Source organism: Mixophyes fleayi, chromosome 5 (genome assembly GCF_038048845.1).
Source record: "Mixophyes fleayi isolate aMixFle1 chromosome 5, aMixFle1.hap1, whole genome shotgun sequence".
Classification (NCBI taxonomy): Eukaryota; Metazoa; Chordata; class Amphibia; order Anura; family Limnodynastidae; genus Mixophyes; species Mixophyes fleayi.
In genome coordinates, this window is record NC_134406.1 from 117,682,056 (window position 1) to 117,754,144 (window position 72,089).

Consider the following 72,089-nt stretch of genomic DNA (forward strand, 5'->3'; position numbering starts at 1 on the left):
AGCAGTGATATAAGTACGCTTACGCCAGGGTTTAGACATTGTAGATAGTAATTTCCCTGCCTTGTTGCACCATCTAAAACACTTATATTTAGAGAATTCCAATTGCCGCTTAGTCTGGGAGCGAAGGAAACTGTCAAGCAACTGTTTTGCTTGCAATTAATGTGAAAGGGATGAGTCTTGCGGGTTATTCATGTATATATGCAAAGTTTCTCCCAGAGACTTATGGAGAGACCAGTATATGTCATCAGATTCCTTCCTCCTCTTAGAAATATATTCAATAATATGACCCCTTATTACCGCTTTAGAGGCATTCCAAAACAATGTTGGATCCTCCCAATGTTCAAGATTATCATCTTGATAGTTCATCCAAGCCCCAATCAAAAATTAGCGGAAATCAGTAAAGTCACCCAAATAACTTTGGAATCGCCCTAATTGTTCCGATTGTGAGAGTGCCATCTGCTCTAACGTAATAGATATAATAGCATGATCCAATATGATTATATCATGTCAATTTACTTCATCAATTTGGGAAATAAGTGAATCCGATGTCAACAAATAGTCTATTCTCGACCAAGTATGATGAACTGCTGTGAAAAATGTAAAGGATCTGTCTGTGGGATTAAATAATCGCCAGGGGTGTGTAAGGTGAAGTGAGTGTTTAAAAGTCCACATATACTGTATTTCCATGAATTCAATCTATTTTCCCTTACAGGGGGGGATTTATCCAATAAAGGATTATGTACAGCGTTAAAATCTCCTCCCACTAAAAGAGTATAGTTTTCTCTCTGTGCCAAAGTCTGATGTAGTCTAGACAAGAAATTCTTTGAATCTGTATTAGGGGTGTATACATTTACCAAAGTATATTTATGGCTCTAAATTGCTACATCTAATATCAGGAAACGGGCCTCAGGGTCACAGATTTTGTTTAGAACTGTAAACTGAACATTTTGTCTAAAAACTATTGCTACCTCTCTTGCCTTTTTATGAAAAGGTGCGGAAATACAGTCTCCCAACCATGGGGCTTTTAAGGATGATCTATCATTATTTCCCAGTGTGTCTCTTGAAGGAAAATCTTTTTTTAATTTTTTGAGGTGTGTAACCTCTCTCTTACGTTTAATTACAGAATTTAGTCCACCTACATTCCAGGAGACCACCCTAATCGCAGATAGAACCATATCAGTTTTAACAGATGATAAGTTTGGTGTGGTCAACCTACCCCCTCAGCACTGAAAGGAGAGAATCGGAAGATAACTACGTAACCTGTTGAACCTCCGTCCCAGCCTACGGAAATATCAATGTCTCCATCCCAGTTTTGCACCTCCAGCCGTGAGAGAGATCCAGTGCTTCTAAACTGAAAAACATAGTAAACAATTAAACAGCATAGGCAAAACAAATATAACAAATGCTTCTTTTCTTTTTCTAATTTTTCCAAACCAATAAGCATTTCTGTAAGATTCAAACCAATTGTATGAATCTCACCAAGTATCCTCTTTGTTTATAATTACTTATAACTTAAAGGTCTACTTAATGATCAGGTGAACATGCAGGTGAACGGACATTTAAGAAATGAGCTTTAGCCTCGTTAGGATCTGTAAAAATCACAGTACGTCCATTCTCTTCTACCCTCAATTTAGCTGGGTATAGAAGAGCAAAGCGGGTATTGTGCTCTACTAAGTGTTGACATACTGTGGAAAATTATTTACATTTTTGAGCAACAGATGCTGAAAAATCCTGAAAGATTAAAAGTTTTTGCCCGTCTATCTGCAGTTGGGGAATTTTATGAAAGGCTCCTAAAATTCTGTCTTTTTCTCTGTAATCCAAAAATCTCGCAATTACAGATATAGGGTGGCTATTATCACCCTGCCTCAACTCAACCAATCTATGGGCCCGCTCAATATGTATCGGATCCTCAGTAATTAAGAGACCCAATGCAGCAGGTATTTTTGAACTCAGATATTCTGATAATTGGGAGTTTTTGACTAATTCAGGAACTCCCACAAACCTTAAATTATTTCTGCGGTTTCTATTCTCCAAGTTCTCCAACTTATCTGACATGGTTTGGAGAGTCCTTGACTGGGCTTCAATTAATGTTTAATTAGAGTGACTAGTGTCTTCAACATCACTCGTACGCCGCTCCATACCTGAGATTCTACTTGTGTTAGTCTCTATAAGGGCACGAGAAGCGTCAAGCGCTGCCTGAAGACTTTTAAACTTTTTGTCAATTTGGGGCATTATTATCTTAGAAATAGCTTTAGCCACTTCAGCAATTGAGTTAGGGGCCAGAACTACTACTTGGTCTTCTTGAGTCAACTCATGTAAAGAATGATCAGCATCAGGGGAAGGCTGTGATGAAGAACTAGGTTTGTTAGAATTTTGCTTAAACTTGCCCATTTTAGAAGGAGTATTCAGAGAAGCAATTTTTGAGGGTTTGGGCTTATCTAGAAACTTGCCCATTACATAGATAAAAGTAGAGAATTGAAAAGCACGGTCACCCAAGGAACAATATATTAATACATCTTGATTACATCTTACCTAGAAGATTGGGCAGGATATACAGTGTAGAAAACCAAATCCCACAGGTTCCTTCCCTCCCCACTGGAACCTTACAAAATTCAGACCATACAACCAGAGCAAGAGCTTTCCCCCACATGATATCAGAACCTCCAGGTCTTTGTCTACAAACTAAGAACCTTATATTTCAAAGACTCTCCTATGTTTTCAATCCAGTTTTCAATAAAGTTTGGAATAAATAAGCACAGATAGCAACTCTGCTATATCATAACAATAGAATATTATGAATCGTATAGCCTACAATATAAGGTAATTTTTAATCCTGCAAAATAAATGATTAACAGTTAAGAGGTTAATTTTTTTCTATATAAGGGAAATAAATGTCAGGTCTTTTCATTTAGTGATTGTAGAGTTGTAACGCTTTGGGTGAAGTTAATAACTGGGGGGCATATTTAATAAAGCACGATAGTGCTTTTAACGGATAATTAAGGTCCCACAGTGTCCTCCGCAAATTTATTAAGGGGGCATCGCAGCAGATATCATGGATATCTGCTGCTTTGCACTCCTCTTCGTTTTTGGGAGCAGTCACCATTCAACAGAATGGTGACTGCTCCTGGCCGCAATCTAACAAGTCCCGAAAAAACATTTTTTTCGGGAACTTGTCATGTTAATGTACGCCAGCTGAAGCTGGCGTACATGAGGAAATCTAATACTGTCAGCTCTGCTCCGGAGAGCAGAGCTGGACAGCGCATGTGTGGAGGGATCACATGATCCCTCCCTGTCACTCACAGCTCTCTCTCTGCAACTATCGTTGCAGAGACAGAGAGGGGATCTGTGTGCGCATGTCCAGTTCTTGGAACTGGACATGCGCAATTGAAGAGTAAGGAGAAGACCCGAAGACAGCGTTTCCGAAGAGGCAGGTAAGTATGATTTTTTTTTTCCACAGAAACAGCAGATTATCGGGACTGCTGTTTCTGTACTCCGGTTTTGATGAATTTGAGAAATGAATCAATACTTATCCGTCCGATAAGGATTGATAACCATTTCTCTATTTCAACGTTAAATGATAAATGTGCCCCTGAACCTCTTCACGTCCAACGCTGATTTACCGGGGTCAACCCCCCAGGCAACAAATCTGGTGTGTAGATACGGTATCTCTGTAGCAGTTTCAGGAGCATCCAGAGTGCTTTCTTTTAAAGCTATAAACACAGCAACAGTACCCAGATTTGCAATTTTAGGGTTAATCCGCAGCCTGTCTCCCACTCCTCGTGAACAGACCTTCCAAGCCCTTCGCTGCTGATGTCTCCCTCCGATCCCACAATTGAATCCTGATGCATAGTGCAGGCTCCGAAAGTTTATTAGGACTTATTAGTAGGGAAATAAGCACTTATATGTCAAATACTGTCCTTATATGTGAATCCATTAACAAATGGGCTGGGTTAGAGAAATGCCTCATCCAGACACAAATCGCCTCCGTTAGAAAGATGCCCTCTCCGACCTCTGATAATCAGGTCTCTGCTGTGTTTTTCCAGCTGCCGTCTCACACTCCCATCAATTAGTGTCAGGGTTCCGGCTCAAGGCTTTTCTATACAGCTCTTTAGGGAACCAACTGTTCGGGGCATACAGAGTGATGTTTTCTGTGGTGTCAGAATTTTAAAGCTAAGAAGCCTAATATGATACAGATCTACAGTACCTTATAAAAGTGCCCGTCAATCAGCGTGTCCCAGCATACGGTCAAGAACCATTCATCAATTCCCTCTCTCAGTTTTATGGTGTGCCTGCCGTTAGTCCGTCCTGTGTACCAATTCTCCCACACTTGCAGATAAGTAGCTGCAACAATTTTCAGTCCCAACAGAGGCTTATTAGGAGCAAACGGTGCAGGTTTTGATGTAACCCAAGCTGAGTAGCTGGCAACCGAATCACTCCTCAAGCTGTCCTGGGTAATCTGTAATATCTGCAGTGTATTAATTTAGGGGAGCAGAGTATTAATTGTCCCGACAGTTAATTTCCCACAGAGGTTGCAACTCAAACCTTGCTCTCTGCTTTCCAGGTGCACACCATTGGTTTGGCGGGAAAACAAGATTGTTAGGGCCTCTCAAATGAGGCCGGACTCCCGGGATGTGAAATGTTCTCCAAAAATAGCCAAATCTGGTTCCCAGCAAGTATTCTATCCAGCAGGAGTATAAATAACTTTAGATGGATAGCCAGAATTAATGTGATGGCTATGGATGGAAATGTCAGACACGGAGAGTCTCTAAAACGCAGCCATACTTGATGCCCCATCCACCGGGAGTCCTTTATATAAGTTCAGTTTTATAATATGTATGGTATTTGTGAAAGGGGGCTACCTGGGGGTGTGAGAACTTAATAGTCTGGCAAATGTATAGATGACCATTTAATAATGTTATTTATGACTATTACAGTCAACCAACTCCTCGCAATGTTAGTTCTGATTTAAGCTAAGAAATATTCTTATTTTCCCTTAAATCCACAGGACCAATTTATATATAATAAACTTATGCTTATGTTTTTAAGAACAAATTCACACAAGATGTAGCTTAATTTAAAATGTTTTGTAGTCTTAATTAACATTCTAATTGTAAACAGAGTATATTTAAACAAACTCCTCAGGTTTCATTTACTCTATTAACAGGGGTGGTATAGCATAAATGTTTATGCAATACATTACATTCATTGTCTGTTTTATTAATGTACAAGTTATTATGTTTGTGTTTCTCAGCCCTTGGGGCCTATTTATCAAAGGTTTCCCCCCTGTAAAATCCCCGAAAACAATGGGATTAAACACTAATTTGCTATTTATGATTGTAGCATCGCAGCAGATATCATAGATATCTTCTGCTTTGCATCTCTTATCGTTTTACTGAGCACTCCCCATAACAGTGTATGGGGAGTGTTCAGTAACGCTATTTAACAATAAATGTAATTAACTTTTCAATCATGTTAATGTACACCAGCTCAAGCTGGCGTACATTATCATAAATGAAAACTTTCAGTGCTGTCAGCTCTGCTCCGAAGAGCAGAGCTGAACAGCGCATAAGTGGAGGGATCACATGATCCCTCCTGTCACTCACTCTCTCTCTCTGCAACTATAATTGCCGAGAGACAGCAGAGATGTCTGTGCGCATGCCCAAAGGTTTCACTTGGCGCATGCGCACTGGAGTCAGAAGAGGAGCCCCGTTCATCGCATGCTGCTTCGGGAACGAAGATTGAGTGGTAACTATGTTTTCCACTTCACAGAAACAGCAGTTTTTCGGAACTGCTGTTCCTGTGTTGCTTTTTTAATAAATATGAGAAATAGTTCAATCCTTATCAATGCGATAAGGATTGAAAACTATTTTTCATATTTTGTGAGTGTTGATAAATGTTCCCCATTGTGTGATATCAAGCTGTGTGTGAGTCAGTTTCATCTATTGTTAAAGGTGTGTGATTGTATGGTGGGAGGATGCTGTATAAATCAGTACATATTGTGAAGGGTGTTTGTGTGATGTGCTCTGTATTGTGTGTATGAGGGGGAGGAGGGGGCAGTAGGGGGAGAGAAAGACTCAATTTTAAGCATTCACAACACTTTAACAAAAACCTTTCAAACTTCCACATACATTTCACAATAATATAACCTCAGATCTGAACCAAAATCATATTATCACACTATAAACCCCATTGATCTTGCATATAAACTTTTATTTATCTCACATATAAACTTCTTTCCTTCAATAAAAAAAAAAAAAGAGGGCAATAATGCAGGATGGAGGAGTTGAACGTTAAATCTGCATGTTTAATGGGGGTGTCTGTGGATCTCATTCACTCCAGAATAATGAGCATGTCAGTGTAAATATTTGGGTGGTAATTACATAAATTACCACCCATAAAGCAGTACTGAGTGGGATGGATGTTGGGATTATCTTTTCTGCTACATAGCTGCTCAGACCTTCTGTTGCATAGACTACATGTGTGTATTCCAGTGAACACACAAATCTGTGAATTAGCAGCTCCACTATTTTGTGAGTGACAGCAATCTCACTCCATGATAGTGTTGAATCTGCAGCTAACCACAAGATGTGATGTCAAACCATGGCTGTATTGTGCAAATAACACGTCCATTAAGGTTTCTGGCTTATTTGTCGGAATTTCATTGTTTTTTGGAGTTTGAGTGTAACAGTTTCAATAGTTTTCTTTCAATTTAGATAGTGTGTAAGGAACCTTAATCGGACATGTTAAACCGTAAGGTTTTTGTCTATGGAATTTCATAGCTTTTTGTAAAGTTAAAATATGTATGATATCAAGATCAGAAACATGAACATAGAAATTTAACGACAGATAAGAATCACTTGGCCTATCTAGTTTCCAATAATTTTTTCAATCCCTAATAAACAAGAGTGTTTAAATTACTCTGTTATATTAAACTCTACCACCTCTGTTGGATGTCTATGCCACCTATCCACTACCATTGTGGTCAAATAATTTTTCCTCAGATTTCCTCTAAGCCTAGTACCCTCCATTTCCAGTACATGTCTTTTTCTCACAAGTACTCCACTGCCCACCAGCTTTGTGATCACATGCACGTATGCCACCGACAACTGCACCAGCTTTTTATTCATGTCACCTACCATGTAACAGTCTCTTTCACATGGCACCCCATTCTTATAAGCTTTTCTTTTCATGTCACCAAATATGCCCAACAGATTTTCTGTCATGTGTCATCCCATATATCCTTTTCTCTTACATGCTAAAATGTATACCCACAACCATATTGTATGTGCTACACTTAGTGGTGCAGTATGTATATATGTTGTGGCAAGCAGTGGTGGGGTGTAGCAAGTATGTACAGTCTGCTAGGCCATTTTGAGAAGCAGTATGCATGTATGTATATTCTGGCAGACAATGGTGGGGTGCAGCATGTATGTATGTATCTTCTGGCAGGCAGTGGTGGGGTGCAGCATGTATGTAAAGTCTGCTAGGCTGTGTTGAGGTGCAGCATATATGTATGTATATTCTGTCAGACAGTGGTGGGGTGCAGCAAGTATGTATGTATGCATATTCTGGCAGGCAGTGGTAGGGTGCAGTCTGCATGTATCTTCTGGCAGGCAGTGGTGGGTTGCAGCATGTATGTATAGTCTGCTAGGCCATGTTGAGGTGCAGCATGTATGTATGTATATTCTGGTAGGCAGTGGTAGGGTACAGCATGTATGTCCTGGCAGGCAGTGGTGGGGTGCAGCATGTGTGTTCTGGCAGGCAGTGGTGGGATGCAGAATGTAAGTAAGTATGTTCTGGCAGGCAGTGGTGGAGTGCAACATGATTGTGTGTTTGTATGTTCTAACAGGCAGTGGTGGGGTGCAGCATGTATGCATGTTCTTGCAGGCAGTAGTGGGGTGAAATATATGTGTATGTTTGACCTGGTAGGCAGTGGTGGGGTGCAACATGTATGCAAGTATGCTCTGGCAGGCAGTGGTGGGGTGCACTATGTATGTATGTATGTATGTATGTATGCTCAGGCAGGCAGTGGTAGGGTGCAACATTTATGTAAGTATATTCTAGCAGGCAGTCTTGGGGTGAAGTATGTACGTTCTGCAGGCAGTGGTGGGGTCAGGGCCTGATTAGCCAACAGGCTGACCAGGCTGCAGCCTGGGGCGCTGGGTCTGGGGGGGCGCAGCGCTGGTAAAAGAAAATTTCCTTTTTTTTTTTTTCCCCCTTGTGGCCGATTCAACCCGTCCGCCCCCCCCCCCCCCTGAAATTCCTACCTTATGGGGTCCATTTCTGTGTATGTCCGCTTCTGTGTAGGTTAGCAGGCGGCAGCTGACAGCTTCTGCTTAGCTGTCAGTGCGGCCGCGGTGCGCTGATTAGTGTGATCACGTGAGATGTTAACATCTCACGTGATCACACTAAGCAGACAGATCGCGCCCGCACTGCTAGAAGGAAGGAGCATCGGAGCGTCGCACGGGACAGAAGAGGACCTGTCCTGCAATCTTCAAGGTAAGTTAAAGTCAAAAGCAGGCTGCAGGGGCATCGTTATTATTGTCCATGGGGGGGATTAATGACTCAGGGAGGGGGAATAGGCTGCAGGGCATCATTATTATTGTCCATGGGGGGGGATTAATGACTCAGGGAGGGGGAATAGGCTGCAGGGCATCGTTATTATTGTCCATGGGGGGGGATTAATGACTCAGAAAGGGGGGACAGGCTGCAGGGCATCATTATTATTGTCTATGTGGGGGGGAATCATGACTCAGGGAGGGGGGAATAGGTTGCAGGGGCATCATTATTACTGTCTATGTGGGGGGGGGAATCATGACTCAGGGAGGGGGAATAGGTTGCAGGGGCATCATTATTATTGTCAATGTGGGGGGGAAATCATGACTCAGGGATGGGGGAATAGGCTGCAGGGGCATCATTATTATTGTCTATGTGAGGGGGGGAATCATGACTCAGGGAGGGGGAATAGGTTGCGGGGGCATCATTATTATTTTATGTCTATGAGGGGGGAAGATCATAATTCATGTTGGGGTGGAAAATAGACTACAGGGGCAACAATATTATTAATTGTCTAGGAGGTGGGGATCATGACTCAGGGGTGGGGGGGGGGATCATGACTCAGGGGTGGGGGGGAAAAGGCTGCAGGGGACATCAAAATTATTAATTGGCTAAGGGGATTAATTAGCTGACTGTCAGGGATTGGTAGATATCAGTATATGACTGCAAATATTTTATATATATTTTATTACCTATATGTGCCTGTACTAGGGGGTAGTTTTATTTTGTCCTAATGGAGTTTTGTGTTTGAATCATTCAGGGTTAGTTAACATTTTGCATTATAATAAAATTTTTGCACATTTTCAATACAGGACCCCAAGGTTCCAGAAGACAACTGACAACAACGCTTCAAGAACAAGCAAGAGCGAACATCAGGTAGTCTACGCTGCAAGATCAGGTAAGAGAGAACGGCACAATTTGTCTATCTTTGAATGGGTAATTTTACTGTCGTGACATTTTAATGTGTTTGCAGAGATTCATTAAGGAAAGTAAGTAAAAAAAAAATGAGTAAATTTTCTCCTGGGCAAAGCCATGTTCCAATGCAAGGGATGCATATTAGTTTAATATTTTGCACATTAGTTAAATACTGGCTGTTTTTTCATGTAGCACACGGATACTTGTTAGGTTTATGTTTACACAGCACTTTAAAGTTGATCTAGGACATGCCCTACCCTAACTATAAACCTGTCCCCACAGTTTAACTTACATCCCCCTCCAATGCAACATGGTTTTGCTGACATGCAAAGTTACAATTTTTTGGGGATTTCCTTTCCTTAATGAATCAGGGCCTGTGTGTTTTTATGTATTAATTAATATTTTAATTTTTTTTGCATATATATATATATATATATATATATATATATATATATATATATATATATATATAAAAACACACAAACACATGTATGTACACGCACACACACAGTGGTGAAGTGGGCTGATAGGCTGTGGTATTCCATACATCCACTTCTACTGCCTTGATTGTAAAACTGTTCTAAGTTTCCACTTTGAACAACGTGTATAAATATAGACATATAGGTATGGGTTGGGGCGGGAGACGCTCGCACTCGCGGGGGGGGGGGCAGCAACAGATGTGTTAGCCTGGGGCGGCTGGAACCCTTAATCAGGCCCTGGGTGGGGTGCAGTATGTATGCTTGTTCTGGCAGAGGCAGTTGTGGGGTGCAACATGTATTTAAGTAAGTTCTGCAGGCAGTGGTGGGGTGGAGTATTTATGTTCTGGCAGGTAGAGGTGGGGTGCAGCATGTATGTATGTTCTGGCAGGCAGTGTTGGTGTGTATGTATGCATGTATGTATGTATATATGTATGTATGTATGTACTAGCAGGTATTGGTTGGGTGCAGTATGTATGTATGTTCTGGCAGACAGTGGTGGGGTACATATATGTATGTATGTTCTGGCAGGCAGCATGTATGTATGTTCATTCTGGCAGGCAGTGTTGGCATGCAGTATATATGTATGTTCTGGCAGGCAGTGATGGGGTGGAGCATGTGTGTATGTTCTGGCAGGCAGTGGTGGGTTGCAGTATGTATGTATGCTCTGGCAGTCAGTGGTGGGGTGCAGTATATATGTATATATGTTCTGGAAGGTAGTGGTGATGTGCAGTATGTATGTATGTTCTGGCAGGCATTGGTGGGTTGCAATATGTATGTATGTTCTGGCAGGCAGTGGTGGAGTGCAGTATGTTCTGGCAAGCAGTCGTGGGGTGCAATATGTATGTATGTATGTATGTATGTATGTCTACACGAGCAGATGGACAGAGGCACACACAGGATTTACTGTACTTATTTTTATTTTTCGCTCTCTGTTTTTATTGCATTTACTGTATTTATCTCTTTTTGCATTTCTTATTTACTTATTTACTGTATTTAATTATTTCTATTTGCTTCTCTTATTTACTGTATTTAATTATAATTTAATTATTTCTATTTGCATTTCTTAATCTATTCCAACAGCATTTTATTTCTCCCTTGGTACTCCTCTGCTCTCCGTCTATTGGCCTTTCTTGTCTCTTTGTTCCCCGTTCACGCCTCTCTGTCTCATTTAACACGGCTTGCCTTGCCTAGCCTCTTTGCCACACCTCTCCCCACCGTCATTGTCATTGTTGGCTATTACTTTATTTAACTCACTTATCTCATTTCCTCTTGTCTACCTTCTGACTCCCCCTGTCCATTGTCATTGTTGGCTATTACTTTATTTAACCCACTTATCTCAATTCCTCTTGTCTACCTTCTGACTTCCCCTGTCCTCCTCTCCCGCCCCTCTGCTTCAGAAGATTCTTCGGTCCCCCCTACTTCTTCCACTCCTCCCCCACCCCTCACCTCACCATGCCTCCCTGTTCACTTGCCATACCCATACTCTCACCTCGCCCAACTTCACGCTCCTGTCCCCGCACTCCCCCGCGCACCGCTAACCTTGCCAACCTTATCCCCATCTCCCCTCTCCCCTCCCTCCCTTTCTCCTGTGCCCTCTGGAATGCTAGATCCGTCCGCAACAAACTCCCCTCTATCCATGACCTCTTCTTATCTAACTCTCTTAACCTTCTTGCCATTACCGAAACCTGGCTCACCGATTCCGACACTGCCTCCCCTGCCGCTCTCTCCTATGGTGGCCTCTCCTTCACCCACTCCGCCAGACCTGGAGACCGCCCAGGCGGAGGAGTGGGCATTCTCCTATCCTCCACCTGTACTTTCAGACTCATTCCTCCTGAACCCTCCCTCTCCTTCTCCTCTTTTGAAGTCCACTCTATCCGTCTCTTCTACCCCATCCATCTCCGCGTCTCTGTCATATACCGCCCCCTGGGCCCTCCTCCCTTTTCCTTGACAACTTTGCTGCCTGGCTCCCACACCACCTCTCCTCTGACATCCCCTCCATTATCCTTGGCGACTTCAATATCCCTATTGACAACCCCACCGACCCTGCTTCCGTCAAACTCCTTGCCCTTTCTTCCTCCCTTGGCCTCTCCCAATGGACCTCCTCTTCTACCCACTGCCTTGGTCACTCCCTTGACCTTGTCTTCTCCCACCGTTGCAGTCTGTCCGACTTCTCTATATCCCCCTTTCCACTCTCGGACCACCATCTCCTCTTATTCTCTCTCTACTCTACGCCTGCACCCCTCCCCCCACCCAAATCTACCCGGTCCAGGCGCGATCTCGACACCCTTGATCCTGCTATTCTATCCTCTTCTCTCGAAACTCTACTCTCTCCCCTTTCCACCCTGTCCTGCCCTAATCAGGCGGCCTCCCTCTATAACCAAACCCTCTCCTCCGCCCTTGATGCGGTTGCCCTGCCCAGCCCATCCACCTTCGCTGCTCCAATCCCCAACCCTGGCACTCCAAACTTACCCGTTTCCTCCAAAAATGCTCTCGTACTGCCAAACGCCACTGGAGAAAATCTCGCTCCCTGACTGATTTCCTCCACTTTAAGTTTATCCTCTCCTCCTACAGCTCTGCCCTCTCGCTCGCTAAGCAATCCTTCTTTAAATCCCTCATCTCCTCCCAGTCCTCCAACCCCCGTCGCCTCTTCGCTACCTTTAACACTCTCCTGTCTCCCCCACCTCCCCCCCTCCCTTCCTCCTTATCTGCCACTGACTTCACCTCCTTTTTCTCATCTAAAATCACGGCCATCAGACTTGAAATCTCCTCCTCCACCCACTCTTCCACCACCCCCCCTCTCGCCCTTCCTCCCCCCTCCCCCCTCCACTCTCCCCCCTCTCCCCCCAGCCACCAACTCCTTCTCTCCTTCCGCCCCACCTCGGCTGAGGAAGTCCACTCTCTCATTTCTTCTTCCCCCCCTTCTACCTGCCCCCAGGACCCCATCCCGTCTCACCTTCTTCGCTCCCTTTCCATCTCCACCTGCTCCCACCTCGCTCACCTCTTTAATCTGTCCCTCTCCACCGGCATCTTCCCCTCCGCCTTTAAACATGCTCTCGTCTCACCCATTCTCAAGAAACCCAATCTTGACCCCACTTCACTCTCTAATTACCGCCCCATTTCCCTTCTCCCATTTGCCTCCAAAATACTCGAGAGACTTGTCTGCAACCGTCTCTCCACCTACCTCTCTGAACACTCCCTCCTTGACCCTCTCCAATCAGGCTTCCGCCCCCTCCATTCCACTGAAACTGCCCTGGCTCAAGTTATGAACGATCTCCTCTCGGCTAAAGCCATGGGCCACTACTCCCTCCTGATTCTCCTCGACCTCTCAGCGGCCTTTGACACCGTTGACCACCCCCTCCTGCTTCACACCCTTCAGTCCATTGGCCTCTCCGGTACCGTCCTCTCCTGGTTCACCTCTTACCTTGCCGACCGTTCCTTCTCTGTTTCCACCTCTGATTCTCTCTCCCCTTCTTCCTCCCTTCCAGTCGGGGTCCCTCAGGGCTCTGTCCTTGGACCCTTACTATTCTCACTATACACCTCTTCTCTGGGTGCACTCATCAGCTCCTTCGGCCTCAAGTACCACCTTTATGCTGATGACACTTAACTCTACCTTTCCTCTCCTGATCTCTCTCCCTCCCTTCTTTCCAGGGTATCCGCATGCCTCTCTGCCATCTCCTCCTGGATGTCCTCTAGATTTCTTAAACTCAATCTTGCTAAAACTGAACTCATTGTCTTTCCTCCCTCTCGTACCTCCTTCCCCTCTGACCTCTCCATCACTGTTGACAACTCATCTATCTCCCCTGTTCCCCAACTCCGCTGCCTAGGTGTCATCCTCGACTCCTCTCTCTCCTTTGCCCCTCACATTCACTCTCTCGCCAAATCCTGCCGTTTCCAGCTTCGCAACATTGCCCACATTCGGCCCTTCCTCTCCCAGGATGCCACCAAATCTCTCATCCACTCTCTGATTATCTCCCGCTTGGACTACTGCAACCTTCTCCTTATCGGCCTCCCCCTCCCTCATCTCGCTCCCCTTAGATCTGTACTTAACGCCGCTGCTAGGCTTATTTTCCTCTCTCGCCGTTCCACCTCTGTATCCCCACTCTACCAAGCCCTTCACTGGCTCCCCTTCCCCTACAGAATCCTTTTCAAGCTCCTCAATCTGACTCGCCAACTCCACTGCTCCCTACATCTCTAACCTTATCTCTATTCACACTCCCTCCCGCTCACTGCGATCATCCAACGATCATCGCCTCTCTTCCCCTCTGATTACCTCCTCTCACGCACGTATCCAAGACTTCTCCCGCGCCGCTCCCCTCCATTGGAACAAGCTCCCCCGCTCCATCACAACTTCCCCTAATCTGTCCTCTTTCAAACGAACATTAAAAACCCACCTTTTCCTTAAAGCCTTCCAGTCTCATGCCTAAACTCCCACCGGTCGGCTACCTCTCTTTCTCATCCCTTCTCCCCTTCTCCCCCTTCCTCCCGTCTCTCCGTCTCATCCATGTGTCTGTCTGTCTTCCCCTCCCCTTAGATTGTTCGCTCCTTTGAGCAGGGCTCTCCTACCTTCTGTTTCCATCACTTTTAACTGCGCTCTCCAGCTACTCAGCTCACCTCCTCTCAGTCCCTCTGCCCTCTGTCTCCTCTCGCTTCTCTCCGCTCCCCTCAGTGACTCTCAACCTGTCATCCGTGCCCACCCTCTTGGGCCATAGTTACCTGCCTGTACTCACTTTTCCCCTCCCTCCCTCTCTTTCATGCTGTGCCTGAGCCCCAAGAGTTATAGTGCTTACTGTTACTTGTACTGTGCTGTTTCACCTTGTACTGTGCCATTGTTTGTCCTTGTACGGCGCTACGGATACTTTGTGGCGCCCTATAAATAAAAATTAATAATAATAATAATAATTGGGGGACAGAGGCACACACGGGCAGGGTGGCAGGGGGACAGAGGCACACATGGGCAGGGTGGCAGGGGGGAAACATGGCAAGGGGACAAAGGCACACACGGCCAAGGGGACAAAGGTACACATGGGCAAGGAGACACATGTGCAGGGTCGCAGAGGGACTGAGGCACTCATGGGCAGGGGGACAGGAGCACTCATGGGCAGGAAGACAGGAGCCACATGAGCAATTGGAAAGGAGCACACATAGGCACACATGGGCAGGGTGACACATGAGTAAGGGGACAGAGGCACACATGGGCAGGATGGCATGGGAATCATGGCAAGGGGACAGGGGCACACCTGACACCTTGACAGAGGCAGACATAGACAATTAATTTAGGGGGCGATTTTGCATAGACACGCTCCCTTCATGCTTATTGGTTGGCTCCGGTTGGACCCGCCCCCCTTTCGACTATAATCAGACTGCTCTCTAGCACTTGAATGGCAGTGGATGAGGGGCATCAGGAGCACCACAGAGTCCTGGGAATGAGGTGCCTACAGCACTGGTGCCGGGGACTGCTACTATCCTGCGGGTCTGTCATTCTCCCCACGCCGCGTCCTGCACTGTGTGTATCGCACTCTGCTTCTCTCCTCTTTATGCACTTAGGTACAGCCTTTTGCTGTGCTTTGCTGGCCACACAGAACAAACGAACCCGGTGCCTCGATGTTCCCAGGTAACCAGCGCCCTACAGCCGAGCTCCTCATTCTTATTCACTGCATACCTCATTGTCTTTGGGCACAGAACACAGACAATAAGTAGGTGATCACTGCAGAACTACAGAGCACTTTTAAATCTCCCGCTCAGTGCAGTGCATAAATTAACTGATGTCACTGAGGGGGCGGGAAGTTTAAAACGGGCTCTGTTACACAGCCGCTCTGGGGTACAGAGAGGGTGGCTGGGATTTTGGGGCTGTGGGGGACACACACTAGCATTTTTAGCCCTGGCACTCTCATAGTTTAATCCCTCGGAGCGGAGTGGTGCCAGGGCTAAAAATGCTTTTAAACCCTCAAAGGCACTCCTCAGTACTAACAGCTTTCTAACAAAACACACCCCAAGTCTTAAAACCTCCTGTAGACTGGATTATGCTCTCCAAAAAAAACAGAAAATGATGACTTTTGCAAAACAGGAAGTGGAAAAAGAACGGCGAGGTTTTGAAGTTTAGATTATTAATTTGTCATTTTTTATTCTTTTTTTCTGAAATTTGGAATGCGGCACCTATGGACGGTTCTCCATTCGCATGCCAAATTTCAGCTTAATAGCTTTAAAAGTTTTTAAAATGTAGCCCCTCAAAACACCATGCCCTCCCCTTCTCACAGATTTAACATGGCGGAATGTCGTTCATTAGATGTAACCTTAATATAAGGGCACGACTGTATATATATATATGTACGTGTATATATATATATATATATACATATATATATATATATATATATATATATATATATATGTACGTACGTACGTGTATATATATATATATATATATATATATATATATATATAGATATAAAGGAGTTTGTTTGTTTGTAGGCAAATATCTGCACCGATCAGAATGAAACCAATGCAAAGTGGTCCAGTTCGATCCAGGCCAGATTTTAAGAGGTTTAGTGTCCCAGTCGGACCTCCCGTTGGTATACACTGGCCAGAACTTTGACTCACGGAGCCTATTTTGAGCCTTCCACTGGATGGCCTTTGACTCAAAAGACTTTTAGCATTGGATCCCAGAAGACATACTAGGGGTTTGAGGTCTCAGTCAGGCCTCCCGTTGGTGTACACTGGGAAGAACTTTGACATGGGGAGCTTGTTCTGGGCCCTCCACTGGATGGAATTGATTTGTTTGCATTCGGACACCCTTGCACCAATAGGGATGAAACTGATGCAAGGTGGTCCAGTTGGATCCTGGGCAGGTTTTAAGGGGGTTAGGGTCCGAGTCGGACCTCCCGTTGGTGTTTGCTTGGCAGAGCTTTAACCCCGAAGAGCCTGTTCTGAGTCTTCCACTTGATGGATTTGGTTTGTTTGTCTGTCCAGTTATGCATTCGGACACCCCTGCACTGTGTCACACGCCGGACCCACAAGCGGGGACTGGCACCCTTACCTTCTTCCTGCAGGCGGTGATCCCGGCGTCTCGACCGCATCCGTCCGATGGCGGGCGCCATCTTGCTGTTGGATCTGTGCATGCGCAGATCCGCTCTTCCTCCTTCAGACCCCCCACTTGCTCCTCACAGAATCATGGAGGGGTATTTAAAGCACCTGATTTGTCCTGTCAGGTGCCTGTTCTTTGTGCTCACTCCCTGCAGCAGTAAGAACCTGGCTCTTGCTCTCTCTGCTCCTATATTGAACTACCGCTGTTCCAGTGACTCCATTGCTACTATTCTGAGTTACCACAATTGTGTCAGCTATAGTTCTACATCTCCAGTCCGCTGCCTATATCGAACTACCGCTGTTCCAGTGACTCCATTGCTACTAACCTGAGTTACCACCATTGTGTCAGCTATAGTTCTACACCTCCAGTCCGCTGCCTATTTGGAACTACCGCTGTTCCAGTGACTCGATTGCTACTATACTTAGTTACCATCATTGTGTCAGCTATAGTTCTACATCTCCACTCTGCTACCTATACTGAACTACCGCTGTTCCAGTGACTCAATTGCTACTATCCTGAGTTACCAACATTGTGTCAGCTATAGTTCTACATCTCCAGTCCGCTGCCTATATTGAACTGCCGCTGTTCCAGTAACTCCATTGCGAATATCATGAGTTACCACCATTGTGTCAGCTATATTTCTACACCTTCAGTCCGCTGCCTATATTGAATTACCAGTGACTCCATTGCTACTATCCTGTGTTACCTCCTTGTGTCCAGCTCTCGCCTGTTTCCTCTGTTCCTGGCTCCTCCAAACCACTCTGCCTGATACTCCCTCAAGTGACCATGACCTTCTGGATAGTGGCTGCTAAGACCATACCTCTTTGCGGGGTTTCCTGATGAAAACCACCTACCTGTTAGACTCCGTGCCCTTGGGAGAGTCGTGTCAAATCAGGCAGATTCAGGGGATCCCTAGATCATCCTCGGAAATTGTGACACACTGATTGGGATGAAACCAAAGTGAGGTAGTCCAGTTGGATCCTAGCCAGGTATTAGGGGGGTTAGGGTCCCAGTCGGACCTCTCGTTAGTGTACGCTGGGCAGAAATTTGACATGGGTAGCCTGTTCTTCGCCTTCCATTGAATGGATTTGGAAAACATCTATTTATATAAAAAAAGTTTGTTTCTTTGTTGGCGAATATCTATGACACCCCTGCACCAATGAAACCTATGTGAGGTGGTCCAGTTGGATCCTGGCCAGGTTTCAAGGGGATTAAGGTCCATGTACCGCCTCCAGTAGGTGGTTGGGCAGAGCTTTGACCTGGGGTGCCTGTTTGGAGCCTTCCACTAAATGGATTTGTACGAAACTTTCACCGTTTGGTAACATTGGATCCCAGAATACATACGAGGGGATTGAGGTTCCGGTCAGACATCCCATTAGTGTACGCTGGCAAGAATTTGGATGTGGGGAGCCTGTTCTGAGTCTTCCACAGGATGGATTTATTTTGTTTGCCTGTCTGGTTATACATTTGGATACCTCTGCCCTGATTGGGATAAAACCAATGCGAGGTGGTCCAGTTGGATCCTGGCCAGGTTTTTGGAGGTTTCTGGTCCCGATCGGACCTCCCGTTGGTGTACGCTGGGTAGAACTTTAACCTGGGGAACCTGTTCTAAGCTTTCCACTAGATGGATTTGTACAAAAACTTCATAGACTGGTAACATTGGATCCCAAAAGACCAACTAGGGGGTTGAGGTCATGGTTAGACCTCCCGTTTATGCTGGCCATAATTTTGGCCGGGGAGCCCGTTCTGGGCCTTTCACTGGATGGATTTGGATAACATTTAGTATGAAAACAAAAATGACGCTGGGCAGCCACCTAATGGGTGTGTTAGAAGAGCTTATAAACGGCTAATTATTTTTAAAATGTTGTCAGTTACATCAGTTGTCAGTTACATCCAACTCACTGTTAAGTTTATAACTTGAAGATTTAAACACAGGCAATGTCGAATACTTCAGCTAGTATATATACATATATATACTTCTACTAACATACACAATTATTATCAAAATTATATCAATATCCATTACTTTGCCTACTCAATAAATCACCTATACAACACATTCAACACGAACAACTTACTGACCTGTAAACCAACATGGTGTCTAATCCAAACGGTAAAGCACAGAAGAGTATATGTGCTATAGAAATCAAAATGAATAAATACCTAAGTTTTTTTTTTTTAATTTGACACTGATGAATAAAAAGGAAATCTTTTAATCATTGTGGGCCTCATGTAGAGTTGGATGTACATCTGTTTTATTTGTGTAAAATACGCAAATTTGTATTGTGCATGCGCACATGCGCATTAGTCCATATGCAGATTTGGCCGCTTCCTACACTCGGGACTCCTTTCAACCAAAGAATCAAAAGAGGGGAGTGAAGAGACAGGGCAGATGAGCATAGTGTGAGCACAGTAAAGACATGTTCATGTAATTGAGATAGACCCAGTGATCAAAGTGGGACGGTATATGGCGGCATGCAATACCAGCACTTCTCCCCGCTGCTTTAATTGTGTGGTTCACCATGGCCAAAAGGACTGTTTAGTACCTCTGTCTCAGGTATTAATCATTCATTCTGTCCTGGCTTGTCCTGTGTTGACATCTGAGCTGTGGGCTGTCTTAGTGTGGCCCAGCCCCCAGTTCTGACCGTGCACCAATCAGATAATAAGATTGGTGAGCAAAAGACCACTGAGGCCCACATGGTCAGACATTATGAACAATCTCACCACCACTCCAATGCGGATAGTCTCCTCTCCTTGCTTTACATCTACCCTCCAGTCATCTCTCCAGTAGCTGCTACGCATCATGCCTATGGGCGCATAAAATCCTTCCCTGCATCCCAATTGCCAACAGCATGCCAAGGTCAGCTAAGAAGTTAGTCATCAAGAAGTGTAAAGGTCATTTGTATCTGCCCCTTAAATGGGTCATATAGATACCTGCTGTTAGTTTAATTAGTTTTAAGTTGTATTTTGGAAATAATTGTGATATTTGATTGAGCTGTGGCTGCCGGCATGTAATAGCACTTCCAGCTCAACCTAGGCCAGGGCCAGAAATAAGAGTTACAAGAGAGATGTGTGGGAGAGAAGTAAGGACATGGCAGAAATGAAGGGACAAAGAAACATCAGGAATAGTTGGAGGGACACAGGAGGTGAAAATGAGAGAACAGATGTACAGAGGGGACAGCCAAGCATTATGTAATATGTCTTTGTGTTTTACTATATAGTGCTAAAATGCACCTAAAATTAATTCAAAATTCTAATTCCCTAAGGTTTTTTTGGGCCTGGACAGACCCCCACATCCCCAGCCATTAATTGTTTCCAATATTCTAAATTTCCACATCGATCACTGGGTAGACCTGTATGTAGATGAATATATACCTGCCAGGAGTCATATATGTTACGAGAGCTGGAAGGCTGGTGCTGGCGCCACGAACGCAACAATAATGATGACTGCCAGCACAAGCTAGTCGCTTCTGATTGAATGTATGCGGATTCCCCTCTCCTGCTGATAGTACTTCATAGTTCATTAGTGTAGCTGCTATATTGTATGAGGTTACAGCTGCCTATTAGCTTTATTTAATTTTTATTACCATTTGGACTGTGATAGGAAAGAGTTTTTAAAAAGGACATAACATATATTTACATTGAATTTACATTCACTTAGCTTAATTCATATTTGTGCTTGTATTTTGTTTGTTTTTTACTTGGTAAAAGCTATTTTATCATATTTATCAATAACACTGTCATGACACTATTCTCTAATGAGTATATGACACTTTATATAATATTAATTAATATTTTGTGTAGAAATAGAGTAATGCGACGTGCATTTACTACTAACGCTGTCAATCAACATCTCTATGCTACAGTTGCTCCTGACGTAATCCTTGTGCATATGCTAGTGTTGTAGAGTTGGACAAATTGTGAGATACATCCAAATGGGCATATGCATGTAAATACACTTTTTCATGTGGGTTGCCATCAGGGGTTACAGCAGTTTGGGGCTAAACGAGACCTGGACCCACACAGATTTATTAGAGAAGGGGGTCTCTGCAGTGAATTAAAGGATGCAGCATGCTAACATTTTCTCCAGTCCCAGCCCCCAGAGGAGCCCAGAGAACCACAGCAAGACAAAGATGCTCCCTGCAGCGTTGCTGACATCACGTATCTATTGATGTCATGACGCTTTGAATGGAGAGGGTCCAGCAAGAAGAAGCAGAAGAGAAGCAGAGAGGTAAGTAAATTAAACTACTGCAGAGTTTAGATGGGGACAGGGAGTGGCTGGAGAGAACAGGGGGTGGTGCAGGAAGGGGGACCTGCCTGTCACATTTTAGCTGGGCCTGAAAATTTCTGGTGGCAGCCCTGCTGGTAATGTTCGGGGCGCAAATGTGACCAACTGTAAATGAGTTTGTGTGTATCAGAAAGAAGGAATCATGTGACATGCGTTTTCAGCTCCCCTCCTTCTCACTGTTTCTATCTCCTAAAAGCCAGGTGTATTGCACGGATTGTCATAGGCTTGCTATGACTTGAACATAGCTATAGGAATACATTGTTTACTTTAATTTCTTTTTAAGTCTTCTTTTGCTTCTCTTCTTCTTTCTTCCATCCTCTTCCATCTTCTGTTGTATGAAGAATGGCACACTGAGTAGCAATATACTGGGGGAAAGGACAATGAGAGCTGCATATTGGGGAAAATAACACTTGGGGGTATATTTGCTAAACTGCAGATTTGAAAAAGTATAAAAGGGAGGCTGAGACCGCAGCGCTGTTAGCTTGGGGTAATGGACACAAAGGTCCTGTATACTGAGTTATATGCCTGCTGGGTAGGTGTATATGTATATATATATATATATATATATATATATATATACATATATATATATATATATAAACACCCATTTTCGCTGGAGAAGGGGTTTTCTCCTAGAAATAGACTTCTTAAACTGGTAAGAACAAATGCTGACAAAAATTGTGTTCCTTTTTGTATCTGTGGAGGGACAGAAGATGCCGGAGCCGGTGCCCGTGAAGAGGGCGAAGATATCCGGCAGCGCTATGCCCCTGGAGGGGCTGAAGATGTGCCTGGTGCCCGGGAAGGGGATGAAGAGTCCCCCGGTAGCTGAGCCCTGCAAGTGGGTGAAGACAGAAGAGGAGAAGTACTCACCCGTCCATCGATCCAGCGGCGGTGAGTATAACTTCTTTCTTGCAGGTCCTGTGCGCGGGGGAAGGATGAGCCAATCAGGGCTCATCTTTCCCCGCTGGCCAATCAGCGGCCGGATGCGCGAGCCAATCGCGGCTCGCGCCCGGCCATTCAAAAGATTGGCGCCGACGCGAGCCAATCAGCGCTCGCGCCGGCTAATGACGTCACGCCGGCGACTATATAAGTCGCCGGGTGGCGCCATTTTGCCAGAAGTCCGTCGGCGGAGAAGAGAGAGGACGTCTCTGCAAGACGTCCAGCAAGAACACCAGCGGCAGCGGCGGCAGGGGGCCCTTGTAAGGGCCGTGAGCTACCCTGCCGCCAGAAGACTTCAAGCAAGCCGCCGGAGCGGAGATCGCCGGCGGGGAGCCCTTGTCAGGGCTGAGAGCGCCCCCGCCCCAGCTGCAACTGGAGGCCCAGCGCCGAAGCGGAGAAGAGGCGCCGCCGGCTGGAGGGTCTGGAAGACCCGGAGAAAGAAACAGAAGACGGCGTGTCAAGTTGAGTATCCTGCGCAGAGCAGGTAAGTAGACTCAACAATAACGTCGGGCACTAGGCTCGTGGCACAGTCGGGCACAAGGCCCGTGGCACGTGAATTAGGGGCACAAGGCCCAGGGACCTGGGCACTAGGCCCCAACGAGTTTAGTGGGCCAGTAGGCCATTAGTATCTATATAAAGGGGACAAGCCCCTATTAGGCAGACAGGGGCGTGAGAGCCCAGGTACAAGGGCACAAGGCCCTTAGGTAGTGAGTGGCCTAGAGGCCATAGGAAGGCCAGAGGGCCTGGTTAGGGGCTAGTAGCCCGTAGGCTATTAAGGGCACAAGGCCCTCAGTCAGTTAGGGAGGCCACAGGCCTCGGTAGGCAGGGGCTAGGACCCCCTAGGTAGTAGGGCATAAGGCCCTAGTGAGTGGGCTCAGAGCCCTGAGGTAGAGAGGGGGCTGAGGCCCAGGAAACAGAGCAGAAGGCTCTGTGTGTAGCTGGGCAGAGACCCATGGTGTGTAGGGCATAAGGCCCTGGTGGTGTGTGGTAGAGGCGTGGGAGCCTCGTGAGAGTAGGCGCGGTCCTGTGTGAGGTGAGCACACGTGGTTAGGAGGTACGGTCGAGCGTAGGCTCCTGTGGTGCTGTAGCAACCTGCTGGTTGGCTAGCAGCGGTGTGTTCGGGTAAGTAGCGGGCAAGGTACTGTATACTGTATCTATTTATTCTGTCTGTGTGGCGAGTGTAGTTTACATTACAGTATTTTGGTGTGCTATCTAACTGTGTCCAGGGGCAAGACGTCAGGCCCCCATTAAAGGTAGGCTCTTGTTTCCTGTGGTTTTCCTGTGCTAACCCGTGCTGTGGGGGACAAGTGTAAGTACCAGCATACACATAGTCAGGGGAGAACACACGTAGTTTCCCTGTCCCTTAGGTCCCCGGGGTCACACAGGTACCCAGAGGGGGTGGCTGAGTGAGTTGGTGGCAGTACAGCACACCTTGAGGCAGTTCCAGGGGCGGCCGTGGTTCTGATCAAGGGTCCTCAAGGCCGGTTCCGTGCAGGTGGACCTGTGGTTCCGGACGTAGGGACACGTGTGAGATACCCGAGTACAGGCAGTCGGGCGGTTCAGTTCGATCGGCTGTTCCGTGCGGCAGTCGGCCCGCGGGTTAGTGTGCTGTTCTACTGAGCCTCAGCCGGGCTTAAAGAACCCGTACTTAGGGCCTGTGTGTGACTCCATAGCAAGAAGGCAGCTTCTTGGTACGACCTGGGTGAGGGGGTTAGGAACCGCCCTCCGGTTTAGGCTGTGAACACCGGCTGGTGTTCCCCGTAGCGTGTAACTGAGTAGTCCCGTTAGTGCACCACATTTAGTTAGTCATAGTGTTTGACTTAGTTGCGTTGCCGACCATTAGAACGTTGTTAGGGTCGGGTCGCCGTTGTAGTCAGTTCAGTTTTGTGGGTGTCATCTTAGGCTCACGGAGAGAGTAGAGGGAGGCTGTGTGTTCTTGTCATCTGCAGGAGTCGGGAAGGTGCAGGAGAACCGGATCGGAAGTGGGAGTGTCCCGGTGAGTATCACGCTCGATTCCCCCTTTCGGTTAGGCCCTCACCGGCAGGTGTGTGAGGTACTTGAGGCGGGATTAGTCCTCGGATTAGTCTTGGCCTTCAGTGCCTGTAGTCCCCCGCGTCTTGGCAAGAACAAAGTGAGGAGGCGGCAAGGAGCTTGGACTGACTGTGCCCTTGTTCTTTGCCGTAGTCTCGGACAGCCCTTACCTGGTAGGCACGGCCGTAATCCCTGTCTCTATCTTAGAGGGACGTGATTGGAGGTGACTGCGGCTGCGGATCTGCTGGGATTAGATCGCAGCTGGGAAATCGGAAGCGGACTGGAGGTGACCATCGTTTACAAGGTGAGTTCTTTTCTGTTGCGTCTGTCCCTGTCTTTCCCCGCAGGGGGCGTTACATATCCATAAAATGCATTTCTATTTCCATGCAGAGTGTACCCTAAAAAGTACAGGTTTGGCCAAACTCTGGCATATGTCTTTCCAATATCAAAATAATTTGATTCATAATTTTGTTAATATCTTTGTATGAGACAAAATGTATTTCAAAGGTTTATCTATAAATCTTATTAAAGAGTATTGGGTTAAATTCAAGATTTCACCTCCAAGTACATTCAAAGATAGTATTTTGCTGACTATAATTCATATGGGCAATAGATACAGTTTTATTCACTATTAATTTATGTATTTAAAACTACAGATACATTGCTTTTTTTTTTTTTTATGTAATGACCATAATATAGTAATACAAGAAAAGAAAGATATTTGCATTGCAGATAGACTTTTACAGTGAATAAAACAGCTAAACAAAATTCAGTTGATTGTTTTAATAACCATACAACATTCTGAGTGACCCTTTGTGAGATCTGAGTCTGTTGTGTTTGGAATCCTAGCAACCAAGAAACACTAAACTAGGTTTAGCAGCAAAGGAAAGAAGGCAGTGAGATACAGAATAGGTTTTATACACATTTGTGGTTGATCCTACAAACAAAATATGGAAGTAAAAGAAGAAAATGATAACTTCAAGGCTGAATATTTAACAAAGAAGTGTAGTCAGCCACATCTCTCCTCTCTGTCTGCATTTTCTCAAGTACCAGTGGAGAGAAAAAACCCTAAGAGGATGAGTTATTTCTATCAGCAGTGTAAGGTAATTGACAGTTCGGCTAATGTAACTTCAGATCTGTTGACATTCATTGCTGGGATTGCTGCTCCATATTTAGCATTCATCCCAATTAGCGAATTGTGCTTCCTTTATCATTTTTTAAAAATTGACTGGGATTGTCTTTTAACTGAAATGCACTTTGTTATTTAAGCTTGCTGTACAGCAAACAATTAGAAAGAATCATTTTTGGCATGTTAGGAGTCCCATAGAATGCCAATCCCCTTGGTGAGCATTTGCTTGCTACTGGTATCGCATTTAAATGCTTAAATCTATGTTTTGTTATTTATTATATATTTATACTTGTAAAAAGTAATCTTTTTTCAAAGTAGCATAACCACGTAGAAAAATATTTCAAGGTTGCCAGAGCACTGGGGGCTGCTACATGCCATTTTTCTGAGGGCTCTGAATGTCACATTAATTTTGTTAACCAACAGTAAAAAGTCACGAAAAGGGTGTGTGAGTTGAAGAATCAAACTTTGGATTGTAGCTTGCAATAAATCCTCCCATTCACCCCCTTCCACCCCAACTCTATTTTCTGTCAGGGCTGTGAGAGAAATGGGGTTCTGACTAAGGGAAGGAACCAACTTAAGAAAATACTTTCCTAGGTGGTAATGCAGCTTTTAAAAACCATGGGACATAAGTCTAATCACTTACAGGAGGATGGCTGACTACAATAACTTGGATACATACTAATACAATGTAGACAAACATTTTGTGATTGCTACATGCATAGATGTATCTGCATGTGTGGACACATCTATGCTGTCATTGTGCCTTCATCATCCACTAATAAGTGCAATATGTTAGAGTACAAATCACTATTATACCCTTTAACATCGGGGTCTTCTTGATTCATTAGTCCCTATTTGAAGCTCCCCTGAGCCCACCACTATGTATATTGCCAGTGGATACACAATTCTGAGAGGCCGTAAGCTCGGCCTTGCTAGGCTCCGAAACCGTGGCCTTGAGTTCCGGTAATTGTGGCCCCAGACAGGCACTGGCAGCAGGACCATATCCTGTATAGAACAGTAGCCCTCTTCTGCCACCATTCTTCTCCTATTTGATAGCCACACATCCTTTCATTCTACAAGCTACAATATTGACTTTCAAATTGTAATCCTCTACTGACATCTTGTAGCAAACTCAAGCAACTACATGCTGACATGTGAAATCTGCTCAGAAATGTTCACCTGACATTTAATACTAGTCCTACCACTGACAACCTTTTAGCCTATTATGCCATAATCTTTATCAAGATAATTCTAAGACATGGAAGCTACTTGCTTGTCATAAAAGCATTCACGGATTTGACTGTTTTTAAGTTTTCCATAATACACAATTGGACCAAAAGAACTGAAACCAGAGAAATCTGCACCCCAGTGCACTTCTTTGGTGCTGATGCTGCTCCCTCAAATTCAGGACCGAGTTGTTAATGGGTCACCCCTAAAACAATGGTTTAATATAAGTGTGGGTGTTGAGGGCTTTTCATCTAGGAGTGACAGTAGGGTGATTTTAATATGTCATGGAAAGAGGAAGGGGCTTCTAATGTAAGTGTGAGGAAGGGAGGAAAATGGCTTTTAATGTAAATGTAGAGGGTGGTGGGTAGCTCTTAATATTATGTGGTTGAGGGTATGAGCTATTAATTTCATGGTAGTATGAGGGTGGGGGTAATCATTTAATGGTGGATGGGAGCTTATAATTTATTGGTAGGGTAATGGTGGGGGATATTTTTTATGATGGGGGAACTTTTAAATTTAATAATAGGGTTAAGATTGGGTGAATGGACTATTAATTTAATGTTGGTGTGATTTGGGGCAATTAATTGAATTTGGGGCTAAGTTTTCTTAAATGGGAATACTTAACTATTATTTAATAAAAAAAAGTTAAGAGAAGTCCCAAATACTGTGCTCATGGCATCACAATTGACACATTTCAACAATGACTAAAAGATGGTACTTAAACAACAGAGGCTCCTTAGTAAAATGGAAAAAAAAGAAACCAAGAAAGTGCAACTATAGTAGTACATTAGATACTACTATATGGAGACTAATAAAATATTGCATACTTTGTAATGTGGAATAAAGATGCTCATTTGGAACAAAATCCCCTAGAAACTGGTATTTTTGTTAGGGTCCTTCTGTTATATAGAAGGTAACTTCTCCTCCTCTGTTGCAGAACATAGAAAATCCCCACTAATTATTTAATGTTTGTGAGGTGTATTTACAAAAATGTGAATACTATTAATTTAATGTCTGGGCAGGTTGGGTGTAAATATGTCTATTTATCAAATGTGAATGCTATAAACTTAATGTCAGAGCTGATTAAGGGGAAATAGGTTAAGTGTTTTAAAATATAAATGCTATTAATTTTATATTGGTGCTGGCTGAAGGTAGAGAGGCTTAATTATTAAACATGGGTACTTTTGATTTATTGTTGGGGCTGGGTAGAAGAGGGAGGACCAGAGTATTCACTCATTGCCATTTTTCCAAACAGTTCCAGAGCATTCCAAGAGGTAAATGTATTAAGCAGCGGATTCTGCAAGTTGCCAATATTCAAAACTTGCCTTGAAAGACATTGCCGTTTTAAATTTCCCCTGCTAAGTCGCCGAATATCGGCAACTTGCAGAATACACTGCTTGATACATTTACCCCTAAGAGTCTGACAAGAAGCTACTGAGCTTAAGACATGTTCCAGCAACAGGTAGTGAAAGCTACAAGAACAGGTAGGAGTAAGCAAGACAGTCTGCCAACTGTCCTCATTCTGATGATGCAGTCCCATGGGGGTGTGCCCTGCTTCACACTGCACTGCTCGTGAAGAGCAAACAGCCTGCACCTAACAGGAGTTCATACAGCATTGCGTGTGTATTTGAAGTGATGGGACTAGTTGGAGAGAAGTCTAGCACTGTCTAATATGATAGCCACATTCGTTGCATGCTGGACATGGTCACCTTGTATTTGTAGCGTGGAAGCCATGCTCTAGAAATCCTGCATTTGCCCCAAGTTTAAATAGATGTTAATATTAGAATTGCGTTTCTGCATTAAAATGAAGGTTCAGGCACGTTCAGTAATTTCAATTAGCTTTGGTAAGGTAATGCTTATATAAACTAGAGAAGCTCACTGACCCCCGTGTTTTGGTTTTGGTTTTGGATCTGGATTAGCTTCGGGTTTTGGTTTTGCCAAAACCGCCCTTGCGTGTTTTGGTTTTGGTTTTGTTTAGCTATTTTTTACTAAATTTAATTTTTTGTGGTAAAATCACATAATTTCGGTATTATTTTGTACCTACAAATTTATTAACCTCACTAGCACTAATTTCCAGTGATTTCCATTCAATTTTAGGAGAGGTAGCATGTACAATTGATCAAGCCAAGCAGTTCATCCACAAGGAGTGGAACTTAGTGGCGAAAGTGCTTATTTTGTTTCGGCCCTCAATAAACAAGATAACAATGTCACCCACAATTACGAGAGGTAGCATGTACAATTGATCAAGCCAAGCAGTTCATCCACAAGGAGTGCCACTTTTGTGGCTGAAGTGCAAGTCAAACATGGCCCTCCCTAAACAAGCTAACAATGGGGTTGTTAGAGTAATGGCAGAAACACACATCAGTGCCAGGAAAGATTAATGGTGCAAGATGGAATTGTCCTTGGGCCCTCCCACCCACTCACCCACCCATATGTTGGATCTTGCAAAGGACATGCACACTTTAACAAGCCAAGCAATTCTTTTTTTTTTCTTTAAAGATATTTTATTGAGTTTTACAATACAGCCAATGAGGGAAACAAACAATACAGGTAAAACAGAACTGCAAAAAGGTTTCCACATATTATAAGTAGCGTATTGTTATTGATATGAAAATATAAAAGCAAATTTAGGGAGAGTTGGAGGAAGGGAAAAGAGAGAGGAAAGGAAAAGGAGTAAGAGGGACAGGGGAAATCACTAGCAAAAGCGATGGGTAGAAAAGTAAGGAGAGGATGGTGAACCATGACAAGGCTAAAGATTGGTAGTTAGGGCTCAAAGGCCTTAAAATGCAAGAGGATGGGAGGCTCCGTGATACTCAGTCCAAGGACTCCAGACCTAATCGAATTGGACAGGAGTGTGGTGGAGAATGCTAGTCATATACTCCATATGATAGACTTGCCAAATGTGGTTGATAACCAAGGGCAAGGAAGGAGGACTCGGGTTTTTCCAAAAAAGGGCAATTTGGCAATAGCAATAACAATAGCAGCACAAAGTAAGTGTGTGATAAGTTTCTGCAATGATTTTGATATCTTGGGAATAGAGCGCGGGAGTAAGGAATAAGAAAGAGATGGAGGAAGAGAAATCTGAGTGATACTGGAGATTAACCGATGGACCAACTTCCAGAAAGGAAGTAGTTGTGGATAGTGCCACCATATATGAGACAGGGTACCCTCTCGACCACATTGACGCCAACATAGCGATGAGGAGCTTGGATATATCATGTGAAGATGGTGAGGCACCAAGTACCAATGGTAGAAGATCTTGCGACTGTTTTCATTTATGTTAACGCAAATAGAGGTCTTCGAGAGGTTCAGGCGAATCTTAACCCATTCCCCTTGAGGGACCGTCTCCCCCATGTCCTCCTCCCATTTGAGCTTGTCAGAATCCTTAGGGGGGTAATTGTATTTTACCATAAGACGGTAGAATGTGGAAATCAAGCCCTGAGAAGAGGAGCGAAGATCACAAAAGGAGACCAAAGGAAAGGTTAGATGTATATCAGTGACTGTACGTCACATAGAGTTATATAAATGTCGACGTTGTAGGTATTGGAAGAAGCAGGACGAGGGGATACGAAAGCACGCTTGGATATCAGCAAAAGAGTGAACGAATTGTAGCGGCATGATGTCGGAGAGGAAGTTGATGCCACACCGCGTCCATTGGATGAAAGGCGGGATTATTCCAAAGAGGCGTCATGCGCCATGAGTTAGGAGCTAGGTTATATGAGGAGACTGTATGAGACCAGGAAGCAAGTAAGAATGCTAGTGGAGGGGGAGACATGAGGGAGGAGGCCGATGCTGAGGTTTAAGCCAAAGAAGCAAGGAGGGTGAGGTAGTGTCTGTGAGAGCGGCTTCAATATCAACCCAAACTCTCTGTCCCGGAGGAGAGTGAAAGATAACACACTGGGTGAGATGGGTAGCACGATAATATTTTAGAAAGTGGGGAACTACCAGACCTCCTTCTTGGATTGATTTATGGAGAGTCTGCATACGAATCCTGGGCTTCCTAGCTGACCAAACAAATTTAGTAGCCATTTGTTGAAGGAGTTTAAAGGAGTTAGCGGGGACTTTGAGGGGTAAGGTCTGAAACAGGTATAAAAGTCGAGGAAGAATGTTCATTTTAAGGGAGTTTATTCTACCCGTCCAGGAGATAATGAGTTTGTCCCACTTTAACAGGTCAGTCTTAATGGCTGAAAATAAAGAGGGGAAGTTTGCCGCGTACAGCTGATCATAGGAGCAAGTGAGGTAGATCCCAAGATATTTTAGTTTGTGGGGCTGCCATCTAAAATTGAAGCTGGTTTTGAGGGTTGTGAGCAGAGTAGAGGTGATGTTAAGGTCTAGAATTTCTGATTTGGAGGCATTGATTTTATAATTGGAAAGAGTGCCAAAAATGGAGATGTCCTTGAGTAAGTTTGGAAGTGATATAAGGAGGTTTGTGACTGACAAAAGGATATAATCTGCATATAGAGATATTTTGTGTTCAGAGGAGCCCACCCGGACACCAGACAAACCAAGCATTTCAGCGACAAGGGCTGCCACTTTTGTGGCTGAAGTGCTTGGTTTGTTTGGGCCCCCACTAAACCAGCTATCAATGCCCTAAAGGCAGGTTAGACCAACAGTGCTGTCAAATGAATTCTACATTGTCAATATGTTGTTGTCATCATCTTCAGCATCATCCTCACCCTCATCAGTGTGTACATCATCATCACAGACTATTAATTCATCTCCGCTGGAATCCGCCATTAGAGAAGTGCCAGTACTTGGATGTATTTGCTGGTAAAGGCCTTCCTCGTGGAAGATGTAGTTCATTTTGATGAATATCATCTTTTCCACATTTTTAGGAAGTAACCTCCTACATCGATCATTGACAAGGTTCCCGGCTGTGCTGAAAACTCTTTCTGAGTACACACTGGAGGGTGGGCAGCTTAGGTATTGCAAAGCAAGTTTGTACATGGGTTTCCAAATGGTTCATTTTTCCTCCCAGTATGGAAAGGGACTGTCTGACATTTCGATTTTAAAGAATTCTTGAAAATGGCCGAGGTCACACTTTTTTTAGCAAAATATTTTGAACCAGACCAGGTGGTAAATGTATGAACCTCCGGATTCTTCAACTCCGGCGAGTTCAGCGTCTTCAGCGCTTAAATTTAAAGCGGCGCTGCCTTGTAAAGGGAAACTTCCCTGCGCCATCCCTGCTTCTCTTTGGAAAGTGCAATTTCTAACGAGCAGCAGCTGCCTAAGAGACTGAAGGAGGAGACGTAATCAAGCCAAGGACCAGTTCAGCAGTCAACTTGCTGATCAAGAGCTCCTTGCATCTTTTCAGATCTCGGTCATTTGGAAGCAAAGAATCGATGTAGGTCTTAAATCTAGGATCAAGCACAGTCGCCAAAACATAGTTATCCGACTTCAAGATTTTAATAACTCTTGGATCATTGTGAAGCGAATTAGGTACTTGAACTACAAGGACAACATACTTTGCGGAATTGCTTTCTTTCATCTCCTCCTTCAGTTTGTCAAGCTGCTTTTCCAAAAGTCGAATTAAGGGAATGACTTGGCTCAAGCTAGCAGAGTCTGATCTTACTTCACATGTCACAACTTCAAATGGCTTCAGCACCTTGCACAGCACTGAAAGGATTCACCACTGTAGAAGACTGAAATACATTCTCCCTCCTTTCCCAATGTAATGGCTTGTGCAATATGCGTCTATGGCTTTGTGCTGTTCCTCCATCCTCTGAAGCATGTACAGGGTGGAATTACAACTTGTTAACACCTCTTGCTTAGGTTGGTGGCAGGGCAAATTAATTTGTTTTTGGAGCTGCTGCAATGTCCTACATGCTGTGGCTGAATGGCGAAATGTCCCGAAATTTTATGGGCCACCGAAAGCATCTCCTGCACCTCACGGCTATTTTTCAAGAAGCTCTGCACCACCAAGTTTATTGTGTGAGCAAAACAGGGAATGTGATGGAATTCACCCAGCTGTAATGCTCGCACAATATTGTTGACGTTATCAGAAATAACATATCCTGGGGAGAGTCCAAGTGGCATAACCCATGTATCAATGACATCCCTTAGTTTTCGTAACAAATTATCAGCTGTATGCCTGTTAGTGAAGCCGGTGATACAAATAGTAGCCTGCCTGTGAGAAATGTTACCTAGTGGTGTACATGCTACTGCTGTTCGTGCTTGTGAAGACGAATGACCAACCCAGTGGGCTGTCACAGTCATATAATCTTTTGTTTGCCCACTTCCACTTGTCTACATATCTGTGGTTAAGTGTGCAGTGGGTAGAATAACATTTTTGAGCCCAATTAGTACATATTTACGAACGTTCTGGTACAGTTGAGGAATACCTTTTCTTGAAAAATGGTGTCGCGATGGAATTTTGTAACGGGGACACAAAACATCAATTAACTGTGAAAAACCAGCTGCGTTATACTGGATATTGGACGCAGATCTAACACTAGCATAGTCGCCATGGCGTCTGTGATCCACTTTGCAACTGGGTGACTGCTGTCATACTTGCTTCCTCTAGCAAAAGATTGTTTCACAGTTAATTGTTGTAAAGTACTAGTGGTCTTCTTCTTGGGCTGCTTATGGGAGGAAGATTCACCCCCAGCAGCAGCAACAGTAGCAGCAGTGGGACTAACGCTCAAGTACTCTTCAGAGGAATCAAGAATAGTGCAGGAGTCATCGAGCCTTACCAACTTGGTTGCAGGACTATCTCCGATCGCTACTGAGGATTTTGATGAGGACGGTGTTGTGGGTGTATCTTGCAGGCGTCGGGATGTAGGTGAGAGAAGGGCACTAGCTGATGATGGACTGCTTGTTGTTATTTATTTACCATAACTTTCAGCTTTCCCAACACCTTGCCATGAACTCGCATCAAATGGCGTAACATGGATGAGGTTCCTAGATGGTTAAGGTCCCTCCCTCGACTGACTGTGGCTTTACATACACTACAAATGGTTAGACAACTGTTATCAGGATTTGGGTAGAAATATTTCCACACATAAGAAGTGTTTTTTTTGGTCTTATGTCCAGGCATGACAATGGCCTTCTTTTTATCACGTGCCAGAACTGATTCCACTGGTGCGGGACTTACACAAACAACCTCATCCTCATCAACATTCTCATTAGCGCCCTTGTCGGCTACACAAATATCCCCCTCATCCTCTTCCAATTCCAAAGTGGCATCCTCAATTGGTGTATCACCGGCTACACTCGGGCTGTTCAGGCACACATCAGCAGAAATGCTGAAAGGGCCCTTCTTTATGAATACATTATCAGAATGGTCACGATTACACATACCACTCGTGGATGGACTCTCCTCAGGGATTGGTGTCATTTCAGATTCTGAGCATTCATTTTCCTCTATGGCTTACTGTTTTCTTCCAGCTTGGCTTTCACACGTAACAGTATTTGTGCACCACTTTTGGACTCAGAATTACTTGTTCTTGCTTGGTCAAGAGTGACCTTACAAGAAGAAGCCTCAGTAACATTTTTAGATCTCGCACTCATAGAGAAAGGCGAAGCCCTCATTCTTTCTTTGTCACTGCGTGTGTAGAATGCCTTGTTGGCAAATTTTTTTTTATCGGTGGTTAACTTTTCCTGGATTACAGCTCTTTTTCTCTGCAATACGGTAAAAGGTGTTTTTTTATTTGTTTTTTTCCTTGACTTCAAAAGACTATGTACTTTTACATAAGCTTTACCAGATGACGTACAGGGATAACTACCATCAGGACTGGTGGCAGCAGCTGCTTGCTGCTGCTGCTCATCTGTGTACTGCTGTGAATCCATTTTGATAACATCCTACTCTTTGTAGTGCAAATTCAGAAAAAAAGAGTGCAATGACTGGTATAATAGGATTTCAGCACTGAGAAATTCAGCTCTTCTATAAGGGTGTATATCAGACCCTACAATTTGTAGTGCAAATTCAGAAAAAAAGAGTTCAATGACGATTGAGGAGTGATGAGGAGCTTGGATATATCATGTGATGCACAAAGTACCAACGGTAGAAGATCTTGCGACTGTTTTAGTTTATCTTAACGCAAATAGAGGTCTTTTGTCACGTTTACCAGAGGGTTTTCAACCGGATCCTGGTAGTTCAGCCGAGATTGACGTTAGGGGCGCGGAGTCTAACAAGTGAAAGGTGTTCACCAGTGATTCCCGCAAGGGAATATGGGCTTTTGCGGCTTCCACTTGCAGGTCGCGGTCCCCTAAGGAAGTTCCCAGTGAACCATAATAGAGGGAGCGTAGAATCAGTTAGGAATAGACTTGCCACTTGATACCGATGATTAGCCGGAATGTTCAGCAACGTTGCCACTTGGGAGTGGAAATAGCAGGGAAGTACTGCAACATAGTCACTCGGAAGCTGGTTTGCAGAAATAGAATAAAGTTGACACCTGGAGGTGCTGACCGGAACTTCGGTAGCGTAGCCACCTAGAGGTGGTTTTCCCGGAGAGATAGCAGCTTGGAAACTCGGAGGAGAGCAAAAACACAGGAGCTGTATCCAATACTAGAGTCAGGGACTGACTGAAAGAACCAGCATTGAGTTCTGGTCAGAGGGGGTAGATATAGTGCAGTTCATATTAGGCAGCCAATAGAGGGCAGTGAGAGCACAGAAAACAGCTAGACAGTTCTGCGCATGCGCAGAACCACTGAGCGCCGAACGGAAGAAGGGGAGAGACAGCGCTGGATGGTTGCAGCGGCGTGGACCCAGGTAAGTGACTTTTACTTAATAGGAGGGATCCTGGTGGAAGAGACCTCCGGGGTCAGCGGACACAGATGCCGGCTCCCGGGGACACAGCGGGAGTCCGGCGTGTGACAGTACCTCCCCCTTTAGAGGTGGGCACTGAACACCTAGGACCTGGTTTCTTCGGAAATCTGGAATGAAATTTTTTCAGCAGAAGAGGAGCACAGATGTTTGCAGCCCGTACCCAGGAGCGCTCTTTGGGACCGTACCCTTTTCAGTCAACTAGATACTTGATTGTTCCTCTAGAACTTTTGGAATCCAGAATATGGCAGATCTCGAATTCGTCAGTTTGTTGGAGGGAAAGAGGAGTAGTAGATGTAACGGGCACCGTGAATCGATTAATGATGAGAGGTCTCAATAGGGAAATATGAAAGGCATTAGCAATACGCAGAGTGGATGGTAGCCGTAACTTAAAACAAACAGGACTGATTACTTGAATGATCCTATAAGGACCAATGTAGCGAGGAGCCAGCTTCATACAGGGCATTTTAAGACGAATATTCTTTGTAGATAACCATACCTTGTCGCCAATCTTCAACAGAGGAACAGCTCTGCGATTTTTATCTGCCGCTAACTTGTAGCGAGTAGAGGATTTCTTAAGAGCCTTCCGAACTCGAGACCAGATGGATAGAAAGTCCTGCCGAAGGGTGTTAACTGCTGGCACTTGGGTGGGAGGGAGGGCTGAAAATTGCGGCATGCGAGGATGGTCCCCAAATACCACGGAGAAGGGAGTGGATGATGTGGATTCGTGAAAGGAATTGTTGTGAACAAATTCCGCCCAGGGTAATAAATCCACCCAATTACTCTGGTTGGCTGAGGAAAATATCCTGAGACACGTTTCAAGATCTTGGTTTTTCCTTTCCGTCTGGCCGTTGGTCTGGGGATGATACACGGAAGAGAATTTCAGACGGATACCCAGAAGATGACAAAGGGACCTCCAGAATTACGAGCTTAGGATGTAAGCTCGTATGAGCAGGGCCCTCTTCCCTCCTGTCTCCTTACCTGTTCTTCTGCTCCGTGTCTATTGCTTATGCCTGCCTGGAGTTTCTGAAGTATTGGTACTTTTTGTTTATTGTTCTGTACTGTTATACCCTGTATAGTCTACTGTTTGTACTATGTGCGGTGCTGTGGAAACCTTGTGGCGCCTAACAAATAAAAGATAATAATAATAATAATAATTTCGAGACAAATTGTACCCCACGATCCGAGACAATTTCAGCGGGACAGCCATGTAATTGGAAAATTTCCTTTATGAAATGTTGAGCCAGACATGCTGAGGACGGAAGACCTATGAGTGGAACGAAGTGTGCCATTTTAGAGAAGCGGTCCACAATGACCCAGATGGTATTGAATTTATTAGCTGGAGGTAAGTCAGTGATAAAATCCATGCTAATAAGAGTCCACGGTTTGGTAGGTAGTGGAAGAGGGTGGAGTAGCCCCTGTGGGACTTGGCGGGGGGTTTTGTTTTGAGCACAGGTAGGACAGGCAGCCAAAAAATCTTTAACTTTGGAGTGGAAATTGGGCCACCAGTACTGTCGAGAGAGTAATTCTGGCGTCTTACGGGAGCCAAGATGACCTGCAAATCGTGAAGCATGGGGCCAGTGTAGGAGACTCTTCCGTAAATGAGGAGGAACGAATGATTTCCCCTGAGGGGGAATAGGAGCTGGAGTTGTTGAAATTAATTTTAGACATTTAGGGCTAGATTTACTAAGCTGCGTGTTTGAAAAAGTGGGGCTGTTGCCTATAGCAACCAATCAGATTCTAGCTTTCATTTATTTAGTACCTTCTACAAAATGACAGCTAGAATCTGATTGGTTGCTATAGGCAACATCCCCACTTTTTCAAACACGCAGCTTAGTAAATCTAGCCCTTAGAGTCCAAGATAGGACATTCTGGCAAAGTGTCTGATCCCAAACTTCCTGGCAAAGCCCGAGATAATGCATCCGCCTTCTTATTTTTGATTCCGGGTTTGAAAGTGACCCACAGATCAAATCTGGTAAAGAAAAGCAACCAGCAGGCTTGACGTGGATTCAGGCATTGGGCTGTCTGGAGATAGAGTAGGTTTTTATGATCCGTGAAGATCGTAACTGGATGACGAGCCCCCTCCAGAAGGTAGTGCCAATCACTTAGGGCCAACTTCATGGCCAGAAGTTCTTTGTCCCCGATGGCGTAATTACTCTCTGCTGGCAGGAATTTGCGGGAGAAGAACGCACATGGATGGAACCTGCCTTGAGTGTTTTTTTGAGAAAGAACTGCCCCCACACCGGCGGAGGATGCATCCACTTCTAGGAAAAAAGGAAGAGAAACATCGGGTTGCGGGAGGATAGGTGCCGAGGAAAAGGCTCTTTTGAGAGAGTGGAAAGCTTCTAACGCTTCTATGAACCAAATTTGCGGTGTCGCTCCTTTTCGGGTAAGAGCTATCAGAGGTGCCACAATAGAGGAGTAACTAGCAATAAACCGTCTATAATAATTGGAGAAACCCAGGAAACGTTAAATGGCTTTGAGTGTGGTAGGTTGGGGCCAGTCGATTATAGAACGAACTTTCCCAGGATCCATTTGTAGACCTGATCCAGAAACTAAATAGCCCAGGAAAGGCAATTTAGATGCCGCGAAAATGCATTTTTCCAACTTGCAGAATAAACGGTTGGTGCGTAATGTGCAAAGAACCTCAGCCACATGTAGGCAATGAGAGGAAAGGTCTCTGGAGAATATTAGGATGTCGTCTAGATATACCACTACGTAGGAATATAGCAGATCACGGAAGATTTCATTAATAAAGCTTTGAAAAATGGCAGGAGCGTTGCATAGGCCGAATGGCATTACTAGGTATTCGTAATGGCCGTCCCGTGTATTAAAAGCCGTCTTCCACTAATCCCCAGAGCGAATCCGAATCAGGTTGTATGCTTCGCGGAGATAGAGTTTAGTGAAGATCCTTGCACCCTTAATGCGATCGAAGAGCTCGGTGATCAATGGAATAGGGTAGCGGTTTTTAATAGTGATGGTGTTCAAGCCTCTGTAGTCGATACAAGAACGGAGAGCTCCATCTTTTTTCTTCACAAAGAAAAACCCGGCTCCGGCAGGTGATGAGGAAGGTCTAATGAACCCGCGTTGCAGATTTTCCTTGATGTAACGTGTAGTAGCCTCTGTCTCAGGTAGTGAGAGCGGATATACTCGGCCTCGAGGAGGAGTTTTCCCCGGAAGGAGATCGATGGGACAATCCCAAGGTCGGTGGGGTGGTAGACGCTCGGAAGAGACTTTAGAGAAGACATCCAAAAACGAAGAATACTGGTGCAGTAGGATAACAGTAGTGGGTTCTGGAATTTGCGTGAAGCCGAGAGGCTTGACCGGTGTCAGGCATTGGTGAGAGCATGCTGGGCCCCACGCGGTGATTTGTGATGAAGGCCAATCCAGATGGGGTGACTGTAGATGGAGCCATGGTAATCCAAGGATGATTGGGCTGATGGTCAGTGGCAGGACGAGAAAGGAAATTTTTTCCCAGTGGAGGGCCCCAACTTGCATGGAGATAGGTTTGGTTCGTCTAAGAATACTGCCGTTAGGGAGACGGGAACCATCGATGCCAGTAGTGGCCATGGGCCTCCTCAGTGCAACAGTGGGCAGCGCAAGTTGTGTTACAAGCGATTGTGACATAAAGTTCCCAGATGCTCCTGAATCCAACAAGACCTTGGACAACCTGGGCCCTGAAAGTAGATGTAAGGTGACAGGAAAAGAACAGGTTAGGTCTGGAAAAGAAATCTCTCCAGTGCAGGCTAGGGTCTGTCGTTTCCCGAACGCCGGGTACAAGAAGCCAGGAGGTGACCAGAATCTCCACAATATAGGCATAATTTATTTTTCATCCTTCTCTCCCTTTCATCCGGAGTTAAACAGGAGCGCCCCAGTTGCATAGGCTCATCTGTAGATGTGGGCGGCTGAAAGCGAGGAGCTAGTCGAAGGGTAGCACATCTAGGAAGGTCTTTCTCGGACGATCTTTCCCGAAGCCGAAGATCTACCCGGTTGCAGAGAGAAATTAGGGCATCTAAAGTGGGAGGCAATTCTTGAGACGAAAGGGCATCCTTGATTTTCTCTGACAGCCCTTGCCAAAAGGCAGTGACAAGCGCCTCATCATTCCACTGGAGTTCGGAGGATAGAGTCCGAAACTCAATAACGTATTGAGCCACAGAACGAGAATTTTGACGGAGTCTTAGGATGCTTGTAGCAGCGGATGTCACTCGTCCTGGTTCGTCAAAAATCCTCCGGAATGCTGAGGTGAAGGCTGTAACATCGTTGAGGATTTCGTCATTACGCTCCCAAAGAGGAGAGGCCCATGCTAGGGCTTGGCCGGATAGGAGTGAGACCATGTAAGCCACTTTTGACCTGGAGGTAGGAAAATTCTGAGGTAATAACTCGAATTGGATGGAGCATTGATTTAAAAAACCACGGCAAGAGTTAGGGTCATCATCGAATTTGAAGGGAGTAGGCAAATGCAGAGAGGAAGCGGCTGCAGGAGGACCCTCAGCTGCTTGTGGTTGTGGTTGAACAGCCGGCTGAGGCAGAACCTTACCTGTAGTGCGTCTAAACGGGTAGCCAGAGTTTGCAGACATTGTAAAAGTTGCATCTGAACTGCATCTTGGCGCTCCACTCTTCCAACCAAGTGTTGAAGCATATCCTTGGCGGAAGGTTCTCTATCAGGATCTGACATGGCTGGTTCTTAGTGTCACGTTTACCAGAGGGTTTTCAACCGGATCCTGGTAGTTCAGCTGGGATGGGCGTTACTCTCGCTAGGGGCGCGGAGTCTAACAAGTGAAAGGTGTTCACCAGTGATTCCCGCAAGGGAATATGGGCTTCTGCGGATTCCACTTGCAGGTCGCGGTCCCCTAAGCAAGTTCCCAGTGAACCATAACAGAGGAGCGTAGAATCAGTTAGGAATAGACTTGCCACTTGATACCGGTGATTAGCCAGAATGTTCAGCAACGTTGCCACTTGGGAGTGGAAATAGCAGGGAAGTACTGCAACGTAGTCACTCGGAAGCTGGTTTGCAGAAATAGAATAAAGTTGCCACTTGGAGGTGCTGACCGGAACTTCGGTAGCGTAGCCACCTAGAGGTGGTTTTCCCGGAGAGATAGCAGCTTGGAAACTCGGAGGAGAGCAAAAACACAGGAGCTGTATCCAATACTAGAGTCAGGGACTGACTGAAAGAACCAGCATTGAGTTCTGGTCAGAGGGGGTACATATAGTGCAGTTCCTATTAGGCAGCCAATAAAGGGCAGTGAGAGCACAGAAAACAGCTAGACAGTTCTGCGCATGCGCAGAACCACTGAGCGCCGAACGGTAGAAGGGGAGAGACAGCGCTGGATGGTTGCAGCGGCGTGGACCCAGGTAAGTGACTTTTACTTAATAGGAGGGATCCTGGTGGAGGAGACCTCCAGGGTTAGCGGACACAGGCGCCGGCTCCCGGGGAGACAGCGGGAGTCTGGCGTGTGACATCTTTGAGAGGTTCAGGCGAATCTTAACTCATTCCCCGTGAGGGACCGTCTCCCCCATGTCCTCCTCCCAATTGAGCTTGTGAGAATCCTTAGGGGGCCAATTCTATTTTACCATAAGGCGGTAGAATGTGGAAATCAAGCCCTGAGAAGAGGAGCGAAGATCACAAAACGAGACCAAAGGAGAGGTTAGATGTATATTAGTGACTGTACGTTGGATAGAGTTATATAAATGTTGAAGTTGTAGGTATTGACCCTACACTTTGTAGTGCAAATTCAGAAAAAAAGAGTGCAATGACTGGTATTTTAGGATTCCAGCACTGAGAAATTCAGCTCTTTTATAAGGGTGTATATCAGACCCTACACTTTGTAGGGCAAATTCAGAAAAAAAGAGTGCAATGACTGGTATATTAGGATTTCAGCAATGAGAAATTCAGCAATGGAGCTTTCTCTAACACTGCTACCACCCTCCTCTTTCTCTTCTATCACTTTGCCTACCAAACTGCTCTATACTCTGTCCTACCCCTTCTCTGTCCCTCTCTCAAATGGCGCTAGATCGCTTTGGAGGGCGGTATTTATAGATTCAAAAACTCGCGAGATTTGACGACGTCACGATGACGTTTTGCCTTGTTTTGGAATCCGAATAGGCGCGAGAGTACCGAGCTGACTCGGCTCGGTACTCGGAACCCCATTATTCAGGTGGGTTCATTTTTCAAGAAGCTGAGCCCACCCATCTCTAATATAAACCACAGTAAGGGACATTTAAAATAGGGTTGTGCTGTGCAAAGCTGTAGACTTTATATTGTACCATTGTCATCCCCTTTATTATCCTGAATTTGACAGGAAAGCTCTGATTTGCGGACTTATGAAGGGGTGGTGCTTACACAAAAATAGATGAAGTTTTGGCAAAAATTCCCCAATTCTTATCGTATTGGTGGCAAGGCTTTTTTGTCACAATTTTGCATGTCTAAATTTTGAGAGGTATGCATTGGGCCTCTGTTGCTACTTAGGTTAGTTTTACACCCCAAAGTGCATAGAATTTCCATTTTGTTCAGATAGTTGTTACCTGTGTTTGTTTCAATATCCCATGTGGAATTCACCCATCATTTAATTAACTGCTACATGACTCGCTTGAAGGTATTAATTAATTCAGAAACTTTATTACTAAAATTTTTAATTATTATTATCATTGATTTAAAGTGCTACAGTACTCCACAGCACCGGACAGTTTGGAAACAGAGCATTCATAAGACAGTGATATACAAGATAAAAACATAAATACAGAAATGAAAACAAAACAGTAGGGAGGATCTTGCTTATGAGAGCCGATAATCTAGCGGGAAAACTGCACCGCTGAGAAAAAAGTAGTATAGGTGGGAGTAGAGTAAACTCTATGGTTTTTCATAGTGTCTGATTGGATGTTGGATTGAAGCTGGAATAGACAGTTGAATTATGGTATCTAGGTGATTGGAGGGGCTATAGCCTGGAAAAATGTCCTGGGTAAAAGCATCCCATGTTCATGCTCCTTTTCTAATCAAGAAGTTTTTCTTCCTACTGAACCAAATAAAGGACATTCGATATCCACCAGTAGGGCAAGGGGTGCTGTCACTTTCCTATCCACAAGTCTGAAATACATCATTCCCACTAGCCCGCCCTTCGTGTTTTCCATACTCATGCAAATGTTTCTCTGTGTGCGAGTGCAGTCCTGCACCTTCGGCATGTCTCTACTTAAGTGACTCTGCCTTGAGTTACTGTATATCAATCTGACTTGATTGACTAGGTTTGTTTGCTTGTTACCCTGGTCCTCTGTATTGTTATTGTGTTTTGCACCTGTGCTGTCTGATTCTGACCTTAGTATTTATTCTGCTTCTGTACCTGAGCTGGCTGCTCTGACATCGGAGTGATATGCCATTATTCTGTCTGTCAGTCAACACTAATTAAAACAAGCCTGTTGTCCGTAATCTGTGGGTTTCCCAACAGAAAAGTCCATCACTCTTTTGTGGGTGTCCCTGTGATCATTTGGGTGTCCAAAGACTTTGTATCTATAACTAAGTCAGGGAAAAAATAGTAAATAAAAAGAAATATTATAATTATGAAATTAAGCAGAACACGAATAGTTGCAGCACTACTCAGATCTGATCAACATGTGTTTCTTGTTGGTGTTCTCCAACAAACTCCATGCTGCCACAACTGATAATCCAAGACTAGTAGAGAGAGGGTGATATCCTTATCATCCTGCAGTAGGTGAACTGATAAGGTGCCTAAGAAAGGACGAGCTTCTGGGTGTTAAGGGGTTGCGTGAAGGGGGTCTTCTCCCCGAACATGGATAGGGGAGAAGTTCAAGGGGCAGAAGAGGAGGGCTGGGATTTGCTCTCTGTATAGAGCCAGGGGGTCCATACATGGCTAAATATGTGGTCCCTATCGTGGAAGTAATAAGTAATTTAAAATTTTACATCCCTCTTACTATCATCCTTGATGTTATTCTTAAACTTTTTCAGTGTATAGTGCGGGTGTGCCAAACTCGAGGACAAGCAGCTATGTCTGAATCAAGTTTTGGGCATCTCTTGCTTCAGCTACAGGACTAGTATAAATCCTGAGTACTAGTGATGACCATCTCGTATGCATGGTATCACATGTGTTAGTAGTCAGGAGCAACTGTAAAAATGCATTCATGCTATTTCATGTTTTTAACTGGTTCGTCATTAATGCCTATATTATTAACAGATTTCATTAATTCAATAGTTTTTTTATTCTGTGCGTTCTGTTGCAAATGTATATTTCACATAGGCATTGGACCTATCCTGCAGTTTCTGGTGTAGTAGCACGTATCTTCAGATCCGCTCCTTGTTGAATTCGGGAGTATGTAGAGCCAATTTACATACATTTTTTTAAAAAAGCACATTGCGCTCAGAATGTGTACCTTGATGAATCAGGCCCTATATGCTGCAACAGTTTTTCCTGCTGCTTCTCTATTTCTGTAACATGCGACACCACAAATCTTTTACGTTTACTACTTTAAAATGGACTCTGAGTGCTGTGTGAGCACGAAGATCAAAAATAAGCTCCAATCTCTTTGATCATGACTTCTTTAAAATAGGTGATGAGGGGATGTGAGCAGGAGGATCAATAAGAAGCGGCAAGTACTTGTCTGCATGGCCACACATCTTTACCAATATTCTGTTTTCTGCCAGTGCTGAGAAACTACAAAGCCCAGAGAATTGAGCAGCTTTAACACCCTTGCAGGTGTTTCAATGGAGAGATTTACTTGGATGGACTTAACGAGAAGTGATGTATGAGATAAAATGAATTAATGTGTGAGTGATTCAGTCAGTCAGCTGTTAGTAATGTGAAGAGGTTGGGGGTGAGATGTGTTTAGTGATTTAAATTAATAACACATCAAAAACTGATAATTAAATACATTTGAGGTTTTTTTTGTAGTATAAAATAGAGTATAAAATAGAGCCACTCTAATTTGTGCAGAGTAGCAGAAGATTATGGCAGTACAGAAATATAGGTCAGACACATTGTTTGCCTGCAGCGCCTGTAAAAATAAATAAATCACATTTCTCAGGCAGGAAACAGTATTAGGTATTCATCTACAGTAAAGAAAAAACAGAGTAGTTAAAAGTTTTAGATTCACTTTATTTACATACCTGAGAATTGTGATATGTCACAACTTACATTACACAAATTCTATGTTCCTATTCTTTCTTTAACAATACTTCAGAAATTATATTAGTATAGCGAGAGATCACATTGATCAAATTGTTTTTATATTTATGTTTGTTCCATGTGTAATGTTACTTCGGTGCCAAGATATGTCAAACTTAAAATGACAATTTCTGGCTGTTCAAACTTATTTCTATTTGTTACTTGCATCTCTTAAATATTTGTTAATATTAATAGGAAGAATGCATTCCAACATATGACTCCATATTCAAAAGGCCACGAAGTTATAACGAAAAACTACATCGGGATGACAGGACCCATTCAAAGCATCACAGTTGGAATATTCATACAGAGGTACTAATAACTATTTTATGGTTGCTAAAATTGATTTTAGCCTGTAAACTGTCCAGATTTAAAAATAAAAAGGCTTATCATCAGTCCCTATCAGATCTGAAAACAACTGATGGGGATCAGAGATCAAAAAAATTATATTGATTTCATGCTAGAAACTATCTAAGGGATACAGTTGCCAACCATTAATAAATATGCTGACAGTCAGTAAGTAAATAGTTAAATTGAATAAGAAAAAATAGAATTTAGTACAAGTCTGAGATCCTCGGACACTACAATACTACACATGGAGGTTCCAAGCTAATATTTTTAATACATTAGTTTGATTCTATAGATGTTGCTACTTATTTTTACATTTGAAGACATTTTGGTAAAATGTAAAAAACAAATCAGTGAAGAAATGTGCAAGAAAATATATATAATAATTTTAAAAATATTTACAATAATAATGATTATACAGTTTTATATAGCACTGTGCACAGCATTTTTCATGTGTAGCTTCTGGGCAGAATGAAAATAAACAAGTATTGAACTTACAAAATATTGTAATACTTTAAACAAGTATTACAGGCTGAAGATGTTTACAGTCTATTTCCAGGAATACAAAACAACACATGCTCCTTTTCTGGTTAATACTGTAAGTATCGGTGATCTGACTCTAAATTTTGTGTCACCAAGTAAATTTTAAAATATATTCTTAAACTCTATGTATCTTTTTTTTTTTTAAAAAGTAAATTTTTATTAAAGTTTTTCAAAACAACATAGTCGTGAAAGTGAGACATCATATGACATATATGTGAAACACTTCACTTCAAGTAACAGAAATGCACATAAAAGAAAACTCGAAACAGTACATAGTAAATTGGCATGTTAATGTAAAGGAACGAGAGTGTTGTTTTTCTTATTTTTGTTGCTTGGGGGGAAGGGGGAACGCAAACAATGGGTGAAGGGGGATTTGAGGAAGAAAAGAGGGGGAGGGGGGAGAAGAGTTTATCACCTTTTGTTCCCTGTATCAAGTGGTGAAGAGGAAAAATAATGACAAACTTGGCTATAAGGAGGTGTAATCAGACTGTCTATGACTATCATTTAAAAGTATAAGACGTTCCAAGCCTCTAACTATCATAGTTTATGGGAGCGGATGGGTGTCAGATGGTTGTTAATGGGGGTTCAGCATTGAAATGGCTCGTCCAAGGAGACCTTGTATTTTGGAAATTCTCTGGTTTATCTTTAAGGACGCCTGTAATGCTTTCCATTCTGTAAATAGACCAAATTTTGCTAATAGTAGCTGAGAGTGAGGGGGGGGGGCAGTATCTTTCCAGTGAGCTGCAATCAAACATTTAGCTGCATTTACCATATGGCCAATGAGGTTTTATATGGGCCGGGTGACATCAGGGAGCCGTCTGGGAAGAAGGGAGTACAGAGGGGAATCAGGCCTCTTAACCTGGGTCACAGATTCAATCAGCTTATGAATTTGCTGCCAGTAAGACTGCAGTCTAGGGCAACTCCACCAAACATGCAACAGGGTACCCCGCAGTCCGCAACCCCTCCAACATCGATCACTGGAAGCAGGAAAGATAGTATGCAGATGGGAGGGGACTAAATACCACCTGTAATAATTTTTACATGAATTTTCCTTTATTCTCACCAAAATTTATGTTTTAGCTATGTTATTTCTTATCTTTGACCATTCTTTTGGTGTCAGGGTCTCCCCAGTGTCCCGTTCCCAAGCCAACTCGTGCGGCTCTTTATTCGGCTGACCAAAGCTATTAATTAGCTGGTAAACAGTGGATATTAAACCTCTAGTAATGGTAGATGAACGACATAGAGACTCTAAGGTCGACCATCGATCCGAAGGGGGAGGAGTTCTTAGGGAATGATAAAAATGTCTAAGCTGCAGATATTGATAGAAAAATATTCGCGGAAATCCTAGTCTATTGTGCAATTCTGAAAATGTAGGGAATACCCTCATTGGGGCTAGATCCCTGGCAAAGAGCAGATTGTGAGAGGTCCAATGATGGAACGTTCTGTGATCTAGGCCTGGTTCAAATTTTTTATTGTTCCAGAGCGGGACAAGAAGCGGGTATTCAGATAACATTTTATAGGATCTAGTCACTTGGTCCCAGATTGAAACAGAGAAACGGGCTGAGGGTAGTTGGGCTAGGCGTCTTGTTCTATGTTGGGGTGAGATACAAAGCAAGGAGTATGGGGAGTATAATTGAAGTATATCTGATTCAATGTGAGTCCACACTCTATTATGAGGGGGTGAGTGCCAAAGGATACATTGAGACATATGTGTAGCTTGATAATACCTTAATATGTTTGGGAGCCCTAGACCACCAGCAGTCTGGTGCTTGAAGAGTATACGCATTCGTACTCTTACGACCTGCCAATACAAATTTGGAAATCATCTGTTGCAGATGTTTAAGGATATGTAGAGGAACCTGAATTGGGAGAGTCTGCCATAAATACAATAACCTGGGAAGAACATTCATTTTGACAGAGGCCATACGGCCAATTCATGAAATGTGAAATTTATTCCAATGGGATAGGTCATTTCTAATTGTATTCAGGAGTCTGGGAAAATTAGCTGCGTATAATAAGGAATAGTTTTTAGTTAAATAGACTCCCAAGTATTTAATCTTACTATGTTGCCATCTAAAGTTAAAGTTAGACTTAAGCGTTTGGATAATGTGTTGAGGAGTGTTTAAGTCTAAGATTTCCGATTTATCGGCATTTATTTTATAGTTCGAGAGTGAGCTATAGGACGTAATTTCATTAAAAAGGTTGGGCAGGGAAATATGGGGCCTAGAGAGCGTAAGTATAACATCATCAGCATATAATGCTATCTTATGTTCTCTAGTACTCGTGGGGATGCCTGTGATGTCTGGGTTATTTCTAATCCTGGCTGCCAAAGGTTCCATATCAAGGGCGAAAAGTAGGGGAGACAGAGGACAACCTTGGCGGGTGCCATTATTTATACTAAATGGAGAGGAGGTGAGACCATTAGCTAGGACCGAGGCTGTGGGGTTATGGTGTAATGCGGAGATTCCCTTACAAAAAGCTCCCTGGATCCCCATGCTCACCAGGGTTTGCTGCATGAAGGGCCAGGCCACTCTATCAAAAGCTTTCTCAGCATCTAAAGCCACCACCAAAGCAGGGAGAGATGTGTGATTAGCCCAGTGGATTAGATCTATTACTCTTCTGGTGTTATCTGAGGCCTGTCTTCCCGGAACAAATCCCACTTGATTGGGATGGACCAATGAGGAGAGAACAGGACCCAATCTATTGGCTAGTATTTTAGCAAAAAGCTTTAAATCCACATTAAGAAGAGATATGGGTCTGTAACTGCCCACTTCAGCAGGGTCTCTGTCTGGCTTAGGTATCACCACAATCCCTGCTCTGGTGGTGGCTCCATCAAATTTGCCTCCTTCCAAGATCGATCCAAACAATCCCGTGAGCATGGGGACCAGTTGGCGGGAGAATTTCTTGTAATAAATTGCGTAAAATCCATCTGGGCCTGGGGCAGACTGACGCTTTAAAGTTTTTATAGTATCAGAGACTTCCTCTGATGTAATATCTGCATTGAGGGATGCTATTTGAGTTCTAGTGAGTTTAGGCAATGGGCAAGAATGAAGATAGCTCTTAATATTCGCTTTAAGCTGGGCTGGATGATCTATTTTAGGACGCAAATTATATAGTGAGGCGTAGTAATCCCTAAAGCACTGCGCTATCTTTTAAGGGGCCAAAAAGTAAGGGCCACACGGAATCTTTCACTGACATTATTCTGTTTCGAGTGCGTCGGGCGCGGAGTTTGCGGGCCAAGATCGTATCAGCCTTATCTCCCTTTTCATAATATTTTTGCTGAACCCAGAGTAGGGTTTTAGCTGCTTGTTTTGATAAAATTTGATTTAATTGCCCTTTGAGAGAAAGAAGCTGGGAATATATGCGTTTTTTAGGATTAGTTTGGTGGCGAGATGCAGTTAATTGTATCTGCTGTTCAAGCTCCAGAATACGCTCTCTTTCTTTCTGCCTCTGTTGCGCTGTCAATTTGATGAGCGTACCCCGTATCGTGGCCTTATGGGCTTCCCAAAGAACAGATTGCAATATGTCTGGGGAAGCATTATAGGAAATGTAATCAGAGATAGCTTGGAAAAACTGGGTGATATGTTCTTTCTTAAGAAGTATAGATTCATCCAGTCGGCACTTGGGGCGTGACTGAGGGAAATGAGGTAAGCGAAGAATCAGCTCGACCGCTTCATGATCAGACCAGGACACCGGGAGGACCAGTACATCCCCCAATCTCTGGGTTGTCAAATGGTCAACAAAAAAAATAGTCTATTCTTGAGTAAAGGTCATGAGGTGCTGAATAATGCGTGTAAACTCTGGAAGACGGATATAACACTCGTAGGGCATCATACAAATTAAATGATTTCAGTTGGGATTTTAGTTTATTGGATTCCCCAGAATGGCCCACAGATATATGTGTTTGTCTGGACCTATCCAAAATTGGGTCTATTATTGTATTAAAGTCCCTTCCGATGATAATCATACCTCCTGCATATGATGATAGCTGCTGGAAAAGGCTGCATAGAAGTTTCCCTGCTTCATGTTTGGGGCATATACTGAATCCAGAGTTATGGGATGTTGATATAAGGTGCCTCTAAAGATGATGTACCTACCAAGAGAGTCAGATATCTGTGAGTTTACAGTCAAACTCGATGTATCTTATTGATTGGAAATGGCATAATACTAGTCAAGAAAAACTACATGTTTGAGACAAGATGTTAATTTTCCTGCATATTCTCCTCACCAAGGAAATGTTGTGTTTTTTAAAGCATTTGTGATTCTGGTTCAAGGTGAGAAGAACATAATTTTCCCCAATAATGAATTATCCAATACACTCAAAGTTATAAAAAGAAATAGCAATTCTTTAGACTAACATTTAATTTCTTAAGCCTAATTTAAGGAATAATTATATGTTTTTGTCACAGCATCTTGGTAACACATTTTTCCATTGATTTGCATTAGCCATATACATAAACCCATTATATATACCCAAGCGTGTAAAATACATAACTTTTTGTGGCTCTCTGGTGCAAAGCTACAAATACAGCTTTGTTTTATGAAAGTATATGAAGTCAAGTATATATTTTTTTCCATTAGATTGATGTATATTTTATCTAAATAAAGTTATGGGTATGCAAAACTGCTGATGATAAAATTGTAAAAAGGAAGTACAGATAATGATTCTATATGTACAATATCTATGCTATGTATATTGGTGCAACTTTAACATTCTGTCATAACAAATTTTGATATTGTTTTGTAGGAAATATCTCGCCCTGTACCAGTATTAAGCTCTTCAGAATATGGAAGACATCTTCAGCACCATGTAGACAAAGTAACTAGAGATCATGTTAGGATTGGGTTGATACGCTTAGAATTCTACCGCAAGAATGGAATGAGTAAATCTGTGGAGGAAAGTTATGGTTCTGTAGTTCCATCATGAGACTATTGAGAAGCAGATGGTTGGAGCATTGCATATTACTTTTTGTTCTAAATACATATATATAGTTTTAATTTCAATTTGTAGATATTACATTATTTGCTTTCTTTGGAGATTAACTGACTGATTCATGATTCATGCAGGACACAGTTCCCCAGCTGAATAAGCACAGTTGTTAATTTATATAATTATATGTCTCAAATTTGTTAAAAAAAAGTTGTGTGGTTAAACATTGCTGTTTCTTACAATTCACGGTCTATGACTTGTTTAAATACTAATATTAATAAAAGCCTATAAAATCAATTTCTAAATTTTGATTTTAAGTTTAAAGTTCTTATGCTAAAAAAGCTGCTAAAAGTATCAATATTTATGCATCAATATTGAAAACAAAAACATTTAGGGATAGTTTTTAATAATAGTAGATTTAATTTCAAAGCACCCATTGGCCTATGTGCTTTGATTTCAAACAGACAATGAAATGACTTGGGTTATATTATTATAGACAGACACCCTGTCTTCAAAGTCTTACTCACTCTACGGGTCGTCAGTTTCTGTCTTGGCACACTCCAAATCACTACATGGCCATAAATGTACTCAATGTCTCTGCACGTCTGCATAGCACTCGCAAGTCTCCGAATTGGCTGACGAGCTCTCTAAAACAGTACTGTTCGTTATCAGCTCACCTGTCGACTACTAGACATAGTAAAGACTGTATGTGTGTTTGTGTGAGCAACACACAAGAGATGGAAGCAAAAGGCTCAAGTTCAAGTTGTTCTGCCCTATCTGAGTTCTATGGCATCAGTTTGAGTATGACAATGATTGATTGAAATTGGACTCGGCCACTAGTCATACTCAAACTGACGCCATAGAACTCAGATAGGGCAGAACAACTTGAACTTGAGCCTTTTTGCTTTCATCTCTTGTGTGTTGCTCACACAAACACACATACACACACGCACATTCATATACCTGCACCTCTCTCTACATCTCTACTTCCCGACCTCTCGAAAAACTGAGGAATCCTCTGGTCCAACCAAATACATTCAGTCTCCTCCCTGGGGTGGTATTATGAATATTTTTTATTATTGGGCACAGCCCACTACTGATGCTTAGCCTAAGGAAAGTCACACCTGTCCCTCATTAGATTAACAACATTCGGTCTGTTAATCTAATCTTCCCAGGCATGGCTCACCCTAAATAATGAGTGCAATATAGATAACATATTTCACATTTATCATCCATTCTCCTTGTGATTACAGTCTCAATGCTAAAACTCTAAGACCTAATATTATGAGTCCTATGCATTTTCTCAATCTTCAGTGCTAGATCTCTCAACAATCTAAATATTATAATTGGTTATCTGTAAAAACTTTCTTGATATAACAATTGTCAAAAACAAGCCAAACTCTAGAACTTGCCCCTATCTTCCCCCTTACTGGAGACAAAATAGACTCTCTGAGGCCCTACCTGGTAATATAAAAACAGCATTTTATCCCAATAACAAAGCCACAGCACTCATATTGACCCAAATAGTATGGTTGCTCATCCTGGTACAATCTGGACCTCTATAGTATATAAAGTATCCGGCCTTATAAGTTTAAAGATGCTTCAGCTCCTGAATCACTTCAGCTTCTGTTTAATTTGATCAGCATGAGTAATTTTTTCATCTCTCAAATAACAACTGCAGTATACAACCAATTGCATTGGTTCTTCTCCACTTCATTGACAACACAGGCTTAAGGCACAGCAGGATATTCAACTCAATACTGGGTGTGATCTACTAAATGGACTATAATCTCTGCCTTACACAGGTTAAGGTCTTCACTCTGGATGAGCTCTCAGAGTGGTATCCAAAATGCTTCCTTGTCTCTCTATTCCATCAAATTATGGGATAGTTAGTCACCCTTTTCATAAGCTTTTTTCTGGGATTCCCTGTCATAAAGACAACTAAATAAATCCTTATGCTTATTTCAGCTCAGATCTTGCTGGAAAGAATGGCAGTGGCTCTGCAGCCCATTTAGAAAGACCAGCAACTTTAATAATGATCGATAGCTTTGGCTCTTTCTCCTCTATGAATTTAGATGGCCACAGCATAGCCTGGCAGTAAATTAGTGGCTTAGGATATAAGGTGGAAACAACCCACTTTCCTTTTATTCTCTTATATCAACCTCAGCACCTACTGGTGCTTCATTGTCGCTACATTGCTGTTCCTCTCTAGGCTCCTTCAGAGCAGTGGTCAGTAAATCACCATTCTCCATGACCTTTTCTATATTTATGTCTGTAAATTTGGCCACCTCTAGGGCGCCACTTTTCTCCTTTTCAGTTCTGAGCCTGCTTAGATTGTTCAAACAAGCCTGCCCATGCTATGTCATCATTAGATTTTGGGCAACACAATTACATGTGGAGGATAAAGTGACCAAATGGTTAAAGGTAACGTCATTTCATAGTGATTTAAAGTCCTGCCAACTTGTGACAGTTCCAGCAATGGACTTGCATTGCTTCCATCCATCGACTAATATTTTCAGTAGTGCACAAAAGATCTCACAAGAGGCTGGGTATGTATCTGGCACCATAGGTTGATCAATTTCATTGTTTTCTGTGTGATTAGCTTAGTAGCTCTTTGTTGTTGGTGATAACACACTACTGTTCCACACCAGCAGTTACATTTCCAAATATCAGCGGAAATAAAATTTTGAGTTCACTAGTGCGCTTCAAAAACATTGCTGCTCAATTAAGTCCTATATTGACATCAATCATTAAAACACAATATAGCATAAACGGAGAGATTAGGACAACAAACTAAGCGCTATCCTTTTCACAAAGAATAATGAGGAATAAAATACATATATTTTGTGATGGATTAAAGCATTTCCATATAAGAAATACATGGAAATCCCACCACAAAATATAAGTATTTTATTTCTTATGAATCTATGTGAAAAGGATAGCGCTTCATCTGTTGTCCTAATCTCTCTGTTTATACATTTCCAAATATAGCAATACAGTTAACAATGTATATATATATCTATCTAATATATAAAAGAGAAAATTTGTCCTTCTGTCCTTCTGTCCTTCTGTCTGTCTTTCTATACAAATCCACATTTTTCAAGCGAAGATCATGAAATTTTGCATACAAGTGTATTAAAACATGATGGAGGCAACTAAAAAAATTTAAAATTGAAATTCATTACGGGGTGGGGTGGCAAGGGGGGTAACACCTAAAAATAATCGAAAACAACCATAACTCTGGAATGACTGGAACAATTTACACCAAACCTGGTACACATACGACTTACAGTCTGACAACAAATATTGTGGGGGCAAGACACCCCTAGCACTCCTAACGGTGGGGGTGGCGAGAGGGGTAACACCTAAAAATCATCGAAAACGACCATAACTCTGGAATGTCTGGAACAATGTCTTGGAAGAAGTTCCAAAAAAAAGGGGAAATATATTTTTTCTGGATGCACCCGGAGGAACAGGTAAGACGTTTCTCATCAAGTTGTTTCTTGCTAAAATTCGAGTACATTCCAAGATAGCTATTGCTGTGGCCTCTTCTGGAATTGCTGCAACTTTGCTCCCTGGTGGAAGAACAGCACATTCAGCTTTCAAGTTACCGCTTAATCTGGCCCAAAGTGAAACTCCCGTCTGCAATATCACTAAACGAACAGAAAAAGCTCAGATTCTGCAGGAATGTCAGGTCATTGTATGGGATGAATGCACCATGTCACACAAAAATGCTTTACAGGCCCTCAATCAAACACTTCAATTTTTAAGAGGCAATGATTTACTAATGGGTGGAGTCACTGTTGTATTGGCTAGAGATTTTCGACAAACATTGCTGGTCATTCCAAAAGGAACAATGGCGGATAAAATTAATGCATGCCTTAAATCATCACATCTTTGGAGGCATGTTCGCACTTTGCGACTAACCACAAATATGAGAGTTTATCTGCATGGCAACACAATGGACGGTCAGTTTGCTGATCATTTGTTAAATATTGGGAATGGTTAAATGCCGCTTCATCCAGTAACTAAAATAATTGTGTAAACAACATCAACTTAAAGATTCAAGAATAGTTGCCTGGAGAAGCCATATTATACAAATCAATAGATACCGTTGTTGAAGAAAATGAGGCTGTGCACTATCCTACTGAATTTTTAAACTCTTTACAACCTCCCGGAATGCCACCGCATAACCTGGTACTGAAGATTGGATCACACATTATGCTTCTCAGAAATTTAAATCCTCCAAGACTTTGTAACGGTACAAGATTAGTAGTGCAAAAGCTCAATTCTCCTGTCATTAAAGCAACTATTTTCACAGGCTGTGCAAAAGGTGACAATGCTTTCATTCCACGCATACCTCTCATTCCATCTGATATGCCATTTCAATTTAAGCGTCTACAATTTCCAGTTCGTTTAGCTTTTGCCATGTCTATCAACAAGGCCCAAGGATAATCTTTACATGTAGCTGGAGTCAATTTGGAATCACCTTGCTTTTCTCATGCACAATTTTACGTTGTGTGCTCAAGAGTTGGATCACCAAGAAATTTGTATGTATTTGCCCCAAAATGAAGAAGCGAGAAAAATAGTTTATCAAGCTGTTTTGAAGTAATTGTTTATTGGTTCGTTCCATCATATACAGTTCAAATACAGTTTAACATTTTCACTTTTCACCTTCTACTGGTCCAATTTTAACATGATATTTACATGTATGTTTAATATTTAGATTGATTTTTGTAAATAAAAATTCTTTAAAAATGAATGCATGCCTTAAATCATCACATCTTTGGAGGCATGTTCGCACTTTGCGACTAACCACAAATATGAGAGTTTCTCTGCATGGCAACACAATGGACGGTTAGTTTGCTGATCATTTGTTAAATATTGGGAATGGTTTAATGCCGCTTCATCCAGTAACTGGTCTCTTCAAACTCAGAGAAACACTTTGTAACACAGTTGTGTCTTAAAATTCTTTAAATTCCGGGCAACACCGGGTATTCTGCAAGTAATATATAAAAGAGAAAATTTGTCCTTCTGTCCTTCTGTCCTTCTGTCTGTCTTTCTATACAAATCCACATTTTTCAAGCGAAGATCATGAAATTTTGCATACGAGTGTACTAAAACATGACGGAGGCAACTAAAAAAATTTAAAATTGAAATTCATTACGGGGTGGGGGTGGCAAGGGGGGTAACCCCTAAAAATCATCGAAAACGACCATAACTCTGGAATGTCTGGAACAATTTACACCAAACCTGGTACACATATGACTTACAGTCTGACAACAAATATTGTGGGGGCAAGAAACCCCTAGCACTCCTAAGGGTGGGGGTGGCGAGGGGGGTAACACCTAAAAATCATCGAAAACGACCATAACTCTGGAATGTCTGGAACAATTTACACCAAACCTGGTACACATATGACTTACAGTCTGACAACAAATATTGTGGGGGCAAGACACCCTTAGCACTCCTAAGGGTGGGGGTGGCGAGGGGGGTAACACCTAAAAATCATCGAAAACGACCATAACTCTGAAATGTCTGGAACAATTTACACCAAACCTGGTACACATATGACTTACAGTCTGACAACAAATATTGTGGGGGCAAGACACCCCTAGCACTCCTAAGGGTGGGGGTGGCGAGGGGGGTAACACCTAAAAATCATCGAAAACGACCATAACTCTGGAATGTCTGGAACAATGTCTTGGAACAAGTTCCAAAAAAAGGGGAAATATATTTTTTCTGGATGCACCCGGAGGAACAGGTAAGACGTTTCTCATCAAGTTGTTACTTGCTAAAATTCCAGTACATTCCAAGATAGCTATTGCTGTGGCCTATTCTGGAATTGCTGCAACTTTGCTCCCTGGTGGAAGAACAGCACATTCAGCTTTCAAGTTACCGCTTAATCTGGCCCAAAGTGATACTCCCGTCTGCAATATCACTAAACGAACAGAAAAAGCTCAGATTCTGCAGCAATGTCAGGTCATTGTATGGGATGAATGCACCATGTCACACAAAAATGCTTTACAGGCCCTCAATCAAACACTTCAATTTTTAAGAGGCAATGATTTACTAATGGGTGGAGTCACTGTTGTATTGGCTGGAGATTTTCGACAAACATTGCCGGTCATTCAAAAAGGAACAATGGCGGATGAAATTAATGCATGCCTTAAATCATCACATCTTTGGAGGCATGTTCCCACTTTGCGACTAACCACAAATATGAGAGTTTCTCTGCATGGCAACACAATGGACGGTTAGTTTGCTGATCATTTGTTAAATATTGGGAATGGTTTAATGCCGCTTCATCCAGTAACTGGTCTCTTCAAACTCAGAGAAACACTTTGTAACACAGTTGTGTCTTAAAATTCTTTAAATTCCGGGCAACGCCGGGTATTCTGCTAGTAATATATAAAAGAGAAAATTTGTCCTTCTGTCCTTCTGTCCTTCTGTCTGTCTTTCTATACAAATCCACATTTTTCAAGCGAAGATCATGAAATTTTGCATACGAGTGTACTAAAACATGACGGAGGCAACTAAAAAAATTTAAAATTGAAATTCATTACGGGGTGGGGGTGGCAAGAGGGGTAACCCCTAAAAATCATCGAAAACTACCCTAACTCTGGAATGTCTGGAACAATTTACACCAAACCTGGTACACATATGACTTACAGTCTGACAACAAATATTGTGGGGGCAAGACACGCCTAGCACTCCTAAGGGTGGGGGTGGCGAGGGGGGTAACACCTAAAAATCATCGAAAACGACCATAACTCTGGAATGTCTGGAACAATGTCTTGGAACAAGTTCCAAAAAAAGGGGAAATATATTTTTTCTGGATGCACCCGGAAGAACAGGTAAGACGTTTCTCATCAAGTTGTTACTTGCTAAAATTCCAGTACATTCCAAGATAGCTATTGCTGTGGCCTCTTCTGGAATTGCTGCAACTTTGCTCCCTGGTGGAAGAACAGCACATTCAGCTTTCAAGTTACCGCTTAATCTGGCCCAAAGTGAAACTCCCGTCTGCAATATCACTAAACGAACAGAAAAAGCTCAGATTCTGCAGGAATGTCAGGCCATTGTATGGGATGAATGCACCATGTCACACAAAAATGCTTTACAGGCCCTCAATCAAACACTTCAATTTTTAAGAGGCAATGATTTACTAATGGCTGGAGTCACTGTTGTATTGGCTAGAGATTTTCGACAAACATTGCCAGTCATTCCAAAAGGAACAATGGCGGATGAAATTAATGCATGCCTTAAATCATCACATCTTTGGAGGCATGTTCGCACTTTGCGACTAACCACAAATATGAGAGTTTATCTGCATGGCAACACAATGGACGGTCAGTTTGCTAATCATTTGTTAAATATTGGGAATGGTTAAATGCCGCTTCATCCAGTAACTATAATAATTGTGTAAACAACATCAACTTAAAGATTCAAGAACAGTTGCCTGGAGAAGCCATATTATACAAATCAATAGATACCGTTGTTGAAGAAAATGAGGCTGTGCACTATCCTACTTAATTTTTAAACTCTTTACAACCCCTCGGAATGCCACCGCATAACCTGGTACTGAAGATTGGATCACACATTATGCTTCTCAGAAATTTAAATCCTCCAAGACTTTGTAACGGTACAAGATTAGTAGTGCAAAAGCTCCATTCTCATGTCATTAAAGCAACTATTTTCACAGGCTGTGCAAAAGGTGACAATGCTTTCATTCCACGCATACCTCTCATTCCATCTGATATGCCATTTCAATTTAAGCGTCTACAATTTCCAGTTCGTTTAGCTTTTGCCATGTCTATCAACAAGGCCCAAGGAGAATCTTTACATGTAGCTGGAGTCAACTTAGAATTACCTTGCTTTTCTCTTGCACAATTTTACGTTGTGTGCTCAAGAGTTGGATCACCAAGAAAATTGTATATATTTGCCCCAAATGAAGAAGCGAGAAATATAGTTTATCAAGCTGTTTTGAAGTAATTGTTTATCGGTTCGTTTCATCATATACAGTTCAAATACAGTTTGACATTTTCACTTTTCACCTTCTACTGGTCCAATTTTAACATGATATTTACATGTATGTTTAATATTTAGATTTATTTTTGTAAATAAAAATTCTTTAAATCCCGGGCAACGCCGGGTATTCTGCTAGTATATATATATATATATATAGACAAAAAACCTTATGGTTTAACATGTTCGATTAAGGTTTCTTATGCTTACACGCCATCTAAAATGTACGAAAAAGATTGAAACTCTTCCACTCAAACTCAAAAAAACAATTAAATGACAACGATTAAGGCAGAAACCTTAATGGATGTGTTCCTTGTGTAATACAGACATGGTATGCCATCGCTTCCTGTGGTTAGCTGCAGATTCAGCACTATCATGGAGTGAGATTGCTGTCGCTTACAAAACGGTGGATCTGCTAATTCACATAATTGTGTGTTCACTGGAATACACATATGATGGTCCCCACAGCCATCCCCCTCAGTCCTGGTTTATGAATGGTAATTTATACAAGTATGTATGCACGTTTGGAGCTACATACTAGAGCCTGGTTTGTGAATGTACCGAGATTTGGCTGAACAGAACCCCATATTCAGGATTTGGTATTTACTAGTGCTTAACTCAAGTTTGAGCATCAGTACTCTCCCTTGTTAACTGAGGATTTAGTGAACCAGCTAGTTACTTCTGCAATAAGACCTTATCCTATGGAGGACCTTTCATTTTTACCAGAGCTGTACTAATTTTGGTTCCTTAATTTTCTCTGAGCATGTATAACATCTGTGTCTACCTGTATATGCAGATTTGAGCACTCACTGCACGTTTAACATACTTTGTATTATTGTTGGCAATGCATTTGCATGAAATTTTAACTTTATTAATAAATACATCTAATATGCTTTTTTAGTATATTCATCATCATCATCATCATCATCATCTATTTATATAGCGCTACTAATTCCGCAGCGCTGTACAGAGAACTCACTCACATCAGTCCCTGCCCCACTGGAGCTTACAGTCTAAATTCCTTACTATAAACACACACTCACAAACAGACAAGGACAGACAGAGAGGGAGAGACTAGGGTTAGTTTTGATAGCAGCCAATTAACCTACCAGTAAGTTTTTGGAGTGTGGGAGGAAACTGGAGCACCCGGAGGAAACCCACGCAAACACAGGGAGAACATAGAAACTCCACACAGATAAGGCCATGTTTGGGAATTGAACTCATGACTCCAGTGCTGTGAGGCAGAAGTGCTAACCACTAGGCCACTGTGCATTAAAATAAACTAGATTTTATTTTACTTTTAATGTGGGTACATATTATAATTTTATGTATATCCTTTGCAGCTTTGTTCTAGCACTCTCTATGCATTCAATTTACTCAACTGAGAAGTTTACCGGGAGCTATTTTATTAATAAATCTTGTTGACTTTATGTATCCTTGAATTGTTGTTAAAAGTCAACTTAGGCCTTATAAGTGAATGAAATGGCAAATATTGCTCACTGAAAACCAAACTAAGTAGAGGCTTCAACACAATTAAATGTATTTTAAAGATATTGTTATTTTGTAGTTCTACTTTTTAATGACGTTGCTCTACTGTCTCTGTCTAAAACACTTAGGCCCTAAACTATGATAAAGGCAAACTAAGAAAATGTAATAGTACTGCATGTGTATATTCCATTGAACAGAGAAATCTGTGAATTAGCAGCTCCACCATTTTGTGAGTGACAGCAATCTCACTCCATGATAGTGCTGAATCTGCAGCTAACCACAGGATGTGGTGACATACCATGTCTGTATTACACAAGGACCACGTCCATTAAGGTTTCTGCCTTAATCGTCGTAATTTTATTGCTTTTTGGAGTTTGAGTGGAAGAGTTTCAATTGTTTTTTTACATTTTACATGGTGTGTAAGCGTAAGAAACCTTAATTGGACATGTTAAACCGTAAGGTTTTTTTTCTATGGAATTTCTTAGCTTTTTTTAAAGTTAAAATGTTCCTGAAATCAAATTCAGAAACGTGAAGACAAAAATTTGATGGCAGATAAGATCCACTTGGCTGATCTACTTTTCACTATTATTTTTAACCCATAATCAACAAGTGTTTTTAAGTTGCTCTATTATATTAACCTCTACCATCTCTGTTGGATGCCTATCCCACCTATCCACTACTGTTTTGACAAAGTAATTTCTCCTCAGATTTTCTCTAAACCTAGTACCTTCCGTTTCCAGTGCATGTCTTTTCCTCACACATACCCACTGCCCAGCTGTGTGTTTACATGCACACATGTCATTGCCAAGTGCAGCAGCTTTTCTCACCTCACTTTCTATGTACCAGCCTCTCTCACATGATACCCCATTATCACTGTTATTCTTTTACATGTAACCTCCCTCTGCACCAGCTTTACTTTCAACTGTCACCACCTTTGCACCAGAGATTCTTTCAAATATCACACCATTCGCACCAGCTTTTGTTACACGTCAACCCTTATGCCCACCAACATTCTCAAACATGCCATCAAATATGCCCACCAGCTCAGCACCAGTCATGTGCCACCCCATATGCCTGTGAGCTTTTTTCTCACATGCAACCCTGTATGCCCAAAACATTAGTGAGGTGCAGTATGTATGTCCTGGCAGTGGTGAGGTGCAGTATGTATGTCCTGGCAGTGGTGAGGTGCAGTATGTATGTCCTGGAAGTGGTGAGGTGCAGTTTGTATGTCCTGACAGTAGTGAGGTGCGATATGTATGTCCTGGCAGTAGTGAGGTGCAGTATGTATCTCCTGGCAGTGGTGAGGTGCGATATGTATGTCCTGACAGTAGTGAACTGCGATATGTATGTCCTGGCAGTAGTGAGGTACGATATTTGTATGTCCTGGGAGTAGTGAGGTGCAGTATGTATCTCCTGGCAGTGGTGAGGGGTGGTATGTATGTTCTGACAGTGGTGAGGTGCAGTATGTATGTGCTGGCAGTAGTGAGGTGCAGTATGTATCTCCTGGCAGTGGTGAGGTGCAGTATGTATGTGCTGGCAGTAGTGAGGTGCAGTATGTATGTCCTGGCAGTAGGTCAGTACAGTATGTATGTCCTGGCAATAGTGAGGTGCGGTATATATGTCCTGGCAGTAGTGAGGGGCGGTATGTATGTTCTGACAGTAGTGAGGTGCAGTATGTATGTCCTGGCCGCAGTGAGGTGCGCTATGTATGTCCTGGCAGTGGTGAGGTGCAGTATGTATGTCCTAGGAGTAGTGAGGTCCAGTATGTATGTCCTGGCAATAGTAAGGTGCGGTATCTATGTCCTGGCAGTAGTGAGGTGCAGTTTGTATGTCATGATACTGGTGAGGTGCAGTATGTATGTCATGACAGTAGTGAGGTGCGGTATGTATGGATAATAACCTGGGGCCAGTGGTCAGAAGCGCTGTATGGAAATTAGATGGGAATGGCCGGGGGCCTGGTGTCCGCATTGGCGCCCTGAAGCTTTAGGGATACTGAAAGTGTGAAATTATTTTTTGATGTTTTTAACACTGTATAGTATGATCTAAAACAAATTAAGTGATGCGACAGCTGTGTGTCACTCACCTCTCCTGTGTCCAATTACCTCTCGTCTGTGTCCTTTCACCTTTCCCTCATGTCTCCTGTGTTCCTATATCTTTCATATCTCCTTTGTGCACTTACATTTTCCCCCAATATCTTGTGTCCCTTCAATAATGCATAATGTCTACTCTGTTTCTTCACTTCTCCCTCTGTCATCTATGTGTCTTTTCTCCTTTCCCTTATGTTTCCTTTGTCTGACCACTCTCCCTGTGTGCCTCTATCTTCACCTCAGGTAACCCCTTCTCTACCTATTCACCTGCTTTCCTCAGTCTCTTACTCACACCCTGCCCCTGGCTATACCAGTTCCAGCTCCTATTTTCATGGAGGACACATGCTAAAATGCATATAAGTTATTGATTTAATTATATTTTATTATTTGTCATCATAATGCTGGCATTTGCAATAAAGATTACAAAAGTATAATGTTTAAAAAAAATAACTTACACACAGCATTTGAGACCTTAAAAGGTGATCTCCATGGATATCTTATGTTTCACTGCCTGCAGTGTATTTCTTACTGAGCAGTGATTTGTGGGAGTGATCTAAACATGGTATTCCGCCCTCTATGTTAGGGTTGCAGCCTCTGATTGGTTAAAACACACAGATTGACAGAGAACAAGCACCAATCAAAGTAATGTGGTGTGTGCGTTTTAACTAATGAGAGGCTGCAAAAAATGATCAATGGACAACACCGAAATCATGAAGATTATTTTCCCTCTTCTAACTCATTCACTCTTCCAGTTAGCCCAGGAGTATGTCAGTGCCCTCAGTTCTGTGCTAGTACCCTCACTTCTGTGTCAGAGCCCTCAGTTCTGTGTGCAGCATCCAGGAGGATAAGTCTTCTAGCTACAGATGTATCACGCAATCCTGCTCTATACAGATTATATATATTTATTGGACTGTTGTGAATATTATGCCCAGTGTGTAGTGAGTACAGTTCTATATCTTGACTGTGCTCTGCCTGCACAGTGACCCTAAGCTCAGTAAAGCAGATACAGGCATGTAGCTTGCAATGAATTGTTGCTGCACATCTGTGCCCTTTCCGCAGCCTCCTGCACTGACAAGTTATAAAAGGAGGAGAAAATCTTGCCTGCAGAAACATTAGCTACTAAATTCCTCTCCTCCGTTCCTCCTGTCATCCGCTCCCCCTCTCCTTCTCCTGTCATCCGCTCCCCCTCTCCTCCTCCTGTCATCCACTCGCCCTCTCCACCTATCATTCGCTCCCATTTCTTCTCCTGTCATCCGATTCCCCTCTTCTCCTGACATCCGCTTCCCCTCTTCTCCTCTCATCCGCTCCCCCTCTCCTCCTGTCATCCACTCCCCCTCTTCTCCTGTCATCCGCTCCCCCTCTCCTCTTGTCATCCGCTCCCCCTCTCCTCCTGTCATCCGCTCCCCCTTTTCTCCTGTCATTCGCTCCCCCTTCTCAAAACATTGTGTGTTCCCCAAATACAGATTCCGAGGCAGACAGGAGGGAAATGTGGGTTTCTATAAAGAGAGCTGTTATGTTACTCGCTCTTATTCACTGCATACCTCATTGGCTTTGGGCACAGAACACAGACAATAGGTAGGTGATCAATGCAGAACTACAGAGAACTTTTAAATCACCCCCCAACTCAGTGATGTCTGTTAATTTATTCACTACAGTTTAAACAGGCTCTGTTACAGCCGCCTCTGACACCGCATGTACCCATTAAACTTTAAAAGGAGAGCTGTGCAAGGGCTAAAATTTCTAGTGTGTGTCCCCCGCAGCCCCAAAACCCCAGCTATCATCCTAGTATCTGGCAAATATGGCCAATTTCTTCTGTTGACAGAAGGAAAATTCTTAGCAAGAGAGAGTTCAGCCATATTTGTACTCTCAAGTGAAGCCACTCTGAGTACACCCAGCACACACCTCTATTTGACATGTGCAACGTTATGAAAATGCTATAAAATCCCCTATCATTAAAATGGGGCATATTTTTCCAAATTGTAAAAAAACTAACTTTGTCAAACTTGTGAACCCTCAAAGGCACTCCTCAGTCCTAATAGCTTTCTAACTAAACATACCCAAGTCTTAAAACCTCCTGTACACTGAGTTACACTCTCCCAAATAAACAGAAAATAGTGACTTTTTGCAAAACTGGAAGTGGAAAAAAACAGCGAGATTTTCAAATTTAGATTATTCATAATTTGACATTTTTTATTCTTTTTTTTATGAAATTTGGCATTCGACACCAATGGACGGTTCTCCATTCGCATGCCAAATTTCAGCTTAATATCTTTAATACTTTTTAAAATGTAGTTTCTCAAACACCATGATCCCCCTCTCACAGAGTTAACATTGCGGAATGCCATTTATTAGATGCAACCTTAATATAAGGGCACGACTGTACCATTATAATATACATATATGAGATTTCTTCTTTGACACTGAAAAATGCAACTTTCAACATGTTTGACAAAGTTAAACTTAAAATTTCTTTGGATGCATCAAGCATCCAGCACCAGAAAATATGCATGGTGCTAGTAGAGCCGGAGATACCAGGTGTTATCTCAAATGAAGATGAACAACGGAAAGCAAATGGTGAACCAATATCCAGGAAGAGCAAGCTAGGAAAATAAAAGCATTGTTGTGGAAAGATTATATTTTACACTGAAAGGACATTTTAAGTTGTTTTATTCTTCTGGTTTTATATATGTATATTTTTAATACGTGTGATCATGACATTGGCCTTCATCTACAAATGTCTAGGGCAGAGTCTTCTGCTGCTACACGTGCTGACCTTAGATTCTACCCAGGGCCGGTGCTAGGGTTCTCGACGCCCTAGGCAAAATTTCTCCGCCGCTCCTGAGTGAGAAGTCAGTTTCCACATTTGCTGTTGTGTTAGTGTCCAAGTACTGCATCAGATGGCAGCATAAGGGGGTGGGATGTTCCTCCCATAGCACACTCACTATTTAAAACAATTAAAATAAAATTATATTTACTCCTGCTACAAGAAAGCCTTTGTATGTTCATGCACAGAACTCCCCTGTGATTTGTAATATAATTGTAATTCACAGTAGAAAGGTGCTCTTCCTTATATATTTAGTGAATTTTAATATCAGAACTCTCTGATTTTAAAATTAATTTGCATATTAATGTCTTCACCAAAATGTTGCTGGTGTGCTCAGCAAACCTGGGAGGTTTTTTTCTTTACTTTCCATCAAATGGACCTATTATATTGGGAGTAATCTTTGGTTGACTACTGCTGTTTTACAGAGTGTGCAGTGGCTATGGGTCCCAAAAGTAAGGGGGGCCCAGCAATGCTAGTCTATCTGCTGTTGCAGCCATAACTCTGCTATTCTGCTCATGGGCTGTAGCTGAGGCATGCACATTAAAGTCCTATTGAGACTTTCAGCTCCAGAATTAAAAGGACTTAAACAGGACACCCACGCTTGCTCATAAGAATAAAGGTTGGGGTATGCACAGGCATTTTCACCCCAAATTTTGCTATGGGGTCCAGCAATGGAATGCAACACCACTGGGAATAACATTACCCTACTGTAAAGTATAAAAATATTATAAGTCACTAAAATATGGCCTTGGGTCTTAATATGGTCACTGACAAATTAGGTGGCCTTAACACATCTGTAAAATGAATAGGATATATATATATATATATATATATATATATATAAGTTCTTATAACATACAAGTTTTATATTTTTGAAAATCACCTATAATTTTATTCTTGATTCACATACTGACTTTATTTACTGATGTAAAATGTCCAGCAGGAATTATGAGGAATAGGATACAGGGAGGCAATGGATTTCACAGTGAAGTACCTGTCTGGATATCAGGATGAAGGGCAGTGTAGGCCAAGTACACAGAATTGGTGGAGATATAGAGTACTGAGATCGTGTACATGTAAACTGACCAGTTGGCAATAGGGAGGTGTTAGCTAAAAACTATATTTTGATTGGGGTTATATTTGAATTGTTATTCATATTATTTACAAAGAAAATTCATTGAGCAGAAATATATTCACCCTCCTCTCCCTGAAATTTATATTCCCACTTTTTCAATTTATACATTAACCAGTTGTGCTCCCACATGCTATAGCAGTGAGCTTTGCAGTTGACATTCAACAGTGATCCCACATAATAAACCAGTAGTGACCCCAAAGTATCACGTATACAATACAGACCCCACTTCTGGTGGGTATTGTACAATACAATACAGAGTCCATTTTCTGGTGGCTATTATACATTATGAAGCCAATGGCCTGGTAAGTCATTCCAGGGTATCCAGTGTACAAAACAGTTAATTCCCTAGTGGACCAGTGGACCCCAGAGACTATATCCTATTGGACGATTATAAAATAGAGCCCATTCCATGGTGGTTTAGGCTACAAAAGAGACCATTCTCTGGTGACCAGTGCGCAAAACAGTCCATTCCTTGTGGGCGGGTGTATCATCATCATCATCATAATCATAAATTTAGTTTAGTTTTAATAAACTTAACAAAATACAGATAAGTAATGGGCAATACAATAGAATCTGTATAAATCTATACAATTAGAGAAAATGCAGGAAGCAACAACAGGAGAAGACACAACTAGAACAAAGGAAACCTTAGAAAGAGCATGTGGAGATAAGAGGTAGAGAGGGCCAAACTTGCAAGTGTTAACATTCAAGGGAGTAAAGAAGTAAATGGAGACGATAGGTTTGGAGGGAACAGAGAGCAAGAGGTAGGTGGTGCAAGATGAGGGACTTATTTAGGATGTGGCGGGATAGGCAAATATGAACAGGTGAATTCTGAGATAGTGCTTAAAAATTGGAGTTTGGGGAGAGTCTGTTTGTGAAGTCTGGGAGTGTGAGGTGGTGACAGGTGTGGAAGCAAAGGTCATTGACAGAATGGTTAGGGAAGTATTTCTTGACCAGGTCCTAGACATAGAAGGAGGAGGTGCTAAGGAGGGCTTACTGGAGGGAATGGGGAGAAAATGGAGGATTTTTCAGGGAGGCACAACAGAAGAATAGAGGTAGAGAAAGATTAGTTGCAATGCCTGGCAGAGAAGGGAGTTGATGGTGGAAAAAAGTGACAATGGGTGATGGACTGAAGAAGGGTTGTGAACTAAGACTGCTAAATTTGAAATGGATTTAGTATATGTTACAATGGGACTTTCTTCAGAGGTGATGAGTAAAATGGGAGCACCACTGATGGTTGCAAGTGAGTTTGGAGTGCCAAGGTTGGGGTTAAGAATGCAGAGGTGAAGTGTGGTAGCAGTGTCAGCTTCATCCAGGGCTATGGAAATGATAGAGTTGTACAAGGAGCCTTCTGTGTTATGGCAGGACATGTAGAAGGTGGTAGAGAGGAGTGTTTCAAGAGTGGCAGAGAAGTAGGAGGGGTGAAAATCACACAGGTTTCATAGTTTTTGCAGGGTTTCAAGTGTGGGTGGGGAGTGAGGGAGATAGAGAGAGGTGGTAGGAGAGAGAGCTGTGGTCTGAAAGTGGGAATGATGAGTTAAAGAAGTCAGAGCCACAGAGGTGGGAGAATACAAGGTAAAAGGAATGCCCATAATTGGGATCAACAAGCATGACAGTAGGTATGTTGGAGGAAAGAAAGTGGGATTGCCAGGCAGCAATATTTTCGATGATGTAGAAAGTAGGGCCCAGGGGTGGTAGACAACTATAACATGGATTTGGAAAGGGAAGAAAAGGCATATAGTGTAAGACTCAGGGGAAAAAAGAAGAGGGAGGGGACAGGGGAACAATGCTGAAGGTGCAGTTAGGAGCTCAAAGGAGGCATACGTCACACCCTGGTGGCCATCATAACAGGGAGTGTGTATAAAGGATATACTGGAAAAAGAGAGGGCAGCAGTGGAGAGAGTGTCAGAAGATGGGATTTAGGTTTCAGTGGATGCAAACTTGTTATGGATGGAACAGGCATTGCAGGATGTGTGTCACTCACCGGACCGTGAGTGCCTCTGCTCTTGTGCGTGGTTCTCTCTCATTCCTGCCGGCACCTGTCCTAAGCCGCGGCCGTCCGCCATCTTGATAGGACTGCGCATGTGCAGGATCCCTGAACCCTTATGATCTTGCTTTTAACTTAATTGGTGGATCAATCAACTCTCCCTATTTAAGGCACCTGTAGCCATTGTATCGTTGCCTGATCTTGATTCTCACTCCCTGTGAGTCTCTGAAAGTGTTCCCTGTGTCCTGCTCGTGTCTTCAGTTTCCTGCTGGATTACCTGCTCTGCTCATTGGCGGTTCCCATACCCGCTACAGACTCCTAGCTCTCCTGCTCGTGTCTTCTGTTTCCTGCTGGATTACCTGCTCTGCTCATCGGCGGTTCCCATACCCGCTACAGCCTCCCAGCTCTCCTGCTGTGTCCTACAGCCTCTCTACTCAGTGGCGGTATGCATACTTGTTATTGACTGTTAACTGTTATGCTGCATATCTGCCTTGGACAAGTTTCTCTACTCAGCAGCGCTATACATACCCGCTATAGACTATTTGCTGTTATCCTGCATATCTGCTTTGGACAAGCCTTTCGACTCAGCAGCGGTATACATACCCGCTATAGACTATTAGCTGTTACCCTGCATATCTGTTTGGACAAGCTTCTCTGCTCTCCAGCTGTATACATGCAGCCATAGACTATTACTATTACTCTACTTATCCGCACCTGGACAAGTCCTCACCTCCTCACAGTGGTACAACTTGCTATCCGCAGACCACTGACTACCCCGCTACCTACCTGCACCTGGACAAGTCTTCCCATCACAGCAGTGGTACAAATTGCTATCCGCAGACCACTGACTCCTCTGCTACCTACCTGCACCTGGACAAGTCTTCCCATCACAGCAGTGGTACAACTTGCTATCCGCAGACCACTGACTCTCCCGCTACCTACCTGCACCTGGACAAGTCTTCTCATCACAGCAGTGGTACAACTTGCTATCCGCAGACCACTGACTCTCCCGTTACCTTCCTTCACCTATTCACGTCCGCCCGGCTCTTCTTGGTTGATACCTGCCTCTGCACTATAGTTGCAAGTCGCTGACTTTCCTACCATTATAGCTGCGAGTCGCTGACTCCTATCTACACCATTGACATTCTCTCTCCACCTGCTGTTGTATAATGTTCCTACTTTTCACCCTACTGCCCAGAGGATCGCTGTGTAAACCCCGCCCCTCTGGTAAGCATTATCATCTGGTGAATCCTGGGTAGAACTCCTAGTGCCCGTGACAGTAAGATCAGGCCATGACAGACTCAGGATCGGAATCAACAGGTAGGGAGATGCTGCAGCACCTGGTTACTCGGATTGAACAACAAGATGTTCGGCAGCAACAGTTGTTCCAATGTTTTCAGGCTTTAGCCTCCTGAGGAGACCCTGTGCAAAATGTATCAGCTACTGTTGATCCTCCAGTATCTTCTTCTTCCCCAGTGCCATCCCAGGTGTCTACCGTTTCTACGCTACACCTGCCTACTCCCTCTAAGTATGATGGAGACCCGAAAACCTGTAGGGGCTTTCTTAACCAATGCTCCATTCATTTTGAACTCCAACCTCACAACTTTTCTACTCATCGTTCTAAAGTGGCCTATCTCATCTCTTTGTTTTCCGGACAGGCTCTCGCATGGGCCTCCCCTCTGTGGGAAAGAAATGACCCCTTATTGGAAGATAGTGCCATGTTTATTTCTATGTTTCGAAGAGTTTTTGACGAACCTGGTCATGTTATCTCTGCGGCTTTCAGTATTCTCCGACTACGCCAAGGATCCCGGTCAGTGGCCCAGTACGTCATCCAATTTCGGATACTTGCCTCCGAGCTCTAATGGAACACTGAGGCGCTGATAGCTGTCTTCTGGCAGGGTCTTGCTGACAAGATCAAAGACGCACTGACCTCACAAGAGTTACCCTCCTCCTTGGACGACTTGATTTCTCTATGCCACAGAGTAGACATGAGATTTCGTGAGAAAGATTCGAAAGAGTAAATTCTTCCAAAGGGCCTGTTCGCCCAGCATCTCAAGTTCGTCATCTCCCTCCTCCAGTAGAACCCATGGAGGTAGGACGTTCTAAACTAACATCTGAGGAGAGGGAGCGACGAGTGAAGAATAGACTCTACATCTATTGCGCTGACTCTACTCACATGCTGAACTCATGTCCCAGAAGGTGGGGAAATGCCAGGCCCTAACCAGTTCTGGAGAGGTAAGGTTAGGGTCTCTGGAATCCTCTCCATGTTCTATGGATTCTAAAGTTTGTGCTTTTGATGTTACCATTTCCATTGCTACCAAGTTGTTTATGTCTCAAGTGCTTCTAGACTCTGGAGCTGCTGTAAACTTTATTTCTAGTTCTCTAGTGAATCAATGGTCCCTACCAGTGATTCCTTTAAAAGCAGCTATCGCTGTCACCGCTATCGATGGTTCACGCATAATTAATGGACTTATCACTCAATGTACGACTCCGTTGTGCCTTCAAATCGGAGCCTTACACCAGGAGAACATTTCCTTGCAGGTCCTTCCTGTTACCACCAGTCCCATTGTACTTGGCCTTCCATGGCTTCAACTTCATTCTCCACAGATTGACTGGAACACTCCTCAAGTCACTTCCTGGGGTCCAGATTGTCGTCATACACGTCTGACTCAAGTTGTTCCACTCAAAGTAAATCAATCTTATATAACACCCTGTCCGCTGGGTCTTCCTCCACAGTATGCTTCCTTTGCGGATGTGTTCGATAAAACTCAGTCTGAACGCCTTCCACCCCATCGGGTGTGGGATTGTCCGATAGACTTACAACCTGGCAAGACCCCTCCTAGGGGCCGTGTGTACCCTCTCTCGCTACCAGAGACTCAGGCAACGTCTGATTATATCAAGGAGAATCTCCATCGTGGATTTATCCGACCTTCCACTTCTCCTGCTGGAGCGGGGTTCTTTTTTGTTAAGAAGAAAGATGGGTCATTACGACCCTGTATAGACTATCGCGTGCTCAATGCTATAACCATTAAAAATCGGTACCCTATCCCGCTAATTACCGTGGTCTTTGACCGCATTAAGGGAGCTCGGATACTCACCAAACTTGATCTCCGTGTCGCTTATAACTTAATCCGGATCAAGTCCGGAGACAAATGGAAGACAGCTTTTAACACCAGGGATGGACACTATGAATATCTAGTTATGCCCTTAGGGTTGTGTAATGCCCCAGCTGTCTTCCAGGGTTTTGTGAATGAGATCTTCCGGGACTTGTTGTACGCTTGTGTCGTCGTCTACCTGGACGATATATTAATTTTCTCTCAGGATCTGCCCTCTCATCATCAACATGTGGCAGAGGTCCTTTCTAGACTCCGGAGAAACTTACTATTTTGCAAGTTAGAAAAATGTTCCTTTGAGTTATCCCAGATTCCATTCTTGGGATATATCGTGTCCGGAGTAGGTCTAGAGATGGATACGGAGAAAGTGAATGCTGTGCTACGTTGGCCCCAGCCAACTACCCTCAGAGCAATTCAACGTTTCCTAGGATTTGCAAACTACTACAGACGCTTCATTCAAGGTTTTTTCTCTATTGCTTCTCCAATAGTGGCTCATACCCGCTATAGACTATTAGTTGTTACCCTGCATATCTGTTTGGACAAGCTTATCTGCTCTCCAGCTGTATACATACAGCCATAGACTATTACTATTACTCTACTTATCCGCACCTGGACAAGTCTTCCCATCACAGCAGTGGTACAACTTGCTATCCGCAGACCACTGACTTCCCTGCTACCTACCTGCACCTGGACAAGTCTTCCCATCACAGCAGTGGTACAACTTGCTATCCGCAGACCACTGACTCCTCCGCTACCTACCTGCACCTGGACAAGTCTTCCCATCACAGCAGTGGTACAACTTGCTATCCGCAGACCACTGACTTCCCCACTACCTACCTGCACCTGGACAAGTCTTCCCATCACAGCAGTGGTACAACTTGCTATCCGCAGACCACTGACTCTCCCGTTACCTTCCTTCACCTATTCACGTCCGCCCGGCTCTTCTTGGTTGATACCTGCCTCTGCACTATAGTTGCAAGTCGCTGACTTTCCTACCATTATAGCTGCGAGTCGCTGACTCCTATTTACTCCA

General features: G+C 43.2%; 1 protein-coding gene across 1 annotated transcript; it reads left to right on the plus strand.

Annotated features, from left to right (window-relative positions):
• Positions 1-25,152: 25,152 nt before the first annotated feature.
• CFAP90 (cilia and flagella associated protein 90) lies at positions 25,153-50,677 on the plus strand. The gene is made up of 3 exons (XM_075211300.1): positions 25,153-25,392; positions 44,772-44,888; positions 50,215-50,677. The coding sequence occupies exons 1-3, from the start codon at positions 25,240-25,242 to the stop codon at positions 50,392-50,394; spliced, it is 450 nt and encodes a 149-aa protein (XP_075067401.1). The 5' UTR covers positions 25,153-25,239; the 3' UTR covers positions 50,395-50,677.
• Positions 50,678-72,089: the final 21,412 nt, after the last annotated feature.

Coding starts and splice junctions, on each gene's coding strand:
- CFAP90 (XM_075211300.1), top strand. CDS start 25,240: ATGGAAGTAAAAGAAGAAAATGATAACTTCAAGGCTGAATATTTAACA. Junction 25,393..44,771: donor ATTTCTATCAGCAGTGTAAG/GTAATTGACAGT, acceptor TAATATTAATAG/GAAGAATGCATTCCAACATA. Junction 44,889..50,214: donor GTTGGAATATTCATACAGAG/GTACTAATAACT, acceptor ATTGTTTTGTAG/GAAATATCTCGCCCTGTACC.